General features: G+C 35.6%; 4 protein-coding genes across 7 annotated transcripts; 2 read left to right on the top strand and 2 right to left on the bottom strand.

Moving 5' to 3' along the window:
• The first annotated feature begins 9639 nt into the window (after positions 1–9639).
• On the top strand, positions 9640–15523 carry LOC145165700 (serine hydroxymethyltransferase 3, chloroplastic-like). Of its 2 annotated transcripts, XM_079084504.1 has the most exons (12): positions 9640–9857; positions 10794–11011; positions 11771–11966; positions 12426–12600; positions 12682–12799; positions 12885–12997; positions 13103–13225; positions 13999–14103; positions 14195–14281; positions 14358–14465; positions 14821–14893; positions 15024–15523. In XM_079084504.1, exons 2-12 carry the CDS (start codon positions 10798–10800, stop codon positions 15299–15301), a joined length of 1590 nt encoding a protein of 529 aa, XP_078940630.1. In that variant the 5' UTR covers positions 9640–9857; positions 10794–10797; the 3' UTR covers positions 15302–15523. The 2 variants fall into 2 exon arrangements, with proteins under 2 accessions (XP_078940630.1, XP_078940631.1); XM_079084505.1 differs by lacking the exon at positions 9640–9857 and having other exon boundaries at positions 10876–11011; positions 11771–11982.
• A 5450-nt stretch (positions 15524–20973) lies between these two features.
• On the top strand, positions 20974–23232 carry LOC145165699 (keratin-associated protein (DUF1218)). Of its 3 annotated transcripts, none has more exons than XM_079084501.1 (4): positions 20974–21101; positions 22200–22312; positions 22529–22743; positions 22836–23232. In XM_079084501.1, the coding sequence occupies exons 2-4, from the start codon at positions 22223–22225 to the stop codon at positions 23098–23100; spliced, it is 570 nt and encodes a 189-aa protein (XP_078940627.1). In that variant the 5' UTR covers positions 20974–21101; positions 22200–22222; the 3' UTR covers positions 23101–23232. The 3 variants fall into 3 exon arrangements, with proteins under 3 accessions (XP_078940627.1, XP_078940628.1, XP_078940629.1); XM_079084502.1 differs by having other exon boundaries at positions 21019–21147; XM_079084503.1 differs by lacking the exon at positions 20974–21101 and adding an exon at positions 21134–21260.
• Positions 23233–43909: 20677 nt separating this feature from the next.
• On the bottom strand, positions 43910–47589 carry NAC038 (NAC domain containing protein 38). Its single transcript, XM_079084499.1, has 3 exons — positions 47165–47589; positions 45223–45494; positions 43910–44860 (listed from the first exon to the last, which is right to left on the bottom strand). Exons 1-3 carry the CDS (start codon positions 47337–47339, stop codon positions 44282–44284), a joined length of 1026 nt encoding a protein of 341 aa, XP_078940625.1. The 5' UTR covers positions 47340–47589; the 3' UTR covers positions 43910–44281.
• Positions 47590–56430: 8841 nt separating this feature from the next.
• Positions 56431–60307, bottom strand: LOC145165697 (uncharacterized). The gene is made up of 15 exons (XM_079084498.1): positions 59950–60307; positions 59154–59302; positions 58980–59051; positions 58790–58903; positions 58627–58695; positions 58482–58538; positions 58295–58348; positions 58150–58212; positions 57828–57890; positions 57570–57734; positions 57333–57488; positions 57156–57236; positions 57015–57076; positions 56767–56901; positions 56431–56686 (listed from the first exon to the last, which is right to left on the bottom strand). The coding sequence occupies exons 1-14, from the start codon at positions 60116–60118 to the stop codon at positions 56826–56828; spliced, it is 1350 nt and encodes a 449-aa protein (XP_078940624.1). The 5' UTR covers positions 60119–60307; the 3' UTR covers positions 56431–56686; positions 56767–56825.
• Between the last annotated feature and the right edge of the window lie 11782 nt (positions 60308–72089).

Here is a 72089-nt window from a genome sequence, read left to right as displayed (position 1 = left end):
ACGTACACACATGTACGCATGACGTACTCCTCCTGCCATAATTACGAAATTGCCACTAGGGCTTCAAAGCATAACTTCTTGGACTTAGGGACCAAAATGACATAAAATAGAATTGTAGGGGTGAATTTAAAAGTACTTGAACATCGGGATGTTACATATAAACTAGTAAAATGTAAAAAAAAAAAACATCTGTCAGGACTTCCCTTGGTTTCGAATTTCATACTTTCTGTTACTGACTAGTTTATACATGCTTTTTGAGTGGATTCTTCATGCTTTTGTTGCAACTTGGTATTTTTTTCTTAACCTTAACTTTATTTATATTTCAAACGTAAACCTTTATTGATTTAATTTAGTTATGATATCTTTCTTTTCAGGCGTGACATCCCCAAATTCACGGGCATTTTAAAAATTTTAATTATGCTTATTTGAAAATCAAAGTATTCATTTTAAAGAATAATATTGCGGAATTTGTTCCCAGAAAACATGATAAATATATTATCAAAGCATCTCCGAATAAATGTATTTTGTTTATATTAAAACTTTGGGATGTCATCGTCAATACAGAAACATAAGCATAAACAGATCTTACATTCATTTACACTAGTGATTTATATCTCCTTTAATCTCTCAGTGTAATGTAGCTTCGTATCGAGACCTGTGATACAAGTAAACTGAGTAGGTCAGGTTGGGAAACCTGGTGAGTACATAGGGTTTTCAACCCACAATAATTTCATTATTAAGTTTAATAATCAAATAATCAACCCAATTACCCATCCCCATTATCTTCTTTATTCTTAAGGATCTACCCAAAGAATCAGCTATCCTTCATTCATTCATTCCTAAGGATTACCCTAAGGAATAGGCACGAAGTCCATCGCTGCCAGTGTTTATATAACAGGTACTAAGTCCATAGCTACCGATGTTAGGCACAACTGTCAAAGTTCTTTCATGAGGCACTAAGTCCATAGTTGTCATGGTTTTTAGAATACATCCGATGAACACGTAGTTCAAAAGTTAGGCACAACTGCCAATATTATCCATTAGGCGCAGCTGCCAGGATATTTAGAGTACATCTGGTGAACACGTAGTTCAAAAACACCTACATGTTGCGATCCTGCTAACGTTCCACTGGACCGTCTAGAATAGTCCGTGGTCGTCATCTATACTCCGCTAGATGACTGGATCATCGTAAACATCGAGGCCTCTCATCATTTTATTTCATCACACATCAACTATTTCATCTACCCATGTTCTACTCAACATATTCATACATATACATTTTAAATCATTTAAAACATGTATAAATCGTTCATCCAACATAGATATCAAGAACACATATAATATGCACACATAGCACGTAATTTATATTAAATACTTCATATCTATGTTTTAGTTGAAAGTAACTATACACTCACTTGTTAAAGTGATGATTCCAAACTCTGGCAGCGCTTCGCTTCTAACGATTCTATTTTCCTTTGACAAAACCTAGTATCAATAACGCTAGATTTTAGTCTAATATTTATTGCGACTATTTATGAGCGATATTGTTTCATAAGTGTTAAACAATACTTTTCAACCACTATGTACAGACAGGGGCCAGACATGAAACACCGGAGGGCAGGACCATTTCAGCATTATAACACTTCTGAAATCCAACAACCCTATCCGACCCTTCAAACCAGATTCCCTGTACCGCGAGTAGTTAAAAGATATTATAACAACACTTTATATACTATATTTTATAATATATATATATATATATATATATATATATATATATATATATATATATATGTATATATATAGTTTATAAGTTCATAATAACGATAATAAATTTAAACATAAGCTATACTTAAAGTAGGGTAAGCATAACTCACTTACCCGGAGGTTTGGCTAGGAACCGAGCTTTGCAGGGGCAGAACTTTCGAGCCAAAAGCACTTCTTCTCGGAGCCTTCTAGCGCTCCGGGACTCGCCTCTAGTAATTATAAGTTACTAGGGCTTTGGGAGAGGTTTAGAGAGAAGTTAGAGAGAGAGAGAGAGAAGGGTTGAGGTGTGAGGAAAATGAGTGAGCCTCAAATGGTATTTATAAGCTGAAAAATGGCTCAACTCGGTGAGTTATGAGCCTCCAAATCATCAAGTTGGTGTGCCACATGTCACCATCTGGTGGCAAGGTGTGGGGAGAAAGCAAGGGTTCAGATCGTGTCACGTCACCCCCTTTGCAACAACACCCTTCCGACTTCTAAATTCCGTAACATTTGCATACCAACTCCGTTTTCGACGTTCTTTATATCCATGCGTAGGTATTGGCAAGATCTACAACTACCCTTTTGATTCCATCGGCTAATTCTCGACCAATTTTAAATTGAACAGTATGAGAAGATTACACTGTTTAACGACCGTGTAAAATTCATAACTTCTACATACGAACTCCGTTTTCGACTGTATTTTTTATCGTTGAGCTCCTATTAATGAGATATTCAATTCTCATTTAGGTTGTGTCGGCCAAAAATCGATCGATCTAAAATTCGATTTCCGGGTTGTGTACTGCTATGCTAAATCTTAGAAAAATCATAACTTCCTCATACGAAGTCAGATTTGGACGTTCTTTTTATGCACATTCTCGGTTTAACGTATACTACGACTTTTATTTAGATCACTAAGGCTAAAAATCAATTTATCAAAAATTCACTTTTTACGTTATGCGGTGCTGTGCCGGTTTAGCCGTAAAATTTCGACAGGTCATAACTTCTTCGTTATAACTCGGCTTTCGACGTTAGTTATATGTACGAAACCCTTGTGACATATACTATAACTTAGTTAAGTTTATTCCTTCTAAATAATCTTCTATCAAAAAGTCATTTTTTGACGCCTATTGTCTCTAAATTGACTGGCCCGAATCTGCGGGCGTTACATCAGGTGGTCATACCCATTTCTTGACTTATAAGTGGAGTATGCTCCATTGTGGTATCTATCCTCAAACATCTAATATAACATTGTACTTTCAACTTTTTTTTTGTTATTAGGGTATTATCCTCTGACAAGTCTACCCGATTATAACAGTGAAAATTGCTTTTTATTTGGATGACAATCATGACATTGATATAATTAGGTTGATTTTTTTGAACCAAATGTTGTAATAGAAATAAATGAAAGTAAAATGTTGTAATAAATAAATCAATGAAAGTACATTGCTATTTCTTGCATTTAACCCTTCATAAACGACATATATATCAAATATGGTTGTAAAAACTATCATTAAATGCAAGAAGTAACATGTTTTCATTGATTTGTTTATTATACCATCATCTATTCATTTCTTCCTAATACAACACTGTACTTTGAACATTCTACTCAGTTATAGCAATGTCATGCCAATACAAAACAATTTTTACTGCTATAATTGAGAAGATTTTTAAAACTATAATGTCATAATAAGAAAAAAAAATCCAAAAGTACAATTATGAAATAGAAAGAAATGAAAGTAGGATGCTATTATAACAAAATCAATGAAAGTGTGTTGTTATTTCTTGCATTTAGCCCTTTCATAAATAACCAACATATTATATATGATTGTGCAACCATCATTAAATGCAAGAAGTAGCAACGTACTTCCCTTGATTTTTTTATACATCATTCTACTTACATTTTCTCCAATTAAAAAAATTGTACTTCAAAAATTCTACCTAATTATAACGATGTCATGCAAATATAAAACAACTTTCATTACTATAATTGGGTGCATTTTTCAGACTATAGTGTCCTAATAAATAAAATTCAAAGTATAATGCTATAACTGTATAAATTTTTTAGGTCATTCTAACATAGCCTTGAAAAATATTATGTAAGTATTTGATCATTGCATTATTACATCTTCCATGCTACACCATCTTTTTACTTGTTGTGAAACTTAAATATTACATATTGTGTCTATGGTTTCCTAATTCTTTTTAATATTTGAGATGATTGTTTTATGTTGATGATCACATTGTTTTTGTATATGATTCTAGTATTCGTTTTCTATGAATCATACAAAAGAAATCAATTTTTTTTTAACGTTTAATCCTTATGGAAATGAACTATGAATTATTGTTTTTGGTCCAAATGGCACAACCAGTACAAGCTTGTATGGGTTTCTCTTCATTTAAAATCTATTTGTTTATACATAATGTTATCTATATTTATTTATAGTTTTATTTAAATTAAAGGAAGCATTAAAACAAATATATAGTTGTTTATTAATAATTTGAATTATTCCTCAAAATTACACGAGGGTGTACTTGGCTGGTGAGATGTTTGTGTTTTGAGCTAAACAAATTATATGAGTTTGTTGTCAAAAGATTTCACAGGTTTTTGAATGTAACTAATGATCTCATTTATTAATTTTTCGTTGAAAAAACTTTTCTGAATATTTTTGAAAATATATAAATTAACATTGTAATAATTCATTTTTCACAAAATCGTTTTTACCACTTTCGGTATGGAAAAAGTTGATCATGGTAAACCAAAATAGTTTTTAATAATATATTTTCCCATGTAAAATAGTATTAGAAAAAAAAAAATTAATGTATCAAAATTAATACTTGTCAATTATCTATTAAAGGGATATTTCGAGTTAGAAAAAATGTTTACTAGTTTATGCGCTTCTAGAGCATAGTTCAAACAATGAAGCAAAACTATATAATTAATAAAATGTTTAGGTTATAATGATGATATCATTGTCTTTTTATCTCAACAAACTATAAACAATTTTTAAAAAGCCACATAAAAATAACTTTTCAAAAACTCTATCAGTAGTGGTAAAAAATAGGTATGATAATATAAGCATGAAAAACTGAACCGAATTGAAAACCGACTAGAACCGAACCGACCCAACACCGAATAGAATTTTCAGTTTGGTATTGGGTTTTATAATTTTTTGGAATTCGGTTTCGGTCCAAACAATTCCCGGTCTCTCGATTTGTTTCTGGTTGGTTTAGTTTCTCGTGTCCATATGCCTACTATAGATTTAATATATATACATATATTTATCATTCGGTCCTAGTTTGGCTTTGGCAGCAAGAAATCAAACTGACTGGTACCATATATACATTCGACTCAATTTTCGTTTGGACAATATCCTAATTTTGGTTTCAATCCGATCATATCCGTTTCATTTCTTGGACCGCACTCGCCCCTAGTAAAAACATTTTTAAAAACAAAAAGTTAATATGCTCTTTTAAAACTCATCCCAAACACCCCCTAAAAGTTAATATTTCGCATTTAGGATGTTACATTCTTTGACAAAAAGTATAGTCATAATTTCTCTAAACTATTTGCTTGAGAATAAATTAAAATGTAAATGATACAGACAATGAAGACTTATTTTTATATAACACAACACAACATCATAATTTAATAATTTTGAACGAAAATAAACATAGAACAAGATATAACTCCCTATTATTTTACAAGCAAACATGAAAACTCTTTGACAAAAAGTATAGTCATAATTGCTCTAAACTATTTGCTTGAGAATAGATTAAAATGATACATACAATGAAGTCTTATTTTTATATAACACAACATACATCATAATTTATTAATTTTAAACAAAAATAAATATAGAATAAGATACAACTCCCTACTATTGAACAACCAAACACATAAATTGACCAGAATTGAATTCAATTCCCTTACATCACACGAGTTTCCCATAACTAAACGCTCCTAAGTCCTGAGAAAACACTAGTAGAGATGAACACCGAAATAGGGTAACCGTTTCTGGAACCGAAACCGTCCCCAAACCGTTGATTCTAGTTCCTAAAATCTAGGAACCGCCTTCAGCGGTTCCGGTTCCGCTTCTCATTATTTTGGAACCGTTATCCGTTGGGTAACCGCTGATTTCAGTTCTTATACAGGGTATCCGGAACCGAAACCGACGGGTACCTGGTCTTATATATATATATATATATATATATATATATATATATATATATATATATATATATATATATATATATATAGGGAAAAGTGAATATACCCTTAATGGTATATTAGATTAGGTACCCGATACTTAAACTGTGTCGTTTGGTTATTGACTTCGTTTGAAATTGATACGCGAATACTTTATTCATGAGAACTACTGAATCCTTCCTAAAAACACTAAGGTTCCATCGATTCTTGATTTTTGTTGATTCACCATTGATTTACAGCAGGTTGCGGTTAGTGATTTTCGCTTCAGTTCTTCCGTTATAGTTTTACTGATCAAAACGAATGCTTCCATGATTGCGTGTATGCCCTGATTTTTGAATCCTATTTAGAATCGAGGTATGTGTTTATTTCACCCTTTATTTCTTTTTTTTTTCTGGTTAATCAGGTGAGAAGATGAGGTTTTTTGGATTTCATCTTCTTAAATTTGTTCTTGGTTTGCCTTAGGTAAAATTAAATTAGATTTATACTAATTTCGTTAGATTGAGGTTTGTGAACGATACCAGGTTAATTCTATGGTAATTTATATGTATTATTCTTTTCAGATATAATGTTGCTGGTAATGTACACCAGGTGTTTGTTTAAATGACTTAGGTGTTGTTTGTTTTTTGGAAAAAACCTCTTCAAACCTCTTATTGCTGCGCGACGCAGCACACGCACAACACTTTTCATCTCGCAGTTGTTTGTTTTTCAGAAGTCTTCGGATTAAAAAACCTCTGCGCGTGCTCTTCTTGGCGCAGCACTTGTTTTGCCTCTTCCTACCTCTTCCAACCTCTTCTTCTTCTTTTTTTCTTGATAAAATATTGATTATATATTATTGAAATCTTATTTCACATTTTTTTTTGTTTTTTTTTTGTTTATTCTTGTTGAAATTTTTTTTCTTTTTTTTATATTGAATAATAATAATTTGTTGATGAAATATCATTATTTTATGCTAAAATATCTTTATTTTTTGTTAAAATATCATTATTTTTTGCTGAAATATCATAAATTATTGCCGAAATGTCATACATTATTAAATTTTTGGTATTAAAAAACTATATTCGGATTATAAAATCAGTTTATTTTAATTTTTTAATATCTGCAGCAGTATGCAAATGTTAAAAAAACAAACACGCTTCTTATTACAGTCTGCAGCCGTTTGGTCCACCTCTTCTACTGCAGAGGGCTGCAAAGGTGGTCCGCAGACTTTATGAATTTTACTTCAAAAAAACAAACATCACCTTAGTGTTTTGTTCACAGAAGTGTCAATGTTAGTAGCCAACTTCCAGTGATCTACAAGGGTAAAGATTTACACTTTTACCCTTGTTGGGTTAATCATCCTCTCCCATCGCACAATATTATCAGTTTTGGATCTTCATTCTCGATTTAATGCCAATTACTTCTCCATTTGTTGACGATTTCTCATCACGATTTCTGGTTCCCATCGTCTGGAGGTATGTTTTTTCTTAATTATGTAGTTGACTCGTGAGCTACCGGATCCAACATTTTACTTGACAATACTAAACTCATGTTTTTGTTACATGTTTTCAATTCCTTTTGTTCTGGTTATGCAGTAATGGAGGAATTAATATGATTTAGTGCACCATGCATGTTTTAGATAAAACAAAAAAGCCAAGTATAATGCTTAGAAAGTTTCATAATATCATATAGAATTAACATATAATTTCATTGAATGGGTTTTCATTCCGCAAGTCCTTGACTATTTCTTTTTTTTTTCTTAACCAATAATGGAAAAATCGACCCAGTTATTGTAAATACATGGTGTTGGTGATAAAAAAAATATTAGTCACATATGGTATATTCATGCCTGGTGTACATTATATGAAGCATTATATCTGAAAAGAAAATACAAAAGGAATTTCCATAGAATGAACATGGTATCGTTTACAAACCACTAATTAAATTTAAATAAAAATTAGAATCAATCTAATTTAATTTTACCTGATGCACACCAAGAATAAATTGAAGAAGATGAAATCAAAGAAACGCCTCAACTTCTCACCTGATTAACCAAAAAAAATAAGAAAGAAAGGATGATAAAAACACATAACCTCCATTCTAAGTAGGACTGATGTATACACGCAATCAGTAGAGCTCAACATTGATCCAAGGATTCACAACACTCGAGAAATCATCAAAAATCATGAAACCAGAACATGCTGTATAAGGGTTAATCGATGGCGAATCAGCAAAAATCAAGAAATGATAGAACCTTGGTGTTTTTAGGATGGACACAGTAGTTCTCAAAGTGTTTTTAGGAAGTATTGTAGTAGAAACCACACAATCACTAACCAAAAACGACACAATTTTAATTTTTGGGTACCTAATCTTATATACCCTCTAGGGTATATTCACTTTTCATATATATATATATATATATATATATATATATATATATATATATATATATATATATATATATATATATATAGATGAGGGTTCAATTGAGAAAAAAAAGGTTGAGAATGGGGGAATCATTCTCAGCAACACATTTATTTTGCCGCAAAACACTTAGGCGTACCGTCAGAAATGGATAACGGATAAACATGTGTTTTCCAACCAAACATGTTTCCTTAAACTATGCTAATCATTACCTTAATATACACAAAAACATATTTTTTTTTCGTTTTTTTTATTTTGAGAAAGCCATTATTATCGAAAAATTATTTTAAATATATCAAAATTCATAATTTTTTATTCTCTATAAATAGACATCAATATTGATATAGTTTTAAGATAAAATAATTTTTTTTTAGAGTTTTAGTTCTCGTTATTCATAAGTGAATAAAAATCTATCAGATTTTTATTACAGTACATTCGTTATTCACTTATGAATAAAACGTATGCGTAACTTTTTTTTATAGTTTAAGTATCGTTTATATACGAATATGACACGCAATAAAGTTTTCTTACTTAAAATATATTTTTTACATCATCTTTCATCATATATTATATTTATATATGAATAAAACGTGTATTAGTTGTCGTCATATTTTATATTCATATATGAATAAAACATTTATCAGATTTTTGTTACAGTTAATTTGTTATTCATATATGAATAAGTAGTATAAATGATAGTTAAACTGTAAAAAAAATTAATTATATATTTTTATTTATAAGTGAATAACGAATGTAATGTAGCAAAAATCTGATGCATTTTTATTCACTTATGAATAACGATAATTGAAAATATAAAAAAAATAAATTTTTTATTTTATCTTAAAAGTATATCAATATAGATGTCTATTTGTAGAGAATAAAAAATCATGAATTTTGGTATATTTAAAATCATTTTTCGATATAATAAGCTTCTTAAAAATTAAAAAAACGAAAAAAAACTATGTTTTTGTATATATTAAGGTAATGATTAGCATAGTTTAATGAAACATGTTTTGTTGGAAACACATGTGTATTCCTTATCCATTTCCGCTGGTACAACAGAGGCTTTTGCGGCAAAAATAAATGAGTGACTGAGAATGATTCCTCAATTGTCAACCTTTTTTATTTTCTCAATTGAACTTTTATATATATATATATATATATATATATATATATATATATATATATATATATATATATATATATATTCAAAACATAAAAATTATTTACAAAATTAAAATACACTAGGGTTTTTTTTTTTTTGTTTTATGACTAGGTGTAATCTCTATCTTCGCCGACATCACAAACTCACACTTCACAAACATAATCTGTCTCGCTCTCACACTCCTCCCGCACACAGAAATTTGTCTCGCTCTCGTCTCTCGCACACAGCACACAGCACTCGTCTCTCTATCAATCGCCGATAATCACGTTCCCACCAGCAATCGGCGACACCATCAATCGCCGATAAGCGGTTCGATAACATATAAATATACAAGCGCAGGTATTTTTCTACTCAATCTGTTGTCGTTCGCTCATTTGGTACTCACATGCATATATATATATATATATATATATATATATATATATATATATATATATATATATATGCGTTAAACGAACACTGTTTTCTGAATTGGTTTTTAAGGTAGCTTTGCGCTTTGGTGTCTGTAGTTTCTTAGTTTCTGTAAATATGTTTCCTTTCTTTGTTAGTTTGCGCCGACAGCATGCACCAGTGTTGTTTGTGTTCACAATTATGCCTCTGTTTGTTAGGTTTTGGTTGGAATCGTTTGTATACTTCCTTATCTACAATCGAGATTCTGTGGAGTGTGTGGAAATTATTTGTTAGTATTAGATTTTGAGTTTCTGTTTGTTGTTGTAGCTTTTGCGTATTTTTAAAGCTTGTACTTGGAGACTTTGTTCATGCCTAATCTTAATTGCGGATTCGAAGCTTACTTGACAGTGTTTTTGCTGTTGAAAATTGGATAATGGTTGTGGTGAAAGTGGAGTTAGATTAGGGCTCGTAAGAAATGTTGATACATGGGATGTTGCAATGCATGAAAATGTATGCCATGGTTTTAGAGGCGTTTGTACTATGGATGTTGCTTTTTGATAGTGATTGCTACAGAGTTGAAGAATCAAATTAAATAATCACTTAATAAAGGTTAATATAGGCACATACTGACAAACATATATATCCGTATCTGATTATTTTAACCCAAAATAATTACTTTTGTCCAAACTATAACAATCAAAATTTCAAACACCCCTTACCCTTCTGCGTTTGTTTCATAAGATCAAACAAGTTGTAAACTTGTAATGCTTAGGTGATTAGTATTTTGATTATTTATTTTACATACACTTAAACCATGCATATGAATCTTTGAAAAGAGTAACTCTTTTTAATGCTGTTTTCTATTGTGATTCATTGTATGTTAAGCGGTATGCATACCTGCTCTGGAGCTATCATGGGTTCCCTTCAACAGCCTGTATGGATTAAGGAATCAACATTCCTCCCAAAAAGACCTGGTTTCACTAAGTTTCCACATCAGCTGAATCTTGGATCACTCAAGCCATGTAAATCATCTAAAATTGAAGCTAGCTTGGTTACTGGAAAGCCATCCACTACTTCTGTCCCAATCACAGTTGTTGAAGGAGGTAACTAGTCATAAATTGTTGCACCTTTTTTAGTTGTTGACAGACATGTTATGATGATAAGACAGACACCTAAAGAAGAGATCTATAGTGATATTTATTTAAGAGTCCAAACAAATTAATAACTTAACTATAATAGATTATAAATCAGAATATATAAAAGTAAATATTTGAGGATATCGAAGGAAGCTCTTTAACAAAGTTGGTAGAAGTGCTTGCAAGAATATCTAGATCAGCAGACATTGAGTAAATTACATTTTTGTCCCCCGAGTTTAGCTGATTTTTTGCAATTTTCGTCTTACTTGGAACAGTGACCAAAACATTACAAATAAGAACCAAAATTACAAGAGGTGACCAAATTGCAAAGATAAGCTAAACCCAGGGACCAAAAAGTAATTTATTAGTAAATTAAAATTTTGGTCCCTGAGTTTAGCTGTAGTATTCTAACCATTTTTGTCCTCATTTGAATTATTCTACTGGTGTGAAGAAGCCTAATCTAACAACATAATTGTTTAATAGTTAAATAACAAGTATTTATAAAAAAACCTGAAAATGGTATAACAAGGACCAAAAGTTACAAAAATCTCAAATACAGACCAAAATTGCAAGAGATATTTTATGGGATCAAAGTTACAAAGAGCGGTTAAACTCAGGGACCAAAAATGTAACTGACTCAAATTTCTCCATTTTCAATGATTTTAATGTTGATGGAATATATCTGTTTATAATGGAATGAAGATGAATGAAATTTGACTTGTATAGGTGATGGAAATGGGTTTGTTGACCATGAACTGAGTAATGTTGACCCTGAAGTTAGTGCAATAATATACAATGAAAAGCAACGTCAGTTTAGAAGCTTGGAGCTTATTGCATCAGAAAACTTCACATCCAGAGCTGTTATGGAAGCAGTTGGCTCTTGCCTTACAAACAAATATTCTGAAGGACTTCCTGGAAAAAGGTCAATATAAAAATGGGTAATTCATAACTTTTTTTAAGAACCAAGTGACCACATATTTAACATTTATTGCAAAATGGCCACCTATTCTGCAAAATTGCTTTTTTTGACATCGTGTTTTTGTGATTTTGTTTTTTAATATTTTTTGTGATAAATGGAGGAGTTGAGAAAAAAAGGTTTTATGTAAGTTTTTGTGATTAAAGAAACATTGGGAACTTAATTTTTTTAAAATATTTAATGATGGCAGGTATTCATTGCAAACTTAATGGATATCTTGCTAGATGCTTATGGACACTTTACATTAAAAAAGATGTCTCTTCAACTGTTTTCCCCATTCCAAAAAACCCGGGAAATATGATGTGAGAAAAACCAATTTTGCAAAATAGGTGATAAATGTTGAAAAGGTGGTCAACTCCTTTTTAATCTAATCTTTAATTGTTTATAATATACAATTATTTGCAGATACTATGGTGGAAACGAGCACATTGATGAGCTAGAAAGTCTTTGCCAAAAGAGGGCATTAGCAGCATTTCACTTGGATGAACAAAAATGGGGTGTAAATGTTCAACCATTATCTGGTTCCCCTGCTAATTTTGAGGTCTATACAGCCATTCTGAAGCCTCATGACCGTATAATGGTGCGCTGTGTATTTTTTTTTTTTTTTTATTAATATTATGTTGAGCTGGATATTGGTTTTAATTAATTTTTTAAAACTCAGGGGCTGGACTTGCCTCATGGAGGACACTTGTCTCATGGATTCATGACACCAAAAAGACGGGTTTCAGGAACATCCATATATTTTGAATCTATGCCTTATCGTCTTGATGAATCTACAGGTGTTCTTTCTTTTTTCTTTTCCAACAAAATACATTTACATCTTGTAATATTTTTATATTAATGTAATTATTTTCCATATGATAGGCCTGGTTGATTATGAGATGCTTGAGAAAACTGCTACCTTATTTAGACCAAAACTTATAATTGCTGGTGCTAGTGCTTATCCCCGAGATTTTGACTATCCTCGTATGAGAAAGGTATAACCCTTTTTGAATGTTGTTGACCAAAATATTGAGTATTGACTTTTTTTTTTCTTTCTTTCTTATATAATAATGACATGTATGATTGTTGCACTTGAAAAGATTGCAGATGGTGTTGGTGCTTTTCTGATGATGGATATGGCTCATATTAGTGGACTTGTTGCTGCTTCTGTGGTTGGGAATCCTTTTGATTATTGTGATATTGTCACTACCACAACACACAAGGTAGGTAATAATTATATTTTTGCTTCTGACTCAGTTGATAAAAAAAATTCCTAGTTTTACTTTTTAGTGATAAAATGGTAATTTATTTCTTCTTATTGTTGAACAATAATATAGCAGACTACTATTGTCCTAGGATAGTGTTTAGTAGTGATAGAATCAGGGAAGGAATGGAATGGTTCATCCCATACCTGTTTGTGTTGTTTGGTGGAATGGAATGGACCATTCTTCCATTTTCTTGGTTTTCATTTTTTACTCATGGGGTGTTCTTTTGTCATTCCATCATTGTAGTATAACCCATTTTTATTTATGATTTTTAACGACACATTTAAAAAAAGCAATTAAGTTTCAATTTTATTGTCTATAAGTAACTAGAAATATATTATCTATTGTAATCTTACTTGGGTTTTAATGTAAGGTTTTTTTTTTTTTTTTTTTTTTCTCTAAATAAAAATTCATAAATCACTATTTAATAGTGTATATATAGGCCACACATTATATTTAAATATAGTGCAAAATACCCAAAAAAACAACTTATTTTATCGATTTAACCACTTAACTATTTTCTGTAGTGTTTTTTAATCGTTTAACAAAACCATTTTTCCAGTTACCTCAGGGACAAAATACAGAAAAGTGCAAGTATTATATTTATATGATATGATTATGATGATAATAGTTGAGTGGATAAAATGTTGAAAGTACGTTGTGTTTTGCTGTTACACGTGATACAAAAACATGATATAAAAGTTGCTTATTCCATTCCATCATCTTTCCAGTCTCTGAGAGGGCCAAGAGGCGGCATGATATTCTTCAAGAAAGATCCTGTTTTAGGCATCGAATTAGAATCCGCCATCAATAATGCTGTTTTCCCAGGTTTGCAGGTTAGTTCCACTCTGTTTCCTTTTTTTTTCCAACATTCTCATTAATCTTTAAAAAAAATAATAATAATAATTAAAAAAAAAACTTAAACAGGGTGGTCCACATAACCATACAATAGGAGGACTTGCAGTTTGCCTGAAGCATGCTCAGTCTCCAGAGTTCAAGGCCTACCAGAACCAGGTCTTTTTCTTTACATTTTATCATTTAATCTTTTCAATAACATAACATAACATAACATGACATGTGTTGGTTGCAGGTGGTTTCTAATTGTCGAGCTCTTGCTAAAAGATTGATGGAGTTGGGCTACACATTGGTTTCTGGTGGAAGTGATAACCACTTGGTTCTTGTGGATCTCAGGCCATTAGTAAGTTTTCTCTTTGAAAATAATAAATGAGGCTAAACTTGTAAAAACTTGGTTTCTGACTTCCTTTGATAACTCCTTTCTGTATCAAGTCAAAAAGAAACACCCACACTCATATATAGTTTACTGGATTAATTCTATTCCTCATAAGTACCATTGAAAATGTAAGATATTGCTTATTATAGCATCCTACTTTGAAAATTTTATCCAATTTCTTTAAAAAAAATCGAGATTACAATGTTGAATTTTTAATAAGAAAAAAAAAGAAAAAGTAATAGAAAGAACAGAAAGTAGGATAAAAATAAATAACTATTTCTTGTATTTAACCCTAACCCTAACACAAATTGAATAAATGCAGGGTCTTGATGGTGCTAGGGTAGAGAAAGTTCTAGACATGGCTTCCATCACCTTGAACAAGAACTCCGTACCTGGTATATTTTTTTGTATTTCCTCCTCCAACTTTGATCTTATTTACAAAACAACCCCTGAGGTGTAAAAGAAAAAGAAATGGTCAAGGGCTTGAGTCTTAGTACTAACATTGTTTTGATTTAAATGTTATAGGTGACAAAAGCGCACTGGTGCCAGGTGGCATACGGATCGGGTCGCCCGCTATGACGACACGTGGGTTCACGGAAAAGGAATTTGTTAATATTGCTGAGTTTATTCACGAAGGGGTGCAACTCACACGTGAGATAAAACAGGCTGTGACAAGTGGGTCAAAAGTACAAGATTTTATCAAGTATGTAGCTTCTTCGGATTTTGGTTTCACCAGTCAAGTTTCGGATCTGAGAAAGAGAGTTGAGGCACTCACAACTCAATTCCCGATCCCCGGTTTGTAAAAATTGTCTTGTTTTAGGAAAAATGTCATAAATTGAGTAAGGCTGTCACTAGTTGGATGTGTTGGTTTTTTTTAAGAATGTTGAGATGTTTTTTATCAAAAGATTTTGTAACTGAAAAGGAGGCTCATGTTGTGGGTATTGGTTGGTCCTAAGTAGACCTGGTAAACGTATCATGTCATGACAGGTTGAAAAAATATGACACTAACCTTACATTGTGTCTAACTTGTTTATTTAAACATATTGAAATCTTTTACCAAAACCTGTTTATTTTGGGTTAGAATGTCATTGTTAGTTTTTGTCTAACTCTGAGTTCTAAGTGATCTTGTTACCGGGGGTTTGAAAAGAGTCTAGTTCCGAATTTACCAAAATTGGGCTGATGGTCTGGCCGGTTCGGTCTTTATTTGTCCAGGGTTAAGAGTTTGTAAATTAATAGGATAAGGTATACTTTAGTTATATACTATTATTAATATCTTTTAATAAGCGTTACTTTTGGAATTAACCTAGGGACGGTTGTATTTCATGTAGACTTGTCAATGGGACGTGTTTGGAGCGAATCATCCTTAACCCAAACCCTTTAAAATAATAAAAACACGACCCCTTCTACTCCAATAATCATTGGGGTTTTGAATAGTCGAATCCATACCCGTATCTACAGAATCAACAAATACCAACCCATAAACCTGGTCCTTTTATAATATTAAAATTTTACAATTTTTATATGTTCCATAAAGTAATATTTGTCAAAAAAAAGATAAAATGTCTGCTTAAACAAGATGTATATTATTTAATACTCAAAATCCAATACAATAAGAATCACATTTTATATTAGGGGTGAGCATTTGGACCGGACCGGCTTTTGGACCGGATCAGTCTCAGAGAATATTGTGGACAGTAGACCAGACCGGATAAAACTTACCGGGTTCGGGCCCAAGTCCGGGTTTTCTGGTTCTTGGACACGGTTGGACCGGTCCAACTTTACATGCATAAAATACAAGTCGTTAAAACGTGTTTTTTGGTTTAATATAACTCGTTAAAATGAATATCTTGTTGGGTTTGATACGTTACAACTCGTTAAAATGAATATGTTTTTGGGTTTAATATGATACAATTTGTAAAAAAGAATACGTTTTTGTTTCTTGCAGCCGTTGGACCGGTCAAACATCGATTGTTTATACCATTTGTTTGGACGTTGAATCAAATAAGTTAATGACTATCATATTTCATGCATAACTAATCTAACTTTATCTATAATATTATAACTCACAAAATTAATTTTTCAAATAAAAACACCTAACATATAAATCAAGCTTATCAATAAAAGTTAACAATCTTAACACAAAATACAAAAGTAATTACCGTAACACAAAAAATCATAGTTTAAAATTTAAAATCAATCTAACCAACAAACATCATAATGTAATCTTCCATTGACCTCTTTCTCATATCATTATCATCTAAATTTAACATGTTTAAAACTTGTGCAACCTCTACATAAACACAAAATGAAAATGTTGTTAGTTTTTAATAAAAAGTAACAATTGAAAAGTTGAAATATATCAGCTTTGAAATCCCAATTTTGAAGGATTGTAACTCATTGAATATAACACAGAAAAACAACAAAATTATAGTATAAATTCATCTACAAACTCTAAATTACATGTTGGAGAAAATCACATATCAATCCGACTTAAAAGGAATGAAATATGTTTGTTTAAAAAAGTCACAAAATACAAAATTTAAATTTCTTGCTTAAAAACTGAAATATTTCAAATTTGATATTTCAACTTTGAAGGATTGTAACTCATTGAATATAACTCCAAAAACAACAAAATTATAGTATAAAATCATCTACAAACTCTAAACTATAAGTTGGAAAAAACCGCATGTCAATACAACTTAAAACGAATGAGATATGATTGTTTAAACAATTTCACAGAATACAAATTACAAAAGTTTAAATTTCTTGCTGAAAAACTGAAATATTTCAGCTTTGATATCCTAACTTTGAAAGATTGTAATTTATCGAATATAACACCACAAATAAAAAAATTATAGTCTAAAATCATCTACAAACTCTAAACTACACGTTCGAAAAAACCGAATGTCAATCCGACTTAAAACGAATGAGATATGTTTGTTTAAAGAATTTCACAAAATACAAAAATTTTAATCACGTTCAAAATCGGTTTTTACGCGGAACCGGCCTACATTCGTGGTAACTAATACGAACACAATGATTTAATCACGTGCGGCGAACATCATTGAAACGTTATTTAAGTGTGTTTCGTTATTATTTTTGTTTATTTTGTTTTTTTTTCGTTAAAAGAAAAAAAATCAATTTTTTTAAATAGATATATGCTTGGTTTTAACGTTTTTATCCTTTTTTTTGTTTTTTTTATTTTTTTCGTTTCTTTTTAAAATTATTATTATTAATTTTTTTTTTTTCGTTTTTTCCCGTTTTTATAATATCTTTACTATATACTTGAAGATACTAGTGTTTTTCTTTATTTTTGTTTTGATTTTTATTTTTTAAACTAAATATCGGTTTGAGTTTTTAATATTTAACAATTATAAAATTATTAATAAGAAGAATATTAAGGATCATAATATTTTCGGTTCATACTTTGTTTGAATCATATTATTTTTGGATCACAAAATTTTGAATTAAATTATTTTGAATCGTAGTATTTTGAATCTAATCATTTTTGAATCATATGTTTTTGGATGAATACTATATTCAATTAAATATAGTTTTTGTTTAAAAAAATTATGGATTATTATATACTTTGAATCATTTAATTTTGTATCATAAAAGATATAATTAAGGATTATAAAATATTTGAGTCTAAATATTTTTAGATCATAACAAATTAAGGATCATAAACAAGTTGAATCAAAAGTTTTTTTTTGAATCATAAATATTTTGAATCATCACATTTTGGATTATATCATGTTCATTTTTTTTTAAATTAATATTTCTTAAAATTAAAAATAAATACTTCAAAAACTTATTTTTGAAAAATTCTTTTTACAAAGTCACTACTATATTGAGTAGAAGTATCTCTTAAATTTTTATAATTTTTAAAGAATTTTTTTTCTGAGTTTTTTTATAAAAGAAATAATTTTTTTTTTCAAATTTCCACGATTGTGCTCATATTTTAGAGAAATAATTTTTAAGAACTTTGGTTTTTTCAGATTTTTTTTTCAAATAAAAAAATTTATGGCCAAAAAACGAAGTTGGTGGAAAAAAACCTCACCAAATGAGGGCTTGACATGTGGCAGAAAGAGAAAAGAGGAGTGGGGATGGGAGGGGCGGAATTGACACACACTGCAGGGGAGAATATATATATATATATATATATATATATGATTATAGATCTCTCTCTCTCTCTCTATATATATATATATATACACACAGAGAGAGAGAGAGAGAGAGAGAGAGAGAGAGAGAGAGAGAGAGAGAGAGAGAGAGAGAGAGAGAGAGAGAGAGAGAGAGAGAGAGAGAGAGAGCTATAATCATATGTAATTGAACAATAATGTTGATATTTACTTTGAGGAATAGGGGCTTGACTGTTGTATGTTTCGATTACTCTCCTCCAAAAAAACTACACGGATTGTCGTTAATGTGGATTAGATCCTCTGTTACATCAATCCATGAACGAACGAGCGAGTAACATATCTTCTTCAGGAGACCATACACGAGCCATTTTTAGTGATGATGTTTAGAAGAAGATGAAAAATAAGAAAGTTAAGAGAATTGAATTAAGAAGATTTTAATGGGGTGAAGAATGAATATGGATGATGATATTTATAGTTGAAGATTGAGGCTTTAAAATATGATTTTTTGAAAAAAAAAACGGTTATATTTTTGAAAAGAAGGTATTTTTTTTTGAAAAAAGGAATGTGAGTTAATGGGTAAAAAAAAGAAAATTGTTTCTCTCTCATCGGTGAAATATCACCGAGTTGCCGAGCCGAGCTCGGCATGTCGAAGCCTCGCCTAGTGTTCGCCGGGAATGCCGAATAAGATGCCGAAGACACTCCGAGTGGCCTAATAAATAAAGATCATTTGTTGCCACGTCAAATTCTTAAAAGTTTTGTCACATGTATTTTTGTGGTTTTTTTGAATAAACTTAAATCCACATGTTATTTTGTTGTTGTTTTTTTTAGATTTCATAAATTAAAATGTCATATAATACTAATATTTATATATGTAAAGTATTAAATATGATAATAAATGGAATATATATATATATATATATATATATATATATATATATATATATATATATATAAAGTATTAAATCCTAATTAATAAATGAAGGTTTTTTTTGCCGCATGTCAATCTCTCATAAGTTTTGACACTTGTCATTTTGTGAAAATTTTAAAATAAATATTATACACTTGTCAATTTTTTGTTTGTTTCCATTTTTAAAATTAAAGTCATATATTTATATATGTAAAGTATTAAATATAATATATATGATATCAAGTTGCAATAAATACCTTTCTTCCTTTCTTATTTTAAAGTTGTATATTAAAAAATATTTTCTGTTTACACTTTAATATTTAATCTTTTTTTTAAATCAACCCGTGTAATACACGGGTCTCAAACGTAGTCTATCGTAATAAATAAATATCATTTGTTGCCATTTGTCAAATTTTCATGAGTTTTGCCACATGTAATTTTATTGGTTTTTTAATAAAATTAAATCAACATGTCATCTTGTTTTTTTTGTTTCTTTTTTAAAATTTTCGTAAATTAAACTGTGATATAATACTAATATATATATATATATATATATATATATATATATATATATATATATATATATATATATAAAGTATTAAATATGATAATAAATGGAAAATATTTATATATGTAAAGTATTAAACTTATCTTAAGAAATAATGATCATTTTGTTGTCACTTGTTAAATTCTCAAGAGTTTTGCCACATGTAATTTTGTGTGTGTTTATGTTTTTTAATTTTTTTAATTTTCATAAATTAAAATGTCATATAATACTATTATTTATATATGTAATGTATTAAATATGATAAAAAATGGAAAATATTTACTCTAATAAATAAAAAACTAATTTTTCCGGTTGTCATATTCTCATGTATTTTGATACATATAATTTTATGGTAATTCTTAGACATTAATTTCCACTTGTCATTTTGTGGTAATTTTCGATTTTCTTAATTAACTATTGTAATTCTTAGGTTATAGAAATTAATTAATGTGTCATTAAATTTTTTTCCTTATATTTTTATATTTTAATATGTTTTCTTCAATATATATAATTCAAAATTGGTATATTTCTTTCAAACTTCATTGTCATTTTAGGTCAAAATGGTCTACATGGAAAAAAATAATCAAACTTTGTTGTTTTTCACGACAAAACTAAAAAAAGGTGGTTAAACCACAAATATGATCAAAATATAATTTTTTTTAGTTGTTTAATTAGTATAAATTGAATTATTTATTTATTCATCATTTTATTTGTATTTATTTTGAATTTTAATTTCAAAAATAATTTATATTATACTTTTATATTTAATATTTTCTTTAAAAAAATACTTAATATTTATATCTTTATCTATAACTTTTTTAATCAATCCGTCGCGTATTTTAAAATATGAAAATAGTTATTTTACAATATTACTTATCTTGGTGATTATCCCATTTTTTTCGTGGGCTTCTACTATCGTTGACTATTAAATTATCCCAATAGCTGATTCCTTTGATTTTGCTTTATCTTTTATCCCATCCCGAGATTCGTTCCCTTATATCGGTTAGGTACGTATCTGAGCTATTTGATTTCTATCAAACTCGAAGATTCTTGGTATGTGAATTCGTTCTGGGTTTTGATAATTTTTCTCTTGTTATTTATCTGGGTCCTATAAAAAATCAATTCTAGTTTAATTCTCAGAGAATAGTTCGTTCAACTTGACTCTGGTAAGCTTTCTGATATGTGGATCTTGCTTGTGGTTTGTTTGTTGAGATGAATTTTTGCAGATATAAATAGGGATTTCGTGTCATCAATTTAGATATTACTCTTCAGAATGGGAATGCATCTTTGAGTGTCAATTTTGGAGTTTTAATTAGTCAAATTGGTGTGTATTTGTGAACATATTAATGCATCTTTGACTTCTGGATTCTGTATATTTTTATGAGAATTTTTGGTTCTTGCTATATGCATATGTGTGTAATAGTCTGCGTGGTTTGATCATTAGTTCGTGTTGTGAACATTTTTCTGAAAAAAGAAGTAGGTTTAGATATTTTTTTTATATGTCAAACGGGCTACTCTTTACTTCTCCCGAATTGTTTTGATCACTCAAAATTTGCTTTAAACATATGTTTATGTGGCTTTTAGTGCAAATCGTTAGTCAAGTTTTAATTAATTATGATGTTTCTTGGATCATTCAAACGATCATGAAATCAGAATCTTTGCTCAATTGTATGTGTTATGTGGTTTGAGGATTATTGTTTCTTCTTATCCATTTGGATCTTCATTCCCTTCCCAGAAGCAAGCTACCCTTGAACTTCTTGGATTGTTAAATCTTGAACTTTTAAATTGACGGAGGTTTCTGCCCAACTTTATGAAAAACCACTCTCTAATTTAATTTGCATAATCAATTTTACTTGAAGTTAAAGTAGGTTCATCCATGTGCTTTGAGGTGTAGGAATTGCAGCACGTTTAGAGACTAAATTTGGGTGGTTTTTTAATAAACACGGGTGTCTTTTTTCTGGTTCTTTTTCCAAAATAGAGATCTGAAATACAAGTAATTGATCAACAATAACACCATCCTTAAGTTTCAGCCTTTTTTGAAATAAGCTTTTGATTTCTTGAATTTTCCCTTTGTTTAAACTCTTCATTTTCAATTTTAATTGCAGGGAATCAAAGTAATTAAGGTGCAATGGCAGTTACTACAAAACAAATGTCATTGATTGTGGGAGCCCTTGGCGCTTTGTCCTTCATATTTGGTGTTATTGCTGAAAACAAGAAGGTATTATTCTTCGTTTGCATAGTTTACTATGTTTATAAAATCTCAATAAGCCATTAGCATAAAACAAGGAAAAACTATATATATATATATATATATATATATATATATATATATATATATATATATATATATATATATATATATTCCTTTTAGGGTTTAATGCAAGAAACAACAATGTACTTCCATGACATTTATGATGAAAATTTCTTTATGCAGCCTGCATCTGGAACTCCAATAACAGGGAAAGACGTAGTTATCTGCAAGTATCCAGCGGACCCCACAGTTGCCTTGGGGTATTTGTCCTTTGGGTTTCTTGTTGCCTCAACTTTGGCTGGAGGGTTATCTCTATTTTACCCTTACAAAGGGAAGTCAATCCCATGGCCTGCATTGTTCCAAAGCACAAGTTTCTTTGTGTTTTTCCTTATAGCTTTGTAAGTAGACATCACCCTAATCTTACACCTTACTTTCACATTAAAAATTAAAACCATTAATCAAATAGCAACGTTTTGTGACATGTGCACAGGGGTTCAACTGGATTGGCAGCTACAATGCTGTTGTGGCCCACGATAACAGAACACAAACACCTTGTGAGTAATGTCCATTATAACCTTGAAACAACCTGTCCTACAGCCAAAACCGGGTTGCTTGGTGGTGGTGCTTTTTTAGCTCTTGATTCGGCTCTTTTCTGGTTGGTTTCACTTATGTTGGCTGATAATGCAAGGGAAGACTACTTTGATGATGTTAAAGGAGGTGATGATGCTGATGCAGTCATTAAGGGCAGTGCTTAAAACTTAAAAATAGTTGCTTTATTCTGTTTAAATGTGTTTCCATCAAGTGGAGTTTAAATGCAAGTAAAAGGTGGTCTAAATTGAACACTGTAAATGATTATCTATTGGTGAAAAATATGTCTGGGTTTTAAAGTTTGTGGTTTTTTATGTTAGTTTGTTCTAATAGGCATTGGTCAGCCGCTAAAGATACCGACTAGCCACACTTGAATCCGTATGGAGTTTTGAGGCCCATCTTAAACGGACGTAAATCTTTCAATGGGCCTCCCCATTGTCCATGTAAGGTTGTCCCTAAAAATTTCGCTGTTTAGGCCTCCCAATTTCAGCTTCCTCCCAATTTGGTCAATTTCCAAAATAAAAAGATTCGTTTTAAATGAAAATTTGGTCATAAATTCTAAATTTAGCTTCCCCTATATGAAGAGTTTTTTATGAGCTTTTTAGAGACTCCTTTGAATTGGATAAAATTCTCCCTTTCGTATGCAAAACTATCGCTAGTGGTATGCAAAACTATCAGGTGCTTTATAGTCTGATTGTTATCATCACTCTCCTAATGACTTTCCACTTTTTCTTAAGAAATTCAACAATTCCATGGTCATTGTTGCTATCTATGTTGATGATATATTGGTCACTAGAGATAATATGGAAGAAATTTCAAGTTCAAAGTGCTTTCTCAATGATCAATTTCCTATTAAAGATTTAGGATACATCAACTATTTCTTAGGCTGGAGTCCAATTATGTTAACAATGGAATGATCATTCACCAAAACAAGTTTATAAAGGAGTTACTTGCAATGTCTTATATGGATGCTTGTGTGTCTGTTACCACAACCACACCTCTCCCATCCGAATTATGATTACTCCCTATCATGAATAATCCTTTGAGTGTTCCAACTTTGTATAGGCAACTCGTTGGCAGGTTAAACCTTTCTTGTTCATACTAGCAGGCCTGATTTTTCTTATTCCATACGATACTTAAGTTTGCCAATAATGACCCCTCTCAAGCCCATTATGATTAAACTATTCATGTTCTTCAATATCTTAAAGGAACTATGACTCAAGGACTGTATTTTGACAAAGATGCCATTTACAATATTAACGCATATTGTGAATTCTAATTTGGCTGGATGCACCATAACAAGATGATCAGTTAATGGGTTCCTTATTTTTTTTGGGAATAGCCCTAATATTTCATGGAAGTCAAAAACTCAAATCATTGTTTCATATCTTTAACCGAAGCTGAAAAATACAGATCTGTAAGACGTTTATGTGCTTAATTAGCTTGGCTAGGTAGGCTTCTTGCTGAACTTCAATTACCAGATGTTACACCCATTCCCCTTAAATGCGATAACTTAACAACCATTTACATTGCTTCCGACCCTTATTTTTCATGAGCGGACAAAACACATCGAGTCTGATTGTCACTTTTTGTTTAGGAAAAACTTCAAAGTGGTCTCATTTGTTTGTCACATGTATCTGTTGATCAGCAGTTGGCAGATGTTATTACTAAATTTTTCAATGGTCCTCTACATACATGGAGAAGTAGAAGAGGGGGGGGGGGGGGGTGTTAGTCTTAACTAATATACTTTTGTCACATGCTTAATTTAGTTTTTTGTTAGAGAAGTTAGAAAATTATTCAAGTTAATTATAATGTCATCTTCTTGTTAGCAAGCATGTGTATATATTATTTTGTCTTTTGTAATCATTTTTTGCAAATTAATGAAGAAATGAAATTCCTCTCAATCATCACATCTTTCTTTCAAGTCTTGAATAACAACATATTGCTAGCACTGGTTATGGGCATTTGCATCCTTAAGAGGAATGGATCATATTCAAAAATAAAATACATTAATAGAAGTTGATCATATTCAAATATAAAATATTAAAATACTTCATAAGACTGATAGATTCCGCTGATTGGTTACGTAGATAAAAAGAAAGATCCATGATGACCATATAACACACGTTGAGGGAGGTTTATTATAGCAATGGGCTCATTCCCAAAGTTCTTAGCATCAACAACTAGTACCTGTGACCACAAACCAAAAACACATGTAAAGAGACAACTCGTTACATTTGGGTGTTTATGTAATAGAGGGTGTTTAATGGTACATACATAAGAAGTGTCACTGTCTTCGTCATGAGCAAATGTAACAACCCAACCATCATCTTCCTCTACAACGTTTGGCTTGGCCACAAATGTAGATCCTGTGCAAAAGTTGTTTTTGGTAACCAATGATACTCCATCTTTACATTTCCTTCACTATCCGTTTCTTCAAAGTATAATTTTGGTAGTCCTCCATATTTAGATTTCCCTGAAACATATTTTGAATACTTTTTTAGGAACCCGAAACATACTTTGAATACTTGTTAATTGCAAGAGAATCGTGAATTAGTTACCTCCAAGATCCTACTCAAAACAGTAACCGGAGAGTTGTGGAAGAGGTTCATCATCGAAAACTTTGGAATCATCCAAGTATCGGTGTTGTGAATAAGATGGATGTCGTGAACGACACTCAATCAACTGATTTTACCTTGGTTGTCGACTTAGGCACCTTGCCTATGCAGATGACTTTAGGTGAAGTTGGTGAATCAAGTGTGGTTGGTAGGAGGAATGTTTCTCCTACTATAAACGATGACAATTTCATTAACGATGACGATGACGATGGCGATGACAGTGGTGATACGTACTCTTCAGATGAAGAAATAAATAATGAAAACTATGACAATGATGATGATGTTGTACATATATATTGTTCTAGTGATGATTCTGATTGACGGTATGTTACAGTTATTATATATCCTGATTGCTTACAATATTTGTTAAATTTTCAAATGTTGCTTATTTATAAGTAGTTTTATTAAATATTTTGAATGTTTATTATATTTGTTAAACAGATGGCAGAAGTCGCGAGGGGACATGGAGGAGACGGTGAGGATATACCTCCACACGGGGTCGCACGTGGTGTACCATTCGGTTGTCAGTCTTGTAAGTTACATGAAATTCTTAAGTATTAGATATATTTTTTAAGTTTTAAATTTCTAAATTTCCAATTCTATATGTAAATCTAGCAAAAGCGAAGAATGTGAATGTACGTGGCAAAGGGAGAAACTTAAATTTGTACGATGAGTACGAAGATAACAGTTGTAAACCTTTGGTCGTGAGACTTGATACCTCCGAGCGGACATATCGCTTCATGGGGGACAACGGACAATTGTTTGTCAACTTAATCTCAAATCTGGTGGGATCAGAGCTACCGTTGCATTATCATACTTGGCGCCGTGTTCCTACCAGGTACAAAGATAATTTATATCCCGAGCTAGAAGTAAGTATACAATATATTTTATATGTATTGAATTTTACACTTATTAAATATTTTTTTACTAATCAAATATGTTTTTCTTTTTGCAGACTTATTTTGATCTTGATAGGTATCCGGGGCACATACTTGTGGACCCGTTCGAGCGGGTATCCAAGCAGATATGCAAAGAGCTTATCGAGAGCGCAAGTATCAGATGAAAAAAATATTTTGACAGAGTTGGTGGATATCAGGATGTGAAAAGGGCAAGAAGACATCCACCGACTGATTGGACCGCCGAACCTTGGAATAATATCATTGATTTGTTGTTTTTAACCGATGAATATAAATGTACGTCAGCCAAAAATAAAGTTACTAGGTCGACACTTCCGCACACAAGTGCTCACAGATGTAGGTCCTTTGCTCAACGGCGTTATTTAGAGGTAACAAAATATATTAGTATTATTTAAAATTGTTATTAACACTTGTATAAATAGATTTATTGTTTTTGACTTATTATAGGAACAAATGGGAATGAAGCCACATCATATTGAGGGTTGGAGACAAATGCGCTACAAATAAGGTTCGGGTTGGTGTACAAGTCGAGCACAACAAGATTGGGTAAGTGATAAACGAAATGAACGCGTTGTTTAAATATGTTATTATTATTAATTATAGTTTTTTGTTTGAGGTATATTATTATTATTATTATTATTTTAATGTTTAAATTTAGTTATTTGTTTTAATTATCGTATGTTTATTGTTTTCTTTATTTTAGGAGAAAATTCAAGACGAATATAAGAAAATGCAAAGCGAGGTCGGGGAAGGCAGAGAAGTAGATGAGGAAGAATGTCTAGTATGTGTCCTTGGGACGAGACGCGGGCATGCCCACGGAGTGGGTGGGAGACCAACCGCCAACTTCGGTTTAAATCCAATTGAACGACCTTCCACTTCCAAATCTTCCCAATCTCAATCGAAATCTCAATCCCAATTTGATGCACAACAAATGCAAGAATACTTGCAACAATATGATGCATCATTGACGGCATGTATGTTAGAAAATAGGGGATGAATAGATTGCTTGGATTCTCTGAAAGTCGTGATTCACTATCAAATTGAAGTATTTCGATGGTACAGATCGAACACTCAATTGGATGAAATTCAGAGAATGAAATCTGAGAATGTATGTGTAAATGTTCTTCAAGATGTACCAGAAAAATGACCAAAAAACGGATATATCATTCCTGTCTGAAAACTGTCAATAGACAGTTACAAACTGTCATAAAACTACCAAACCTGTCATTAAACGGATCTCAGGGAAAAAAGGGTCAACTTTCTAAAATTAGATTTTCACGCTGACCTGGCAGCTCGATCCCAGCCAGGGGCTGCCGCCCCTGGGACCCCACTCATAGGGGCGCTGCCCCCGGACCTCCGTTCGTTTAGGGGCTTCGCACCTAAATAACAATGTACTTTGAATCTTGAAAAACTTGAACAAGTGTGCACTCCTACACCATCCTAACTTGTTCAATATTCAACAATATCACTTTTGGTCAACAAATTTAATCCTATTACACTTAAATAATATTGATGATATCAAATCACCAACAAACCTCCCCCATTTAAGTGTAATCCTGATTAAACTTAAAACAAAACATAAACAACAACAAACTGATGCATAAATGAAATGTCGTGACAATTGAATTTCATATTAGTATATTACTCAATCCAAATATTCGAATATCAGGGTGTCACTAAGGATTGAACCCTTTCTATTCAAAGTGAATACATGAAGATAATACACACACCAGTTTACATTCTCATAATTTCTAACTTGACACTATATTTTACTAGCTTGTGTCCCATCCTTCAATAAGCATATCAAAGCCAAGTCCCAACTTCTTGAAGCAGCTAAACTTCATGCTTATATAGGTAGTTCTTTTATTCTTGCACTTGCAAATTCAATTTTTCAAAGAACTTTTAAGAAATAAATTTTCAACCTCCTTAACTTGCAGTATTGAACACATACCTTGGGATGATCATAAAAATGTGTTCCAATCTTCAAATATCAAGCTTTCCACATTGAATTCAACATCTAATATTGCATTAGATGGGAATTGGGTATCTTAATATAAAAGATTTTAAGTGGACTTTAAACCCATCCCTATAGCCGCCTTGTGCACAAGATCTCTTGCTAACCCTTTGGTTAGATGATCGGCCAAATTCAACTGAGTTCTTACAAACTCCACATATATCACACCAGTCATGATGAGCTCACGAATCATGCTATGTCTAACACCTAAATGTCTAGACTTTCCATTGCACACTTGACTATAAGCCTTAGCCAAGGTTGCGGCACTATCACATCTGATAGAAATGGTAGATATCGGTTTGGGCCATAATGGAATTTCATAAATCAAATTCCTTAGCCATTCAGCTTCTTTACCAGCAGCAGACAATGCAACAAACTCAAACTCCATGGTTGAGTTAGTAATACAAGTTTGTTTCTTAGATGCCCAAGAAATGGCACCTCCTCCAAGAAGAAACACCCAACCACTTGTAGAGGAGTGATCCTCTAAGTTGTTAATCCAGCTGGCATCTGAATAACCTTCCAAAATAGAAGGATATCCACTATAAGTTAAACCATAATTCATGGTCCCTTTCAAGTACTTGAATACTCTACTCATAGCTTGCCAATGATGTGAACTAGGATTACTAGTATATCTACTAAGCCTTATGACAACATATGCTATATCAGGCCTAATACTAATCATGGCATACATTAGACAACCAATAGCCCTAGAATATTCAAGTTGAGACACTGGAGATCCTTTATTTGGTAAAAGCTTGAGACTAGGATCTATAGGAGTGCTAACAGGAGAACAATTCTCAAAGTTAAACTTTTTCAATATCTTCTCAATGTAATGAGATTGAGAAATTGAAATCCCATTGTTTCCTTGTTTAATTCTTATACCAAGAATTACCTCAGCCTCCCCCAGGTCTTTCATTTCAAAACTGGATGATAAGAATTTCTTGGTTTTATTAACTTCTTCTAATTCATTACCAAAAATTAACATATCATCCACATATAAACAAATCATGGCTCCTTTACCAGAAGTCTCAAATTTGCTATATACACACTTGTCAGCTTGGTTTAATGCAAAACCATTAGACAAGACAACATCATCAAACTTTTGATGCCATTGTTTTGGTGCTTGTTTCAAACCATATAATGATTTCTTTAATTTTGCACACTTTGTGTTCATTTCCAGGCATCACAAACCCTTCAGGTTGTTTCATGTATATTTCCTCATCCAAGTCACCATTCAAGAATGCAGTTTTCACATCCATTTGGTGAATCACAAGATTATGTATAGCTGCAAGAGCTAATAATAATCTAATAGTAGAAATTCTGGCAACAGGAGCATAAGTATCAAAGAAATCAATTCCTTCCTTTTGTCTAAAGCCTTGGATAACCAATCTGGATTTATACTTATCAATTGTGCCATCCACCTTCATTTTTCTTTTGAGGATCCATTTACATCCTAATGCCTTGCAACCATGAGGTAAATCAGACAATACCCAAGTATTGTTATGCATGATAGAATCAATCTCATCCTGAATTGCCTCTTTCCAGAAATGAACATCCCTAGAAGCCATAGCTTCATTGAAAGTCTTTGGATCCTCCTCAATATTAAAACAATATTGGTGTTGAGACACAGTCTCATTTCTTGTTCCTTCAACTAAATATAGTTGAAAATCAGATCCAAAAGACTTAGCTTTTCTAGCTCTTGTGCTTTTCCTAGGTTCAGGTACAGAACTTGCACAACCAGAAACATCTTCAGGTTGATTGGTACTCTTACTAGAATATTGATGAATCATGTCCCTTGGTCTAGGTATAGAAGTAAATCTTTCTTCATCAAAAATAGCATCTCTTGACTCTATCACAGTGTTTACAGACACAGAGTCATTAGATTCTATAACATAGAATCTATATGCTTTGGAATGCTCAGCATATCCAATAAAGATACAATCTACACCTCTCTCAACCAATGTTTTCCTTTTGGGTTCAGTGAGCCTTACAACTGCTCTACGGCCCCAAACTTTGAGATAACTCAAATTTGGTACCTTTTTACACCAAAGTTCATAAAGAGTATTCTTACTCCTTTTATTTGGAGTTCTATTCAAAATGTAACATGCAGTTAACATTGCCTCACCCCAAAACCCTTCACTTAATCCAGAATAGGACAACATGGAATTAACCATTTCTTTTAAAGTCCTATTCTTCCTTTCAGCTACACCATTTTGTTGTGGTGTATAAGGAGCTTTGGTTTGATGTATTATTCCAGTTGATTCAAAATAAACTGGATCATAGTATTCACCACCTCTATCAGTACGCAAGACTTTTATTAATTCATTTTTATGAAGCTCAACTTGTTGTTTATAAATTTTAAATTTATCAAGTGCTTCGTCCTTAGAGTGTAGCAAATAGACATAACAATATCTAGATGCATCATCAATAAAAGTAACAACATACTTTTTGTTTCCAAGGGAAGGTGTTGTATGGAAATCACACAAATCACTATGTATAAGTTCCAACACCTTGCTTTCCCTAACAACATCTTTGAAAGGTTGTCTTGTGATTTTGGTTAACATGCATGTTTTACATTTTCCATTGTTTATATCAAAAGCAGGAATTAAACTCATTTTTGACATGTCTTTTAATCTCTTGTAATGAATGTGTCCTAGTCTAGCATGCCATAAATCAGATTTATTAAAGTTATTACTAGTACTAGAAGAAGCCATGCAAACAGAATTATCATAACTAGGATAATTGATATTAAGCTTAATCATTCCATTACATACATATCCGAAACCCATAAAAGAACCATGTCTTGACAAGATATACTTGTCACTTTCTAATACTTGTTTGTAACCACAGTTATTTAAAACAATTTCAGACACAAGATTCTTTCGAATCCCCGGTACATATAAAACATTGTTCAGACACAAACACTTTCCAGAAGTAAAGTAATGTAAAACAGATCCTAAACCCTTGATTGGTTCAGTTGCAACATTTCCCATTTTCACCACAGATCCATCTTCAATTGGTTGACATTCCTTGAACCAACAAAGATCTTTACATATATGGCTTGTTGCTACCGAATCAATCCACCATGCAACATCATCATCCTGTACATAAAATGCTTCAGAAATAACAGAAATATAATTCTAAATTTATTTAGAATTCTGCATGGAAACATAAATCTGACCTTGTTGCTTTTCTGGATCCTTGGATCCACTTGGTCCAGCACCATCCTAGTTCTCTTTGCGAAAACGACAATCTTTCTTGAAGTGATCCGGTTTGTTACAATTCCAACAAACCAACTTAGCCTTCTTGTTGGAAGACTTGTCATCCTTTCCTTTAAACTTCCTTTTTCCATTAGACTTCTTGGGATTCTTTGAACTTTCTCCTTCCACCATGTTCACAGAAGAGGAACCAACTTGGTTCTTGCCTTTAGGATTGTTATCAAGTTCTTGAGTCCTTAAGGACTCTTCAATCCGTAAATGACTTCCAAGTTGAGTCAAAGTTAATTCCTCTTTGTTATGTTTCAGATTATGTTTAAAATCTTTCCACGAAGGGGGCAGTTTGTCAATTATCACAGCCACAGAAATGGCTTCATCCATTTTCAGATTGTGTTGAGCAAACTGTCCTAGGATCCTTAACATTTCATGGAATTGTTCCATAACATGGACTCAATCATCTTGTAACCCATAAAGTTACTGACAAGAAACTTCTTGCTAGAAGCATCTTCAGCCATGTATTTGGATTCAAGAGAATCCCAAAGTTCTTTTGCAGATTCGAAATTTTGATAGATATCAAAAAGAGAGTCAGACATACCATTGAGAATATGACCACGACATATGTAATCATCATTTTCCCACTTTGATCTCCTTCTTGTTGCCTCCAAAGGTTCATCTTCAACAGATTCTGGTAAGACTGGCATGGGTGTACTCAGAACATACACCACTTTCAGAGTAGTAAGGAGAAAGTGCATCTTCTTCTGCCATCTACGAAAATCTTGCCCTTCAAACTTGTTCAATTTGTCAAACTTGCTTGTCATATCCTTCACAGAATCACCACTTGCCATGATTACAGAATACTTCAATTTTTGTTAGAAAATAGGGGATGAATAGATTGCTTGGATTCTCTGAAAGTCGTGATTCACTATCAAATTGAAGTATTTCGATGGTACAGATCGAACACTCAATTGGATGAAATTCAGAGAATGAAATCTGAGAATGTGTAACGTCCCGATTTTCAGGTATTGTTTAAATAAGGTTTTTTGGGTTAAGCTCTACTCGACGAGTTGGTTGACCTACTCGTCGAGTAGCAGCGGGGCAGGATCGCGTGTTAAGTGACCTACTCAACGAGTCCATATTGGGACTCGGCGAGTAGGAGCTGGCAGATGAAACCCTAAATCCCGGGGTTTGCACCCCTATTTAAAGGAACCTCAACCTCCTTTGGCCTCTTTATAGTCTTTGAGAGCCCCTTAAAACCCTAATACGTGTGTGTGTGTGTGCCCATTGTGTGATTGAAGCTTGAAAAGAGAATCTTTGGAGGGAGAAGGCTTAGAGGAGAAGGAGATTGGAGCAAGTAGAGTGTGGAAATCAACTCTTATCTCAGTTATCATCTTCTGGAGGTAACCAAATCACCTTTTCCTTGTGAATCTCTTCTATTGGTTGAGTTTTAGGGTTTTTGGTGAGACATTAAGTTGGAAAGATGAGTTATGGGCTAGATCTGAGATTGTGGCTTCAGATCTGGACCCTCCTTGGATTCTATAAGCATAAAGTTACAGTCTTGGTCATGATTGAGGCCCTTTTGAGCATAAAGTTCCATTAAGAACTTAAAATAGGCATTTAGAGCCTTTATAGCCATGCATGCACGTAAAGTTTGCAACTTTACGTGATAAGCATGCCCTAGAAGCCTGGATCTGTGATTTGGAGCCGCTGCATGGTTCAAAACAAGTCTGTATGGAAAAGGGACTGAATGGACTCGGCGAGTCAGAAGGTTGACTCGACGAGTCACATGAAGATGGCCGTGGACTCGACGAGTTGGATGAACAACTCGGCGAGTCCGATGAAGATTACCATAAGACTCGACGAGTTGAAGAACAACTCGTCGAGTCGGATGAGTTTTCCCTAGGATACGTATGTGTGTGTATCCGTCGAGTTGCAAGGAGGGAACTCGACGGGTGGCCTTAAAGTTTGAACGAGAATCGAAGCAACTCGACGAGTCACCCCGATAACTCGGCGAGTTGGATTGTGCTTCAAGGAACTCGGCGAGTAGCCGAGGGTACTCGGCGAGTTGGGGTCAACATGGACTGTTGACCTTGACTGAGGACTTTGACTTTGACCAGGGGTTAACTGGTGGGTTATGGAGTACCTTATAGAGTTAAGGACTTATGAGTATATTGTACTATGGTCATAGGTGGTGGAGCCTGTGTCAAGTGATCCGAGAGTTGGAGTTTACCTTTCGAGTCGACATCTGCGAGGTGAGTTATCCTCACTATATCGATAGGGTCTACGGCACCAAGGCCGGCCCTTTAGTTGTTATTGTTATGGTATGCTACATATGGATTCGATCTGCTAGATCGGAATCAGGGTAGACAGTATGTTATGCTTTTATGATCCGTAAGGATTGGTATGTTAGTGACCTGCTAGGTCGGTACTCTCGTTACGAGAGGATTCTATGATTGATGATCAGTGTGACAGATATGTTTGATGCTTGTATATGTCAGTATGTGATAGTTATGCGAACAGGGTTATTTACTTGTTGGTTGGGTTGAGGCGGTCCTGCTTTGTGCTGAAGGCCAACATACCCTATGAGCGGTCCGGGGAGACTTTAGGCCCACGAGGCGGACCAGTCATGCCGAAGGCTCGGGATGGATTCAGATAGACTGTAGTCCCAGTAGGGCAGTCCAGTCAGGCCGATGGCCCAGTATTCTTGTTGATTGATTGATTGATTGATTGACTGATTGTTGCTGACATGGTATTGTCAGTGTGGTATTGGTATTTTGGGGGTAGCTCCCTAAGCCCTCGGGCTTACAGTTTTTATTTTATTGTTTCAGGTACTTCAGGAGATCGTGGCAAGGCGAAGGCGTGACCGTACCGCTCCTCATCCTTATGTTATGATCTGTTATTGGGACGCTCTGATGGATTTGGATTTGAAAACATTTTTGTAAACAATACTATTTGACTTTTATTTATGGTTGAAAAGTTTAAATTTGGCATAAAATTTTTGGATGTTACAAGTTGGTATCAGAGCCTTGGTCTGAGTGAATTGGAGGAACACTCGTGTTAATCCAATCTCAAATCAAGGGGATTTTCGGAAGGAAAGTTTTAAAAATGGTTTTCAAAATAAAGGATGGAGGATGCAGAGGGTACGATCAGCCGGAGCCTGTAAGTAAACCCCAAAATACCATACAGTTATTTGATATTCTGATATGTTAGAACAACATGCTAGTGCTAGGCTAGGGATCTTCAGGAATCGCATGATAGAGTTGCCTGATTATATGATACCTATTAGCCTAGGGTTTCTTGCATATGGAATTGACATCATAACTGTAGATGTTTAGTATATGCATCACAACTGTGTATAGTCAAGATCTTATAGCCTGAGAATGTCTGATTCGACCTTAGGGTAGGATAGGATATTCAAAAGTCTATCGGGTCCAGCGTTATGTGCGGCTAGAATACACTAGCGCTGCAAGGGCTGATGGAAGTTCCATGGAGGTGTGAGTTGTGCAGAGCTGTGGGATCAGTTGTGAGATAGGCGGTGTCCCCTAGTATTGAGGGTTGAGCGCACATTATGTTGAGTATAGTATTCGGGCGTTGTGGTGATACTTGAGACAACTATGGGTAGGTGTGGAAGGTAGTATGGGCCCGTACTACTGAAAGCACAGGACCCATACGCGTAGCAAGGAAGTCACAACCCCTAGGATTTGTGGGTTTTGGTCTCCAGATACTATGTTGTTTATCTGATGTCTTGAATGTACCTTTCAGTATGGTGGTGATGAGACGTTTTGCTGCTGGGTCTAGATCGGGATCCGGATCAGGGTCAGGGTCGGGGGACAGAGGGGCAGAGGTGCCGGTAGCACATGAGCCCGTGGTGCAGATGGGGACTGAGGAGCTGGATGCCGGGATCCGGGAGATTCTGCACGATGAGGTCGCTGCGGATTTCCGAGCGCAGCTACCAGAGATGTTTGGGTCGATCAAGACCGCGATGGTCGAGTATTTTGATGAGCGATATGCAGCTCTGGCGGAGACAGCAGCCGCTGCAGCCACTTCGGCTGTAACTGCGGCAGGGGTTGGAGGAGGAGCCGACAGGGCCTTCCAGTACCGGGACTTCGATAATACGAAGCCCCCAACATTTGATGGTACTCAGGATGCGATCAGGGCTATGCGGTGGTTGTCTGACGTGGAGGGCTGTTTCTTCACGTGCTCATGTCCTGCTGACCAGAAGGTCAGGTGTGCTCTGAACCTGCTTAGGCTCGGGGCAAAGGACTGGTGAAGATTGATGACATGTTCATATTCTGATGATCAGCGGGCTGCTGTTACTTGGGAGCAGTTCCGGGATATGTTTTGCACCCGCTACGTTCCGCGCGTGGAACGGGAGCGGCTTGCTCAGGAGGTTTTGACATTGAGACAGGATGGGGAGTCTGTGATGGAGATTACCCGGATGTTCACTGAGAGGGCTATGTTTTGCCCGGAGTTTGCATCGGAGCAGTCTCAGATGACTCGTTATCTGAGTATGCTCAAGACGAATATACGACAGTTTGTGGCTACACAGCGTTGTGAGACCCTCCTGGATCTACAGGAAGCCGCGAGGCGGCGTGAGTTGGAGATAGAGCTGCAGCTGAAGGAGCAACATCAGGCACCAGCACAGTCTCAGCCGGCGCCTAAGCGGTCTAAGACCGCTGATGCACGGTCTGGGGGTCAGCAGAGCCGCACTTGTGGAAAGTGTGGCAGGGTTCACTCGGGAGTTTGTAGAGCAGGAGGTGGGTGCCACAAATGTGGCAAGGAGCGGCACTATGCCAGGGACTGCCGTCAGTCCGCCTCTCCAGCAGATATGCGGATTTGTTACCATTGTCATCAGGTTGGTCATGTGAAGACCAACTGTCCGCTGCTCGCCGCCAAGTCGGCACAGGGTCCCGCGCCAGCCACTGTGAGGATTGGAGATGGGAGGCTAGTCAGAGTGGAGCCTCTGAAGGCTTAGGGTCGCGCCTTCCAGCTCACGGCCGAGGAGGCCAAGGCAGTACCGAATGTGGTTGCTGGTACGTTTTTAGTGAATTCTTCCCGCTTTGGTATTATTTGACTCGGGGGCGAGTCGGTCGTTTGTATCTCGGACCTTCTCTGGAGGGTTCAGTGTGCCGATAGATGATCTTGAGTGTCCGTTGCGAGTTTCAATCGCCAACGAGCACAGGGTTTCTGCTTCCTCGGTCTACCGGGGATGCGAGTTGGAGATTTTCAGGGTGTCCTTCCCGATAGATTTGATTCCCATCCCCATGGGGGATGTATGCGTGATTGTAGGAATGGATTGGCTTAGCCGTTTCGGCGCCATGATCGACTGTGAGGGACAGCGGCTGGTGGTTCGAACCCCAAGTGGGGGAGAACTGGTAGTATATGGTGAGGGCACCAGGTTGGGATCAGGGTTTTGTTCGGCAGCCAGGGCTCGACAGTACATACAGCACGGGTGTGCCGGTTACTTGGCGTATGTGGTAGATATGCGGACTAGGGATCAGCCCTCGGTTTCGGAGGTCCCAGTAGTTAGGGAGTTTGCTGACGTGTTTCCGGAGGAGTTGCCCGGAGTGCCTCCGGAGAGGCAGGTCGAGTTTAGGATTGATCTAGTGCCGGGTGCGGCCCCTATCGCTAAGGCGTCGTACCGACTGGCACCGCCAGAGATGCAGGAGTTGTCATCTCAGTTGCAGGAGCTGCTGGGTAAGCAGTTTATTCGTCCGAGTAGTTCACCCTGGGGAGCACCGATCCTCTTCGTCAGGAAGAAGGACGGTTCGCACAGGATGTGCATTGACTATAGGGAGTTGAACAAGTTGACGGTGAAGAACCGTTATCCGCTTCCAAGGATAGACGATCTTTTCGATCAGCTGCAGGGTGCATCTTGGTTTTCCAAGATTGATTTTAGATCAGGATACCACCAGGTCAGGGTGAGGGAGGAAGACGTGGAGAAGACCACGTTTCGGACTCGTTATGGTCATTACGAGTTCGTGGTGATGCCGTTTGGGCTCACCAACGCGCCAGCAGTGTTCATGGATCTGATGAACCGAGTCTGCAGACCGATGCTCGATCACTCGGTCATTGTGTTCATAGATGATATCTTGGTATATTCCAAGACCCGAGAGCAGCACGAGGAGCACCTCAGGGAGCTGCTGGAGGTACTGCGACGAGAACGGCTGTATGCCATGTTCTCGAAGTGCGAGTTTTGGTTGCGAGAGGTTCAGTTCCTCGGACATCTCGTTAACCAGGAGGGGATTTTGGTCGATCCGGCCAAGGTGGAGGCGGTTATGCAGTGGGAGACTCCGAGATCTCCCTCAGACATCAGGAGTTTCTTGGATGTAGCAGGGTATTATCGGAGATTCATTCGTGATTTCTCCAAGATTGTCGTACCCCTCACTCGTCTAACGAGGAAGGGGGTGGATTTATGGTGGGGCCCGGAGCAGCAGAGGGCGTTTGAGACCCTCTGGCAGCGTTTATGCGAGGCGCCGGTGTTGACACTCCCCGAGGGAGTGGAGGATTTTGTGGTATTTTGTGATGCGTCCATCACAGGCTTAGGGGAAGTCCTCATGCAGAGGGGACGAGTGATAGCTTATGCATCGCGGCAGCTAAAGCCGCATGAGACGAGATACCCCACGCACGATCTTGAGTTGGGAACGGTGGTGCTTCAAGGAACTCGGCGAGTAGCCGAGGGTACTCGGCGATTTGGGGTCAACATGGACTGTTGACCTTGACTGAGGACTTTGACTTTGACCAGGGGTTGACTGGTGGGTTATGGAGTACCTTATAGAGTTAAAGACTTATGAGTATATTGTACTATGGTCATAGGTGGTGGAGCTCGTGTCAAGTGATCCGAGAGTTGGAGTTTACCTTTCGAGTCGACATCTGCGAGGTGAGTTATCCTCACTATATCGATAGGGTCTACAGCACCAAGGCCGACCCTTTAGTTGTTATTGTTATGGTATGCTACATATGGATTCGATCTGCTAGATCGGAATCAGGGTAGACAGTATGTTATGCTTTTATGATCCGTAAGGATTGGTATGTTAGTGACCTGCTAGGTCGGTACTCTCGTTACGAGAGGATTCTATGATTGATTATCAGTGTGACAGATATGTTTGATGCTTGTATATGTCAGTATGTGATAGTTATGCGAACAGGGTTATTTACTTGTTGGTTGGGTTGAGGCGGTCCTGCTTTGTGCTAAAGGCCAACATACCCTATGAGCGGTCCCGGGAGACTGCAGGCCCACGAGGCGGACCAGTCATGCCGAAGGCTCGGGATGGATTCAGATAGACTGTAGGCCCAGTAGGGCGGTCCAGTCAGGCCGATGGCCCAGTATGCATGTTGATTGATTGATTGATTGACTGATTGTTGCTGACATGGTATTGTCAGTGTGGTATTGGTATTTTGGGGGTAGCTCACTAAGCCCTCGGGCTTACAGTTTTCAGTTTATTGTTTCAGGTACTTCAGGAGATCGTGGCAAGGCGAAGGCGTGACCGTACCGCTCCTCATCCTTATGTTATGATCTGTTATTGGGACACTCTGATGGATTTTGATTTGAAAACATTTTTGTAAACAATACTATTTGACTTTTATTTATGGTTGAAAAGTTTAAATTTGGCGTAAAATTTTTGGATGTTACAGAATGTATGTGTAAATGTTCTTCAAGATGTACCAGAAAAATGACCAAAAAACGGATATATCATTCCTGTCTGAAAACTGTCAATAGACAGTTACAAACTGTCATAAAACTACCAAACCTGTCATTAAACGAATCTCAGGGAAAAAAGGGTCAACTTTCTAAAACTGGACCCCTGTTCGTTTAGGGGCTTCACACCTAAATAACAATGTACTTTGAATCTTGAAAAACTTGAACAAGTGTGCACTCCTACACCATCCTAACTTGTTCAATATTCAACAAGATCACTTTTGGTCTACAAATTTAATCCTATTACACTTAAATAATATTGATGATATCAAATCACCAACAATGTATTCCTAACTTCCAACCAACAACCACCATTTCCTAACGTTCTATTCAACTCTAACACACAAAGAAGTACCTCTCAACAATTTGTCGAGCCCGAGAGGATGAAAGAAAAAGAAGAAGAAGAAGAAGATAATGATGGTTGATGTTTTGTATTATTTTGAACAATGTTAAGTACTTATTGTAATATTAAACTTGAATTTGATGTTTTGAATTTGAACAATGGTAGCTAGTTATTGTATTTCAATTGATATATGCTGCAAAGTATTTGGATTTGTTAAAAATGCAGGAATGGAAATGAACAGAATCTGTAAAAACTAAAAAAAACATTCAGTGGCTATCCCGACGACAAGTCGTCGCTATAGATATTTAATCAACGATTGTGAAAAACTTGTGGCGACGACAAGTCATCGTTATAGCTGGTACCTATCTCGACGACAAGTCGTCGCTACAGGTAATTAATACAACTTTAGTTATTTTTTTCAAAAATGTATTCGACGAATCGACGACAAGTCGTCGGAACAGGGGGAACCTATGTCGACGACACCTATGCCGACGCCCTTTTTGACCTATGCCGACAGGACTATGCCGACGACTCAGTACCGACGACATGTCGTCCGTATACCCTATGGCGACGATATGTTGTCGTTACAGGGCCAGAAATTGTCGTCACCATTGGGGGTTAATGTCGTAGTGTAAGGCTTGTACTTGCCGACAAACTTTAACAAAATGCCACCTTAAGTCATATATATATATATATATATATGTAGCACCTGGTTCTTGGTATGTATTTTTATTTAAGTATTTTTGCATTTTTGGCCTTGGACTCGGCGAGTTGAAGGACCAACTCGCCGAGTAAAAGCGGGATGAGGCGCGGGATTTAAGTGATGGACTCGTCGAGTCGGGTCCCGGACTCGACGAGTAGACTCTGACTGGACAAAAACCCTAATCCGAGGGTTTGCACCCTATTTAAACAATGTTATGTCGGCCACAACGTCCCTTATGCTCCCAGAACACCTCTCATTGAAACCCTAGCCGTTATTGAAGCAATCTAAGCCTTGTTAGTGGATTTTAGTGCTTGTGGTCTTAAGAAGGAAGGAGAAAGGCTTGAGGAAGCAAGTAAAGACCAAGGGAACCCGAGTTTGTGCACCTTCTACAGTTCATTGAAGGTAAAAAGCTGTAACCTTGCTCTTTCATTTGTTAGATCCCTTTTTGGGGAGATTTAGGGCTTTTATAAGCCACTTTTGATGGCCAACCATGATTGCAAACATGGTTGGGGGTTAGAGCTTCGGAATCACGTCATTAAAGGAGTCACAAGGCAGTTGGGGACTGCTTTTGCACCCATGAAAGGCCCCATGCATCTTAAGAGCTTGTTTTATGTCTTTTTGAGCTCAAAGTCCCATGCAAGCACGTAAAGTTTGTAACTTTACGTGCTAGATCGATTATAGAAGCTTGGATCTATCTTTTGATCAAAGGTTGTACATCAGAATTCAAGGATTTAGAGTGTGGACATGACTGACTCGGCGAGTCCGTTCTTGGACTCGACGAGTCCGAGGCTTTGAGCCTCATATCTGTTGAGAGTCAAAGGAACCCAGTTGAGTGTTAGAAGGGTTGTAATCGGACAGGAAGAGTTACCCAATGTGTTGGACGTGATTTTAGACCTGGAGTTCATGGGACTCGACGAGTGCTAGAACAGACTCGGCGAGTCCAAGGCAATCTTCTTAAGGATGAAGATGAACTCGACGAGTTGTTCATCAACTCGGCGAGTCGAGGACAGAACTTGTCCATCAGATGAAGGTGAACTCGCCGAGTTGTTCATCAACTCGACGAGTTGGATGAGTTTCATGCGATGTTCATGTGAGGGAGGAACTCGTCGAGTTGACGGCCCAACTCGACGAGTCGGGTCGTGGATAAGGACGAGTAAAGGGTGAGGGACTCGGCGAGTTGACGGCCCAACTCGGCGAGTCGGGTCAACTTGAAGTTGACTTTGACTGACCCTGTTTAGGGTTGTACTGGCTGTGTGTTGACTTGAAGGTCGTCGTGTAGGGATCGAGGAGTCGAGGGGAGTCGACTTGTGCGCTGAGGATAATTCAAACACTGCACGACATCGAGGTGAGTTACCTTCCAGTAGGGGTGGGTCTAAGGCCACAATGCCGGCCCACCAAAGAGGAATATTTGTAAGATGATTGTCTTTGTGATAATTATCTTGTTTTGGTTATGTGCTTTGGTCACGAGTATTATCTGCATGATATGTTACGTGTATAGTAGGGATTAGGACCCCTGACAGCGGCCCTTAGGGCCGTGGGGTAGGTCAGTACCCGGATATGCCTGACTGTATGATTGTACCTTGCTGTTGTATGCTAGTGGTAGGGGGTGGAATAGTCCCCAGTTACCGGTTGAAAGATACCGATGACAGTTACTGGTTGAAAGATACCGATGACAGTTACCGGTTGAAAGATACCGATGATGGTTACCGGTTGAAAGATACCGATGACGATTACCGGTTGAAAGATACCGATGTTGGTTACCGGTTGAAAGATACCGATGATGATTACCGATTGAGAGATACCGATGATATTGTATGGTATGTGGTATGATTGGGGAACTCACTAAGCTTTGTGCTTACGATTTCGGTTTTGGTTTCAGGTACCTCTTATTCTAAGGGGAATGAGTCGGCGGCGTAGCATCGCATCACACACACACATATGGTTTCCGCATGGAGTTTTCTGGGATTGTACTCTGATATGTTATTATTCTATGGCTTGGGTTTTCAGACATGATACATTGTTTTATGAGATGATGTGTTTTCGTAGTATTTTCTTATGAATGTTTTTATGTGTTGGTTAATTAAAAAGAAACTTTTTTGGACCTGAAAATTGGGATGTTACAATATATATATATATATATATATATATATATAAAATAGTAGAAAATACATATAGAATTGTTAATTATATATAAAATTGTCGCCTTAAATCACGCCTTACAAACGACGTGGTTCACCATGACTCGAGAAAGTTTGAGGCTTGACATTGCCGCCAAATATACCTAATGTTATTTAGAACCTTATATTTAACTTACATTAAACATTATTTCAAAATAAGTTCAGTAATATATTATTTCAAATTTTTTTTTCCATTGTTGATATTTCGTTTCGTTGGTTTTCGTCTCGTAACTCTAAGACTAGGATTAACTGAAATTTGTGGCTTCAAAATCCTACTCAGTTTTAATGGTCTGTATTTCTAGTGTCTTCCTAGTTTTGTTTTAATATATTTGTTTGCTGCCGTTAAAAAAAAAATCGAAATATTTGTTACAATATATTATTTCTTTATGTTCTTTGTACACATATGAAAGAACTACAATTCTCTAGCTTGGAGAGTTGGAAAGTAAATAAAGAGAAAAAAATAGAACATGGGAAAAAAAAGAACCGGTCACTAAATTCCTTCATTTTAATTAATTGGTTTTAGATTCTACATTTTTAATGAAAGAAAGACACCATATGAATACTGATTATTGAATTTAATTTGTTTTAATTCATCGATGTTCGTTTTTATTTTTTATTTTTGACTTTTCCAATTCTCATCAGCAGCATGTAATTATAAACCTATTTACATTCATTCAATAAAAATCAATCTTAAAATTAACTAAAAGGTAAGGCATGTCTGGTTAGGTAAGATTTATGTTTTTTGGGGGCGATACAATAAAAGAATGAAGAAGACGAATTTGATTGTTTTGGCACAATGCAACAGAAGACCAGCTTGAATATATTCTGAGAAGTGGATATATGATTATTGGTTTTGGGAGGAAAATGAAAGGTGGAGTGATATTAGGGATGTCATTAGGTTTATGATAAATAAAAGCGAGAGAGAGAGAGAGAAAAAAATCAAATTATTTAGAAAACATGATTATATAAAGCAATTGTGGAAAAAGACAAGTCTGAATTCATAGATCTCTCCCTCTCCACTTTTATTAAGTTTTCATCTAGCAGTTAAGTAAAAAAAAAACATCTAAATATATCTGAATATGTTAAGTGTTGTTAATATTAAGTTCATTAAAAAAAGATTAAGTTAAAAAGAAACACACTTTACGCTAGCTAACGCAAATTTGGAATTGAATGTTTTTTTTTTTTAAATGTGTTTGACTTATCAAAGGTCAAACCGTTTTTGTTGAGCTTCACGATTGGAGGTTGTTATTTGTTAATTAAGATAAAACCGGCAGCATAATAGATGAACGAAGATATATAACACAAAATTATATTTCACAATTGCTGTAGATGAACAAGGGTTTGGGAGGTAGTTATCCATGCATATATTTATATGTGGATCTCCCCACAAACGTATTTATGTGATGGTCTAATGATAATATTTTATAGAGCTCTAACAGATTGTATAAGAAACTCAGAAACACCATTAACTAACCGAAACTAACATAAGATAGCTTACCCTATCTCATTGAATAGGGAGGCCAGTAAAAGTTGAGGAATTGAACCCATGTGTTAAACAGGATCTTCATATCCCCTTTTAACTGGCCTTTGAAGAATGATACTCTCGTCTCTAAAAGATCAGAAATTCTGAGAGTAGGATCCTCCGTCTCTAGGCACTAGCAATACTCAATAGGGAGCCCAATAATTGTCAAGATCAGCACACTGATCCATCGTCATGAACCTATTGTTGCTAAGTCCATTTGAGTTGCTACTCATTTCCCCAACATAACCCATGGCTTGTTCATTGCCAAGTCCACCACTATTTATAAGCATTGAGGAGGTAACATCCTCTTGCAGCTGTGATGGTAGGGATGATGTTGCTGCAGATGGTTGTTGTTGTGCCATGGCCCTCATCTGTGTTGAAGTTGATCCTCTTAGGTTTAGATTCAGCCCGGAAATAGTAAAGCATTCAGCTCCACCTCCGTCGGGATAGTTCATCTGGGTTTGGTGGAGAGGCATATTGTTGCTACCTCTATAAACCCTAGAAAACTCCGCGAGATCAGCATTACTCATGTAATTTCTTCCTAATCCAACTGGGAACTGATAGCTTGGATCTGTCGACATGATCTGGGGAGGCAGATGAATCCCTGAAGCTGGGCCAATCTCATGGTTGTATGGATTAATCATGCCTCTTGAATGACTAGACGAGGGATATTTCTTGCCACCAGCAGTCTTTTGGAAAACCCGGCATACAACCCACTCATCCTGCATATGCAATTAATTAAGCCGCAAAAACCAGAAATTTTTTTGAATAGCATATCGTACGTATATATATGTTACTTCAAACACAAACATTTTCTTTGAGTAGCAAATTCTACAATCACTTAAATATATCTTATTGCCTTTGTTTGCATATAGGTTTAATTAAGTTCATCTATTGGTAACAAAAAAATTTCAAAATACAATTTTCTGTCAATTTTAGTTTCAGATACTTGAAAACTTATTTCATGAATAAATAAATATATTCGACATATACATCATGTATAAACGATTTTTAAAGGAGCTTGATATCGGTCTCATCAAAAATAAATGCAACTAACCCTTATAGATCATATGTATATATATACCTTGGAAGTTCGAAACGCAGATTTGGCATGAACACGATATTCATGCATGACCCAATTGGTTTTCTCACCACGAGGGGCTCTCCCTCTATAAAATACCAAAGTCTTCTTCATACCAACAAGATCGGATGTATTGCTATTGAAGATCTCCTTGTCCTTGCCAGTCGTCTTCCAATACCCAGTGTTGGTGGCTCTATTTGTCCTCACTCCTGTTGGGTATTTCCTATCTCGTAGGCTGAAGAAATACCACTCTTTCTCTCCCATTTTCGCCTTCCCTGTTTCAAAATTAATCTCACAATGTTAATTGCTTCTCGCTGTATTTGTGTGTCTGGAAAAACCATCAGTTCTTTAATTTGGAGGGTGCACTAGTAACTTTTGTTAATTTAGAAACACTTGGAAATTGGAATGGTGAGATATTGTAAGATGAAGTTCTTTTCTTTGAATTATTAGCAAAATTAATGTATATGCTGTTTGTGTGTGCCAGTAGACTATCATGCATAATTAAGTACACAGTTCTTTTAGTTTGTTGAGAAAAATGATGGTGTGATTAACCATTACTACAAGGAATGACTTTCATACAAAACATTACCTTTGATTGTAATCTTCTATGAGAATCATATTTTCCTGCCAATTCTTATTAGTTTAATATGCAACTTATGGTCATTTTACTCTCTTTAAAATATGATTCGGATGATTCTCATCATGGTTATTCGTAATCCCACTGAATGTAACACAATAAAATAAATAATATTTTACGATAAATCCCAATAATATTATCAATATAATAATATCAACAATAATCGGTTTGATTAATCTTGTACACCATCCGTGTTCCCTTTTTCTATATCATTTGATTTTCGTTCTAATATGATGATGATTGGCTCAAATCTAACAGATGTTAGGGGGTGTTTGGATAAATAGTTTTTAGGGGGTGTTTGGATAAATAGTTTTTAGCTTATTAGCTTATTGCTTATTTGCTTATTGTGGTGGGAATAAACATTTTTTTAAAATGTGTTTGGATTAGCTTATTGTGGTGGGAATAAGCAATAAGCAATAAGCATTTAAGTGTTTGGCAAAATAAAACAGCTTATATGAGTAAAATGACCAATAAACAATAAGCAATAAGCAATAAGTATTCCCCCCATTGCTTATTAAAATCAGCTTATTTTGTTTATTCCTACACAATAAGCTGATTTTTTAAGCATCCTATCCAAACACTTAAATTAACTTATTGTGGTGAGAATAAGCAATAAACTAATAAACAGCCATTTTTTCCCTATCCAAACACCCCCTTAGACATTTAGCATATCCCTAGGTAAAAATAGCTCACTTTTCGCCACTTTTGCTCTAAGATGGTACTTGTTGATGATAATGGTGATAGAAAACAAAAGCAGAATAAGAATAAGAACAAAAACAAAATTAAACGAAAACCAATCTAGTGACAACTGACAAATCAAAGATATGAATAATATATCACTTGAATAAATCATAATAACGCCAGTAACTAATTGCTATTTAATTAGTCATGCAAAAAATAAAACCCTAAGATTTAGGATTTTTTTTTAACAACAAGAAGTATATTAAAACGTAATTACAAGATTTTTTTGACATTTCGTACCAGACAAATACACCAATCATTATTCCAATTAAGTAAAGCACCTTTTCTAGATCTAATTTTGAGCCATGTAAAAGCCATAATCTTCACTTCACTAGCTAAATCTGCACTATATCCGATTCAAGTTCCAAATTACCTATTTTAGTTATATATTCACATGCATAGACAAAAGATTATTAGGGCTAGCTAGCCCAGTTGAGAGTTACTAACAAGGAGATCTTGGGTTGTATTCTAAGCATATACTAATCCGCTGTTCTAATTAAGGAAAAAAAAAAGACAACAGATCATTAGAGAGAGAGAGAGAGAGAGAGAGAGAGAGAGAGAGCATACCAGGAAGATCCCAAGGCTCACATTTGTTAAGATCAACATCAGTAATTGCCCTTCCAGTAAAACTTGAATCGGATATCTTGTTTACAAGATAAGAAGTGATGAGTTCTTCATCAGTAGGATGAAACCTAAATCCTGGAGGAAGTTTGTCAGCCTCCTTGTTTACTTCTCCTTCCATATTTACTACCTTTCCAAAAATATTATCTAAATTAAACTAATTATCTACCCTTAGTCTCATGCAGTGGGTTCTAACTATACCATGATTTTGATCAAAAGGGCTGAAAAGAAAAGGGAGTGTACAGTGTTAATTAACTCAGAGATAAGGTTTGGTGTGGAGTTTGGAAGTTTTCTTGCCTACAATTTTAGAATGTAAAACTTGTAACTTACAACTATAAGAAGAAAGAAGGTAGAGAAGGAGGGCGGTTCTAGGAAGCTCTCACCTACTCTTGTTCTTAAGATATACTCTTCTCCGAAAAGTCGTATAAAACCCTAGTCGTCGACAACCCTAATTTTTAAACAGTTTGAAGTTATTTCAGCATAAATAAATAAACATTAAGTATCTGGTTTCTCTTTTCAATTCATAAATCTGAGTTTTAAATCGCAATAAATTTTTAAGTGGTGGTTGATAACTTGTTGCAGTAAATATATAAAATGATATTTTGCACTCTCCATGCATGTGTAGGAAAACTTGTAAGAAAATAATCATTTATATATAATTCAAACATTGCATGAGTACTAAGGATTCCTTTGGGTTAATTTCTTATTTCGTTGTTTTGTAACATAAGATCCCCTCCTAAATAATCAAGAAAAGATTAGTATAGTGGCCTGATCGCTTGTTTAGATATAATTTCCCTCCTAGAAGGTCAAGAGCTTCTTTACTACGTTTTCTTCTTATGAGATAAGAGAAAGGTTATTAAAATGCATGACATGTTTAAAATTCCGAGTATATATATGCTATAAATTTAGTATATCCAGTGAATTATTATAGATGTGTCAGCAACAAATAACAGAAATTGTTTTCAAGACTTTTTGTTGATAATTGCAAAACATTAATTTATAGCTAATTAATTAGTTATCTCCTCTCTTTTTGTTATAGTATTACAGCTTTGAAGGCACATATAGCTTTGTTACACATATTATTTAGTTAAATAAAATAGGGTCTTAAACAATGCATTTTTCACAATTTGTTAGTCTATTATATGATTAAATTGCAGGAAATCTTAGAGTAATTTTCACATTTTTTATTTTTTTACTTCTGATTGAGGTAATTTACATTTTTAACAATTTGTCATTAATAAATGTACTAAATTTGAGGCTTCCAGGTACATTATAAATCCCGAGTGATCTTGACTGTTGTGATCTGTTTTTGTAATGGTGAAAATGATCGAATATAGCTAGCTAAATAGAAAATTAATTACAGCAATAATAAAGCTTGTTTAAATCCTGTTACAGTATCTACAGGCATGTATAAATGTATAATTGAATACTGTTCCAAAACATTGTAAGCAGCACAATGAAATTATTTGTATAATTCAATGTTGATGATCAAATTATTTGTATACAAGCACAATGAAATGTTGATGATTTGATATCATCAATATTATTTAAGTGTAATAAGATTAAATTTGTTGACATCTTGATAAATATTGAACAAGTTAGGATGGTGCGGAATACACACTTGTTTAAGTTTTCAAGATTCAAAGTACACTGTTATTTAGGGGCAAAGCCCCTGAACGAACGGGGGTCCGGGGGCAGAGCCCCTAGCTGGGGTCGAGCAACTGTCTTGTAACAGCTTTCAGACAGGAATCATATAGCCGTTTTTTGTCATTTTTCTGGTACACTTCTTCAACAACATTTCACATACATTCTTTGATTTCGTAATCTCTAAATTCTATCCAATTAAATGTTTGATCTGTACCATCGAAATACTTGAATTTGATAAGGAATCACGACTTTCAAAAAATCCAAGCAATCTGTATATCCCCTATTTCTAACATGAAGTTATTAACATTTCTACAAACTTGATATGTTTGATATAAATCTATAAAATATGTTTTTTTCTTTTTATATATTTTTAAGTTGTTTAATATATATAACAGAATAATATAAGTACTATAGTTTATATATATATATATATATATATATATATATATATATATATATATATATGTATAATAATAATAAATTATATAAAAAATTGCAGTTTCAAGTCACGTCTTTGAAAAACGTTATGACCTTTCTATGTTTCGTAAAACTTGAAGTTTTTTGTCTTCAAGGTACGCCTGCCACCATTTTAAACTTTGTGCGTACGTTGCTATAAACAACAAAATCTTCCTCTCCTCGGGGTAACGCTAATATAGGTACTTCACATAATAAAGTTTAGATCTACACAATGTTTTATCTAGACTTTCTGTTCCTCTTAAATTTTTTGGAATTTTGTATCAATTTTGTTAACAAAGCGGCTTTGTTGATTAATATTGTATAAAATGACAGGTAATACCCAATAAATCCAAGGAAACCTCGCACTTCGGTTAAAATTTTGAGGTTCTTACCAATCTTACGGCCAAGTCATGTCCTTTGTTTCTTGTTGATCAATGCAACCTTCCATGCATGTGGCCTAGCACTTCTTGTTTGGATCCGGTGGACCTTTTTTTCCTTTATTATGTTTTTTCATGTTACAATATATATGTACCTATATAATTATCTACAAAATGACCAACACATTTCCCAGCTAACAACATAATGAAATTTAAATCTTTTATATAAAAGGTACCCACTTAGGATAAAATTATACTCACATATATCATAATGTGGTATTTGAAATTTCATAGTGGCGTACTTTGATGTAATTTGTTCACTTCGCCAACTTTGAAAAAGTACACAAAATTTGTAAACCGGTGCTAGTATAACAAAACACAAATTTAGTGTACTTGTTGATGGAAATTAAGGTATAACAGTTATCTTTGCTTTTATCATCACTCTTTTTCCATTCTTCTCTTTAATTTGCTTATTCATTTCATAATGTAATTTTTCTCTTTTATTCTCTTTTGAACAAATTACTAAAATCATCCTGTGGTTTAGTTAAAATTATGTGTTTGGACCCTAATTTTTATTTTGCACTCGGGTCATCCCTATAGTTTCTTTTTGTTACGATTTTCGTCCCTACTAAACATAAAAAGACTATTATACCCTTACATAAAAAGACTATTATACCCTTACCAGATTTTATTTATATTTAAAAAATATTTTAGATTATTTCATAAAAGTATTTTAGTAATTATTAAAAAGGTTGAGTCCCACACATCCCTACCACTCTCACTCCAAATCCCCAGGCTACCCCTTCTCCTCTACAACTTGAAGCTATCAATCAATCTTAGTTTAAGGCTTCAAGCCATACCTCTCTCCTTATGAACTCCACCTTAAAGCAACGATCTTCACCTCAACTCCCCACCGGAGTCATCTCCTCCCGAAGTCATGTCCACCATCAGCCAACATGTGAACACCACCTCCAGAAGACTGCAATCCTAACGCCTTTGGAAATCTGCAACTGTAAACACGCTGGAAACATGTAACCCTAATGCCTCATAAACCTACAACTGTAAAGCCGTCGGGAACCTACAACTTCGTTGTTTTTCTCCGCCATCGCACGTTCCCATCTAACCCCATTTATTCTTGTTCCGCTTACCTCATCGATTTTATCTGGAAAAAACGTCTTTCCTTGATTGCATCATCTGGAAAAATGATCTTTGATTTATGGGATATTAGGTGAGGTGTTGCATTTTGGGATTGATCCTATTGTGTTTAATTCGATGACATCATGGATTTCAAATACATTTATCTCCATTTGTTTTTTGATTTGATTTATGGGATTTCATCATCGATTTCAGGTTAGGTTTAAGTTCTAGGTTATGATTTCAAGATTTGGTTTTTATTTCAATTTATGTTATGATTCAGGATTTCAGGATTTGACTTTGGTTAGGTTTTGATTTCGGGATTTGATCTTGGTTTGGTTTTGATTTATGGGTTTTAATCTTGGTTTTGGTTTGATTTTGATTTAATCCAGGTGGTGATTGATTGTGGTTACAATAAGTGAATGATGGTTATTGTCAGAGGTGAACATGGTGGTTGTCGGAGGTAAATGGAGTGTTACCTGATGGGTGGCGGTGTTGTCAGAATAGGTGGGTGGTGGTGTTGTCGAAATAGGTGGGTGGTGGCGGTGGTGACTGGTGGTTGCCTGGTTGTAGTGATGAGAGTGGGTTCATATGTCTATAAACGTCGTCAGGAAAGGGGATTGGTGGTTATCGGAGGTGATGGGTGAGGGTTTTGCAGGTGGTGTTTGGCGGTCACCGGTGGTGGTTTCTAGTGGCTGGTGGGTTTTGATGGTAGTAGGTGATAGCTAGGTGGTGGTGATGGTGGGACCTATTATAGTAATACATCTTTTAATTAATAAATAATAACAAAAAAAGAAGAAAAGGAAAAATATATAATGGTATTATAGTCTTTTTATGTTTATGAGGGACCAACGATGCAACAAAATCAAACAGTAAAGAAGGTCGGAGTGCAAAAAAAAAAAAAAAAAACAAAGGGACCCAATGCGTAATTACCCAAACCATAGGGACGATTTCAGTAATTTGTTCTTCTCTTTTAATGATTCCTGAAGTCTTGATATGTATTTCATTCTGCGATCTTGCTAGCATTTTAATAGCACTACTAGAAAACTAAATACCTATGGAAATTAGTGATAGAATTCCGACGTAATAGTGTTAAAGATAAAAACTATAATTTTAGTGACGGATATTGAAACGATAGCGATGAAAATTACTTTCGTCAGCAATCTATCAGTGATTACCGACGAATTACAAACGAAAATTAAACTTGTGTTTTCTTTGTTATCTGTCGGTAATCACCGATGGTTTTTCGACATAAATATTTTTTTAGAAAATAAATCAATCTTTTTATTAGTATTACTATAAAAATAATTCAATTATTATTATTAGTATTAGTAATTAAATGATTATTTACTTTTACTAATAAAACAATATAATTATTCATCAAATAGTTCAATTCTTCTAAATATTAGAGTATTAGTATTTTTATTATTAGTTATAGTTAATAAGAAATTAATAAATTACCAAAGGAAATGTTTTTTAGAAAATAAATCAACTTTTTTCTTAGTATAATTATAAAAATAATTCAGTTATCATTATTAGTATTAATAATTAAATAACTATTTATTTTTTTAATTAAAATAATATATTTATTTACCAAATAATTTAATTCTTTTAATTATTATAGTATTAGTATGTTTATTGTAATTATAATTAATAAGAAAATAATAAATTACCATTGGAAATTCTTTTTTAAAAAATAAATCAAATTTTTGTCAATCTTCTCTTCTACTCTAATAAATGAAAGTTTTTTTTGCCACTTGTCATACTCTCATTCAATTTGACAAATGTGATTATTTTGAATTAATTTTTTTTCCACATGTCATTTTATGAGTTTTTATATTTTATTAAATTTCACATAATATTTTATTTTAATGTAATAATTGCAATAAATTTATTAATAAATGGATATCAATTTCATTAATCAACTTATCTTTTAATTTCAAAATTCTCAAAATTAAAGCTCATTAGTTTCTTTTGTTTATTTATTTAAATTATTTGTTTAAATTTAAAAGATAAAAAAGCATTTCTATTATAATAATTCATTATTTTTCTTATTTTCTTATAATTCAAAGTTCTCAAATATTTTGACATTTATATTTAACTTTTTTTTTTAAATTAACCCATATAATACATGGGTCTCACAACTAGTATTAAATAGTATAAAAACAATTCAATTATTATTAGTTTGTGTTATTACATATACTTACTTACCAAATAACCTATGTGCCTAGTTCAAAAAATATATTGTAACCTTAATTATATAGTTATGGAACTTACAATATAAAACATCATATATATATATATATATATATATATATATATATATATATATATATATATATATATAGGGCTGACTGCTGAGTTATTGTGAGAATTAAAAAAAACGTGTGAACTTGGGAACTTATCATTTTTCAAAACTAAAAACATCAATCTTCTCCAAATGATGCGTCTATCTAGGCTCAAAGAAAAGATTTGACCATTTTTTTTTTTCGAAATTTGCATGTATTTACAATCAGCAGTCGTATGGACCGGTGATTGTGCTCATCAACAGTCATACAAAAAAACCAAGAAAAAAATTTTAAAAAATCGTTAAATCTTTTTTTAGCCTATATATGGTTTAGATTAGGGGTGTTCAAAAATATCCGCATCCGATAATCCGATCCGAAAAATCCGAAAATCAGATCCGAAATTATCCAAAATTTCGGATATCCGGATTTTCGGATATCCGATTTTTTGGATTCGGATACGGATATTGATTTTATAAACTTTCGGATATTTCGGATATCCGATATATCCGAAAAAAATAATTTTTCTTTATTTGTAATATTTTAAACTAAGAAATAAGAAACGTTGACATTGTTATTGGACTTATTTTACCCCACCATTTTCAACCCTTTCATCACCATTCTTTCCAAACTTTTAAATCGATGTTGCAAACCTTGGCATTTACAATCGCTATATATTTGTTTGTTGTACTCGAGGTTGGTTGGCTTATAATTCAAAATCACTAACTAAATATTACTTTTTTTTTGTTGCTATGGATATTCATCTATACAGTAAGATTTAACATAGTTCTTGCCTATGTTTATTACTAATTTTATGATTGTTGCGGTGACTTTTTAAGGGTATATTTAATTTCAATGTACACAACCAGTTTTACAAGTTGATTAATTTAATAAAGTGAATTGTAATCTTATTTTATTTGTTTAATATGTGTTTAAACAACCAATCTATCTTTGTTTATACGTAAAAACTAGTATCTATATTATGTAACTTGTTTGTCATTGTTCTAGTTATGTTAATTTGTTATCATTTTATATTGTTTATGTAAATTACAACTATGTTTTATTGGTTAAAATTTTTTAACTTATGAATATTTAATAACGAAAGACATGATTTTCGGATATCCAATTTGGTATCCGAATCCGTATCCGAAAATTCGGATACCGAATTTCGGATATCCGGAAATTCGGATACGGATTCGGATACCATCATCAACTATCCGAAATTTTCGGATATTCGGTTTTGAACACCCCTAGTTTAGATGCACCATTTGGAGAAGATTGGTATGTTGAAAAATGATGAGCTAATTATGAGTTCGTAAGTTTTCACAAATCTTTTGGTTTTTATGAGAAGATTGGTATTTTGGTTCTTTTGGTTCTTTTATATATATATATATATATATATATATATATATATATATATATATATATATATATATATATATATATATATATATATATATATATCAAGTCTACCTACTGATATGCTTATTGCATTGTCAAAATTTTGCTTTGTAATTTTCAAACCCAAAAAGAGAAAGGAGGTGCTTTATAGCATAAGTTTCTATTATATATATTAGTCTAAGAGTTCTACACAAACTGAAGCAGAAATTGTTACACTTATTTCGAGGATTATAAATTATGAAGGAAACTATTTTATTTCTAAAAATACATAAGATGAATTAGCAATTGTATATTACTCAAAGGATTTTATTATCTAATTATTTACTCACAGAATTAACAATTTATGGACTGTTTTGTATGAGTAAAATAATTCCTTCTGGAAGTGGATCAGTTATGATTATGGAAAGATTTATGGGCATAAAAATACTTTGTATTATTGAGTATTAATGGAGACACATATATATCTGCATCAGTGGGTCGCAATCTTTTCTTTACTTGTCCTATACTTCGAAATTTTGTTGATCTTGAAACAAGTCTTCATCACTATTCAATCCTACCTGCCTGATCATAACTTAGTTATACTATTTTTGTATGTATAACAGGTACGTGTCATATGCAAATAAATTTCGAAAAACTATTGCAGTATCGGCATCTCTTCTTTAAACTCAAGGGTGACCGGGTTTTGGAATAGTGTGATGGGATATATGAATTTCCATTAATTATTTTAATTTATTCATAGGAATCTTAAATAAAAATGGTAAACTGCACCATCATAGGCATCTTAATTAAGATGCGGTTCGGTATTACCTGTAGAAATTGAACGAATTTCAGAACCTTTTTTTAATTGTCTTGAAAGAAAATTCAGAAGAGCAGTCTCATTGTTCACATTAAAAGGGGCAGACTGTTGACAGAAGATCAATGGATATGACAAGGATTTTTATGAGAAAATGATCAGTTGAATACCTTTCGTCACGAGTATACAATATTATCTCAAGCAGCACACAGTCTTAATTAAGAGTCATTTGGTCATGTCGTATATGTATGTTTTAGTCATAGAAGAAACCAGGTTGAAAGCAATGTTCAGATCATCATCTAGTTTTCTATAAATATAAATAGGTTTCTTGCTTGTTTGGGCAAAATGTGTACATGTGAACAACGCGCTTTCACCGTTATATCGTTCACCAACGACTTTATCGACATATAACAAGGGTCAATCATGGCACAAGTCATTGAAAGGCACTTGTCACCAAGACCCTCTCTTTCTCTATTAATTATAAGTAACACCCAAGAACCATGGGCTAGTAAAAAGACAAATTCCTCCAAGATAGGCTACTTGTCAAACACTTCACTTATAAAATATACATTACTGTTTATCTAATGCTAGTTGTCTTATTATGGATCAATGATTAAGAAAGTGAAACATAATACAAGTAGAATTTTGTATATAGGCTGATGCATGCATATCTACGTACTAAAGTGAGTTTTAAGTAATTGTAAAGGAGAACAGGATATTGACTTGATATTAGGCAGTAAATGGTTAAGATGGTAGCATTTTATTTCCAGAAAGGGGGCAAATTTTCAAAGAGTAGTTACATGTCAACATAAGAACAAAGTTTTGGATTTGAGCTATGTTTCATAAGCTATCAATACTCATAAAGTTTAGCTTTAAGTTGTTGCTTACTTGCCAACGGGTCTTTGTTTCCATATCATTTGATGCCTCATTTTCTCTGTTTTTTTTTTTTTTTTTGTTTTTCATCCTCTGTTTTTTTTTTTTTTTTTTGGCAAGATAATCACATCATTCCCAAAACAAAAAAAGAGTGATACACACTTGAACCTGATATCCCTCTTCATTACCCATAGGACACTAATTAAAAAGGTAGTTAATCAAACCGTGATCAGGATACATATGAGATTGAAATAAAAGAGTTGTTAACCAAGATCTCATGTTTTACACCAGGTTAATATAAGAGGCCTTAGGGAAATAATTCCAGTAAAGACAATCAATCAACTAAACCAGATTCGAAGCAACATAATGTTTACAAAAACACATACACAATGAATATAATATTACACACAGCTCTAAGATACAACTCTTCCTCCTTCCTTTTCCTTCTTTTCTATGAATTACAAACAACACACAACCGACATGCAGAAAGTATCAGTTCTATCTGCAAAATCACAAACCCAATGCTATTAAACTCATTAATAATATCTTAAAAACAAAATATGCAATTTGGAAATGGTATACCTTGTATTCATGTTTAAAGAAAAGCATTTATCTTCAACGTGGTGTGTATTATATTACTACTACTGGTCTGGATGCGCACGTTTAGCCTTGCGACGTGGTTGGTTAGGATGGCGAATTGGTCTTTTTGCCTTTTTACTGTATTTTATTTACATTCTTTTAAGTTGATAACATATTAAGTACAAAATAATTACAAGAATATCTACTCCAACATCTTTTAGAAGAAAATCAAAAAAACAAAATAAACTTACAAGAAGATTGCTGAGAAAATTTTGAACAGAATGATTATAGGCAATGCCAAGAACGCGGAAGCCTGCAACAACATAAATAATGATTACATGTGAAAAAGAACATATAAATACACACAGAGTGAGAGAGACAGAAAGACATACAGCAAACCACACTAACTCCTTAGTTGCAAGAGCTCTGCTAATGTTACGTTTTTTCAGTGATTCTTCAACAATGCCTTGAACCTTTGGTGTTTATAAGTAAAAAAATATGCATCACTTTAAATTAAAGAGGTAAAATACCAATCCATAATAAGCAGTATATGTTATACTATACTATACCTGATGATGGTATTTAGTGGCAGATTCAAGAAACCTCCCATAAGCTTGAACTGCCTCATTAGTGTAAGGTGTCATTGTTTCACGTGCTTTATCAAGGTGAGGCCTTGTTGCAGTGGCAATTTGGTCAATGTACGGATTGCAAACCTTCCTGAAACTCTGTCCACAAGTAGTTTTCCTTTTCCATTTAGGACACAAATTTATTTAAAGAAAAAGGGAGGAAGGCTGAGTAAAAGATACCTGAAAGTGAGGGTCTACAGCTTCCTTGATTTTGATCATATGTGGAGTTATGGTGTCCTTGGATTGAATATAAACCTCTTTCGTCTTTTCCTTCAGTGATTGGAGATGTGGTTCTGCATTGGTTATGAACAACACCCATTTTTCCCTTGCAGCTGGGACCCATTTCTGTGTATATTTAGAGATGCAACACTTTTGATAAAGCTAGAAAAGTTATTAAAAAAAAAACAAGGAGAAAGAATGTAAATTTCATGTTATTACAGTTTTGATTGTCTCTACATGAGGTTCAGCCCATTTTTTAGCTTGTGCCTTTTTCTCTAATGCCTGCAACAACAAAATGAAAACTCTCAAAAAGACAACAAAAGCAAAACAGTTGTACCAATGTGTATAATAATAAAACCTATTAGGTGTTGTTTGTTTTGGAAGTGGTTAAATGTCTTTTTGTCTTTTTCCATGTTTGCGGAAGAAGACGTGCACTTGCGAAACATCTACTCGCCAGAAGGGAAAAGTGCTCAAAAAGTACTTTTGTAGAAAAACAAACGAGGCCTTAATGTCTACCAGAAATAAGATATACAAAAGATACCTTCTGCAAAAATGAATCAAAAGCAGGTTTTCCATGCTGATTCCAATGGCTCTCTGCATAAGACTGCAAGATAATAACATAGTCAAAGTCAAACCTGGTTCTTTTAGGCATAAATGGCATATACTTATATTCTATAAAGAATCACCTGATAACCAACCAAACGAGTTGCAAGCCAAGGTGGTAGCCATGCACCATGAACCTGAATACAGTTTACAAAACACAGAATAAGTTTGTGTATTATGTATATGCAACAAGAGCACCATAGATATGTAAAACAAAACAGGTTAAATCATTTATGTGTTTAGAAACACATAATAAGTTTCAGTTTTTACCTCTGTAAGTTCTTTCACCTTAGCTGTTGCTTCAAATTTTGCCTTCTTAAGTTCCTCCTGCATACGATTATACATGTAATGAGTAATGACATAGAATATTCTTATATTTGAAGCAGTATACCAAACACCATTATTGTGAACATACCTCAGCAATTTTAAGGGCGCGCTCAGTTTTTTGAAGTTTTGTCTTCTGTTCATCAACAACGTGTTGAAGCTGAAATAAAAAAAAACAAAAATATGTGAGGCTCAATCTTCTCAATTTAATGAATGCCCACCATTATAATTAAAGATATAACAAAACAACTTACATCTTGAAGCTTTGGGTTTAGATCAAGCACTTTTTTCTCCAATTCTTTTGTACGGGTTTCCAAGACCTCCCTCAAGCTGTTCTTATATTCCATCTCCATTTGAAGCTTCTCCACCTGCAAGAATTTTTAATGGTTATGTAACTTCAATGATCTTGATTTGGGAAGAATGTGATCTAATTCTAATGCAAACCTGCTTCTCCAATTCATGAGCCCTTGTCTGAGCTTTTTTGACCTGTTCATTAGCATCTAAGGACACTTTAACCTGTTAAAAAGAACAATGGGGGCTTAACATATATACCAAGAGGGTTCATTTACTTTTGTAGTAAAATCACTGTGGGATTCACAAAATCATTTAATAACTTACCTCAAGCTTAGCTACCTCACGTTTCAATGATGTAATGCTATCTGACTTCTCTTTAATGGTTTTTTCAACTTCTGCGATTGCCTTTTCTTTTTTAGCAATGATCTCATCCTTGTTTTTTAGCTCTTGATTACTCTTGTCAATATATGATTCTGAAAAAACAGCATATTGTTGATGTAAATATGCCTATATAACAACTATATGCTTCAAATTAATTAAACCTCTCTCCCAACAATGCTCTCCTGCCTTTTTGTTGTGTTTGTATTGGGGTTACACACTAACTTCTGGATAAAGATACTTGAAGTTCAAAGAAAATCCATATTTACATACCAAATTGTTTATGCTTTTTCTACAGGTTAAGGTCATTTAACCACCAATCAGCCTTATTCAAACCTTACATTATTGAAATTTCATTTTCAACATAGATATGATAAAGTAACCCTCAGGTGTTCAGTTGGTTATTCAGGTTTATAAATTGGTCTCCTCCAAAATTCACCTGAGGTCGAATAAATCAATCAACTTCCAAACCAAGGGGCGCCCTGGAGATGATTTGGGGTTCATACTATATGTGGTCCCGCTAGGTTCAAAATCACCTCCTTTAGGCCAATTAAAACACCAACTTGTTTAAAGAAGTTTCAACCAAAAATAAAGCAACAAGTTTCGAAGTTGACAGATTAAATACAGGAAAAAGAAAGAAACAGTGTGCTAACTAGAGAAGATTCAAATCAATATACGATTGGAGCCTCTAATTACTAACTAAACTTTGATAATTTAGAGGGTTAAAGTAAAGAGGGCAAACCAAGTGACTGGATCTTGGAGGTGAGTTTATCGACTTCGATTCGAAACGCCTCGGAATTGTCGGATTCAACAACAACTTCTTCAACGGCACTATCGGCTTCCGTTATAGTGAAAATTAGGGCAAAAAAGAGCGAAACAAAGAAAAAGATATGGAACTTCGAGGCCGCCATAGATGTAAAGCTAGCCACCGAAACCAAAACCCCTGTGAATTCAGTGGAGTTTCTTCAGCTGATTTGACTTTTGGGTGAGAATAGTTGGAAATGTTTTGGGGAGCAAAGTGGAAGTAGTTGGGACTCAAAAGATCTTCGTTGAGTGAATCTAATCTGTCTCAATGTTCGAAATCGTGGCCCTCGTCGGCAATATCAAAATCATGCAACACTTGGCGTTTATTTGGGACTTTTACCCAATTTACTTTTAAGTTTAATTTTTTTTTTAAATCAAAATAATATTCGAGAAATCAATAACTGGTTACTGTAAGAAAATCAGTGTTATTAATTGTTAATATAACCATTTTTTCAGAGTAACAAATTCTAAAAATGTTGTGTGTGTGGGTATGGTAGTGACTAGTGACCATGATTTGTCATGTATGCGCCGGGTCTATAGTTCTTCTTGTAGTAGTGTCGAGCCCGGCTAAGAATTGTTGAGTCTCTCTCCTCTCTTCTCTTTCTCTCAATCTTCTCAAGCCATCTCTCGTATCTCTCTTTTCTTTCTTTCTTCTCCACGACCCCTTGCCCATAGTTTCAAAATGGATGTCACACCACAATCTAATGTGGAGTTGAGGCGGAGAGTTTTGCTACAGTAGAACCATGACATGATGACATGACAGTAGAACCATGACATGATGACATGACTGATCCAACCTAAAACATGAATGTTAAAAATTATTTGTTTTTTGTCTGAAGGTTTTTTTGGCTTTTTATTCTCTTAGGCACACATCACACACATACATTAACTTTTACAACATTAACCTTAAAGATGATATTCCTGTAACAACAAAGTTTATTACAATGTTTTATATAATATAACTACATATAAATTTAACTGATTTTGAATATTTGTATTTAAATATTCAACTTAAATGAACATAAAAATGATCAAATTTGTGAATAAATTTTATTTCCCAAAGCCAGCCATATTAGCGTTTTACTATCGGTGTATTTTAAAAACTTGATGTTCATTTATTTATTTATTTACTATTATTATTGTTAGTATTAAATAACTTTTGCAAAAACTTAAAGAAACTCGGTGTTTTATTCATTTTCTTCGTTGTTGGATGATACAAATATCAACCTCTACTTGATTTTCAGTAACGCCCCCATTTTTCCGATCAAAATCTTTCTTATCCTTTAAAACATTTAAAACCCACAGTTATTACAGACTTGTTTTCAAAATAGTCTATATATCAGAGTTTTTCCCAGAAACATAAATAAAACATGAGGAGCTGTACGATTATGCCTTCGCCTTGCCGCGATCCCCCGATATACCTGAAACAATAAACTAAATCTGTAAGCCCAAAAGCTTAGTGAGTTCCCCCAAAATACCGATACACTGCACATAACACATATACAAATAACAGCATATAATGGGTCCACAACTTTACAGACTGGGTTACCCCCTGGGCCCACAGTGTGAGTCTGAATTGCCTTACGGGCCCACAGCTCACATCTGGATTGCTACCGAGCCCACAGTACGAGTCTCCCTCAGCTCGTATCTGGAATGCTCCCGGGTTTGCTGGTTACCGCACGGAGCAGTATCTCCTCAACCCATCTCACATAATATGTCGACATATAACATAACTAATGCACATACAGATAATCATACAGAATCACAAGTAGTCCTACAGATCTACCAGACTAGCATACCACTGGCATACATTACTAGCTCAAACTCAACATATCAATAACTACTAGGATATCAAATCCAATGGGTCGGCCTTGGTACCTTAGACCCCTTAGTATAGTGAGGGTAACTCACCTCGCAAGTAGCTCGGAAGATAGTGTCAAACTCCTCCAAATGTAACTCCAACTCCAACACCTATATTCACCAATGTCCTTTGCTATAATATCCAATTTACCAAAAATACCCTCAGAAGTCAACTGGTCAGCCCTTGGTCAAAGTCAAAGTCAAAGTCAACTGCCAAGGTCAACAGTCCATGTTGACCTCAACTCGTCGAGTACCCTCAGCTACTCGCCGAGTTCCTTGCATAACTTGCCAACTCGCCGAGTCACTCGTCTGACACGCCGAGCCCAAGGCAATCTTCATCGGACTCGCCGAGTCACTCTACTGACTCGTCGGGTCTACGACAATCTTCATCGAACTCGCCGAGTCGACCATGCCACTCGCTGAGTCACTTCGGTCCTTCATATGTCACACCCCAAAACCGAAATGGCGGAACGTTCGGGGGTGGAGGACGTCATGTATAGTATCACAACAATGCATAATAGTAAACAAGCAACAACATCATCCATTGCATTAATAGTAATAATTTTAATACAAGTGTGTTCTGTAGTTTATATGACACCAAAATGTATAAACAAAATGAAATATGAGTCTTGAATGTGCTCCATCTTCTCAAAAACCTGATCACCGGTACTTGTCTACTGACGACCTGAGAATACAAGTTATTTTGAAAGCGTAGATCAGCATTTAAGCTGGTGAGTTCATAAGTATTTTAGTGTCGTTGTTTGTATAAGTTGAAGAAGGTATTTGTAAATGTTTGGTGTAAGAGTTTGTTGAAAATGTTTGTAACTTCCTAGAAAATCCTATATTTTCTACTAAAGTGGTCTTCTACCAAGACCCAACTATTTTCTATGTTTGTTCTTTTGTAAAAGTGTGAGCTTTCCCAAAGTATGACTATCATTACCAAAATATAGTTTTTCATTACCGTTTATGTGAGAAGATCACAATATGAATGAAATGGGAAAATAAATATGTACTAGTAGTTTTATCTAAGTAACCACTAATTGTACTAACTACCCTTAAACTGGTTAGTTTAATTAAGGTAAAATGTGATATGATTGTATCCATGCTTGATTTAACTTAGTATAACACGACATTCGAGACATGCTTGATATTCGTCACTCGTAGACCTGCAGGTCCCACTGTAGCTAGCAGCAAGGTGTGGGATGGTCAATCCCGTATAGATCTATACACAAACTCACGCTCTCCCTCCAGGAGACTCTGGGTACAAAACGTGACACAGCAGTGTATGCCGAGCCATGAAGTAGTATCTCACATTAATGTTATAGTATTCCAGTATTATAGTATGTTCTAGTATAGTATCCTCTCTGTCTAGTATGTAGTATGTTCTCTAGTATGTAGTATGTTCTCTAGTATGTGTTGATTCTCGTTATAGTATTCTCTATCTGTTTCTCGTTATAGTAAGTATTGTTTCTCGTTATAGTATTCTGACTCTTAGTATGTACTGACTCTTAGTATGTTTCATTGTTCTAGTAATAGTATTAGTGACTTCCTAAACTATACCTATTATAGTTTACTAGCAATATTGTTGTTATGAATGAACATGATTGAACACCTTTGCTACCCAAAGGATCTGAACTGAATAAAGACTTTTATATCAATATACATATACATAATATATAACTAATATTCAAACGACCTTCGGACAAATAACCGATGCCCTAAGTCCACAACCAAACAAGGAACAGGAAGTAAGGCGAGTTGTCAGTCCTAAGTCCTTTCAATCCTACTTATATAACTATATCTATTTAGATATGTTTTTGAACAAGTATGAGTTTAAAAGAGTTTGATAAAGTGTTTTTGCATATAAATAAGTTTGTTAAAGAGTTTGCATATAAAAGAGTTTGTAAAACGATTTGAAGTAGTTTGTTTGAAAACACAGTTTGAAGTATGAGAAATCCATTATTTGATAGCTATTAATCACAGGCGAATGATATAATAACTATAATGTTTCTACTTGTATTCCCCCCCCATAAAAACATTTAAAATCATTTAAAAGGTAAGTTACAGGGGTATGAACTCACCTGCAGTGAGTGGTACGAATGAAAGTTCGGTTTGTAGGATGCTAAGTGCCAAGTGAAGACTTGAGCACAACGGATCCTAATAAGCATATATTGGTACATATATGTATATAATTAGTCTTTATACAACTAATAATGAAAGGAAAACACCATAGGGCCTAGAAAACACTTAGATTTAAGTGTTAGAAGCATCAAAAGTCGTCTGAAATGGGTGTACGGCCATACAGGGGCGTGTGCGGCCACCTGGTGTGCTGCCCATTGGGTGTGCGGCCAGGTGTGTGCGCCCATGGAGTGTGCGGCCGCACACTCCTAGTAAAAATGGTCAAAAACTAACTTCCAAGGTCATATCTTGTATCCCCTAAGTGTCTTTGCTCATGTGCTAGCATACAAGTTGAGTTTGAGGCCTTAAAGCACTAAGATAAGGGGTGTACGGCCACATGAGTGTGTGCGGCCGCACACTCCTTGAAGATCGAGTTCTGGGTGTTTTCTAAGGCTCAAATATAGCTAATAACATGCAGGAGTAGGGTACTTACGATGTAGAAGCGTGTAGGGGTGTTTGGAGCCCAAGAACTTAGTAGGTGTTCTTGGTGAAACTAAAGAACACTTGAAGATCTACTAAAATGGAGTGATTTCATGGATGAAATCAATGATTTACACTAGATGAAGTAAGGAATCAACAAATCAAAGGATAGAAACACTTACCACTTGAAGATCTAGATGAAAAATCGGGAGCTACTTGAGAGAAAACAAGTTCTTGACTAGGAGGGTGAAAAGGATTGAATGAAGGCCAAGACTCTTTCTTATAGTCGTGAGTGTGCTGCCAGACGAGTGTGTGCTGCCAGAGGAGGGGTGTGCGGCCGCACACTCCAAGTGTACGGCCGTACACTCCTTAAGTTGGAGTGTTTGGCCAATTTTTGGGTCGCGTGAACTTGCGGGACTCAAATCAAATGACTCACAATAAAGCTAGAAAGTGATAGAAACGTGTCTGACTTTGACTGATTTGGATAATAATACAAGATAGAAATTTCGGGTTGTCGCATCTTCATCCATACAGATGCTTTTTAAGCCATGCTAAGGCTCCATACTGCAGATCCAACTTCCCAAGGCATGCTTACCACGTAAAGTTGCAAACTTTACGTGCATGCAAGGCTCTAATGACTCAAAATGCCAAATCCAAACTTGAAATGGGGTCTAACTCAAATGGAAGGTTTCATACATGACAAGGCTAGAAACTTTATGAACCTAGATCCCAATGAGGGTTCAGATTTGAAGTTGCAACTTCAGATCCAGCTCATACTCAACAATAGCTTCATAATCAAGCCAAAAAGCCCTAAACTTCATCCAAAGAGATCTAGAAAGAAATGAGGCCAAGATCATGAAAGGATACCTCAAATGAAGCTAACTGAGATAGATTTTGTAGATCCACACGAGTCCCTTGCTGCTAGCTACTTGACCTTCAAGCTCCCTTCACAAGTTCCACCTTCCAAAGTTCAAAAACACACTAAAATGAAGCTCTCACACGAAATAGGGTTTGCTGGACTCTCTAGAGGCTGTAAGGGACTAAGGGAGGCTAATGATTCCTTAAATAGGGTGCAAAACCCTGGAAATTAGGGTTTCACCCTCCAGCTCCAACTCGTTGAGTCACTCTTCCGATTCGACGAGTTGGTCACTAAAACACGTGGCCCCAAACCCGCTGCTACTCGACGAGTCAGGGCATCCAACTCGTCGAGTAGACCTTGAAACTTGAAAATTAAAGCCATAATATTAATACCTGAGAATCGGGGCGTTACAATTCTCCCCCACTTGAACTAGACTTCGTCCTCGAAGTCCGCTGCGATGAACAACTCCGGATAGTGCTCCCGCATCTCAGCCTCCGGCTCCCAAGTCCACTCGGAACCCCTCCGATGTTCCCAATGTACCTTTACCAAAAGTATCTCCTTGTTCCGCGGAACTTTCATTTTCCTCTCCAGTATGGCCACAGGCCTCTCCACGTAATTCAGGCGTTCATCGACCTGAATATCGTCAAACGACACCACTGCCTCCTGATCCATAATGCACTTTTGCAATTGCGAAACGTGGAAAGTGATGTGGATCCGGCTAAGCTCCTCCGGTAGCTCTAGCCTGTATGCCACCTTGCCAACTTTGGAAATGATCCCGAACGACCCAATGAAACGAGACCTAATTTCCCCCTCTTCCTGCAGCGAATCACACCCTTCCAGGGTGAGACCTTCAGGAGTACCATATCACCCACCTGAAACTCTAACTCAGATCGGCGTATGTCGGCGTAACTCTTCTGCCGACTCTGAGCGGTCTGCAGTCGCTGCCTAATCTGCTGAATCTTCTCGGTAGTCTGCAAGACTACCTCCGTCCGTCCCATCACCCTGTGTCCGACCTCACCCTAGCAAACCGGGGTGCAACATCTCCCCCCATACAACAGCTCGAAAGGCGGGGCGCCAATGCTGGAATGATAGTTGTTGTTGTAGGCGAACTCTGCAAGGGGTAGGTGGGAATCCCAGCTCCCACCGAAGTCAATGACACACGCCCTCAACATATCTTCGAGGGTCTGAATGATCCGCTCACTCTGACCGTCGGTCTGCGGATGGAATGTTGTGCTAAAGTGCAACCGCGTGCCCAGCTCCTCGTGGAACTTCTGCCAGAAATGAGAGGCAAATCTAACATCCCGGTCGGAGACAATGGAGACCGGAACCCCATGGCGAGCCACGATCTCGCGGATGTACACGTCGGCCAACTTCTCGGCCGATGAACTCTCCCGTATGGCCAAGAAATGGGCACTCTTGGTCAACCGATCCACGATGACCCATATAGCGTCAAACCCCTTCGCCGTCCTCGGCAACTTGGTAATAAAGTCCATCGTGATATGTTCCCATTTTCACATGGGAATCTCTAGGGGCTGCAGCTCGGCCTTGACCATCCTACAGGTCAAGCACCTCTTGACGTACCAAGCGATTTCTCGCTTCATGCACGGCCACCAGTAGCTCAAACTCAAATCCTAGTACATCTTGGTGGCCCCCGGGTGAATAGAGAAGTGAGACTTATGAGCCTCCTCCATCACTGTCTGTCTGACCCCACCAGACATCGGAACCCATACCCGACCGCATCGGGTCAATAATCATCGGCTATCCTGCACGAACCGGGTGTTCTCACCCCTAATCCTTTCCAGTTTCTGGTTCTCTGGTCGCATGCCCTCCACCTGAGCATCCCTGATCAAACTCACAAGCGGAGAATCCACCGTTATCCTCATACATATCGCTGGGGTGGAAGACCCAGCAGACTTGTGGCTCAGATCATCTACCACCACATTCGCTTTACCGGGGTGGTAAAGGATCTCGCAGTCGTAGTCCTTGACTACATCTAGCCACCTGCGATGCCTCATATTTAGGTTCGGCTGATCCATAATGTGTCTCAAACTCTTGTGATCCGTGTATAAGGTACAACGGACCCCATATAATGTAACGACCAAAAATTTTAACCAAATTAAAACATTTTAATTCATTCAAAAACCATTAAGTTTATACATCTCGTTTTCAAAATAGTTTAAACATCAGAGTATCCCCCAGAACCATATCACATAAATCATAAAACATGAGGAGCGGTACGATCACGCCTTCGCCTTGCCACGATCTCCTGAAGTACCTGAAACAATACACTGAAACTGTAAGCCCGAAAGCTTAGTGAGTTACCCCCAAAATACCAACCGCACATAAACATACTCATAACATATCACAAATAGAATAGCCATGCACATCGGGTCTACTGTGTGACTGGTCCGCCCGCACCGGGCCTTCAGTCCACCTGGTCCACCCTCCGAGTCTAGCCATGTACATCGAGTCTACAGTGTGATTGGTCTGCCCGCACCGGGTCTTCAATCCACCTGGTCCACTCTCTGAGTCTACAGTATGACTGGTCCGCCCACACCGGGCCTTCAGTCGGCCTGGTCCACTCTCCGAGCCTCGGCACGTCTGGTCCGCCCTCTTGGGGCCTTCAGCCTATCCGGACCGCTTGCTGGGCCTTCGAAATATCTGGTCCGCCCTGGGTATGTTGGCCTACAGCACAAAGCAGGACCCGCCTCAACCCAACCCCCATCAAACAACCATGTGCACATAAAACAATTAATCACATAACAGATCCTTAACCAGACAAACAGTCTAATAGATCACATAGCATATCAACATCATAACCAGGATTCCGACCTAACCAGTCACTAGCATAACATTACCCTATATTCCGGGTACCGACCTTAACTAGGTCACTAACATAACATTACCCTATATACCGGGTACCGACCTTAACCAGGTCACTAACATAACACCATCCTAAATACCAGGATGCAGATCTAGCAAGGCAATAACATAACAAACAATATTCGGATTTCCATCCGATAAAAGGCCGGCCTAGGTGCCGTAGACCCTGTTGATATAGTGAGGATAACTCACCTGAAATGAAGAACCGAACCACGGAAGCACACACCCGAAGCACTGCTCCAAACTCCAACACCTATTGCCATCAATGGACCATTGACATAAATAACCAATTACCATAACACCCTTGAAGGTCAAAGTCAAAGTCAAAGCCAAAGTCAAACTTCCTGACTGACCCTACTCGCCGAGTCAACCCGTTGACTCGTCGAGTCCTTATACTTTGAAAACTCTTAGAACACGACTCAACTCGCCGAGTCACCCCAAGACTCGTAGAGTCCAACGATCTCCGAGTCCCATCCTGTCCAACTCACTGAGTCACCCCTCGACTCACTGATCTGCGTCTTAACCAGAAGAGGTTAGGGGTTCTGCGACCTGACTCGTCGAGTCCAAGAACAGACTCGCCGAGTCCAAGGCAATCTTCAACAGACTCGTCGAGTTGTTCTTCCAACTCGCCGAGTCCATGCACATGTTCATACAACTCGTCGAGTACACCCATGTGACTCGCCGAGTCTCTCCAGTTCTCAATCCATACAGAGGCTTTTCGAGCCATGCATGGGCTCCAATCCATAGATCCACTCTTCTACAGTCTAACCCTCACATAAAGTTGCAAACTTTACGTGAAACCAAGGAGATATAGGCCCAAAACACTCTAGGGCTAGGGTTCATGACAAAGGGGCTTTACCAACAACTCTTAGACAGAAGCTTTATGACATTTTGGACCATCACAAGCCTAGATCTGAAGTAGCAACCTCAGATCTAAGCCTCTAACTCGAAATAGCTCTCAATCATACCAAAAATGCCCCAAATCTCAAATGATAATTGATGATATATGGTCCATTGGCATGGCCTAGACTGCTCTAGCGCGCCAGCCTGGCCTGGCGCGCTCCTGCCAGCCCTTCCTGGCGTTCTCCTGCCAGCCCTGCCTGGCGTTCCCTTGCCAGCCTTGCTGGGGACTCCCTTGCCAGCCCTGCTGGGGACTCTCCTGCCGGCTCGGCCAGACGCTCTCTCGCCTGGCACTCCCTTGCCATCCTCTCCTGGTGCGCGCCCGCCAGCCCTGCCTGGGGCGCGCCCGCCAGCCCCGCCCGGCGCCTCCGGGCGGCCTCGCCCAGCTCCTTGCTAGCTGGGCCTGAATTGGGCTAGCCCAAGGCCTGACCTAATTGTCCCGTATATAATGAACAGTACCTCCTCCATGAAGGAGGACTCTCTCCCAGGTGGTTCAGCCACCACTAGACTTCCCCCATGGCTCAGCCGCCACACTACACTCCGGCCGGGTGGCTCAGCCGCCACCCGCCGCCGTCAGCCACCATACACCACCACTAGCACCAAGATGGTTCTCTCAAGCTATGGAGGGTCATCTCAGATCTTCTAGCTGATCTAACTTGACCGTCGGAGTCCGCTCCCGGGGCACAGTCCCTGGGGCGGCTCTAACGAGTTTGCACTGTGATGTCCAGATCTCCGCCGCAGCAGAAGACCAGAAGATCCGCCGGAGGTCGATGTCGCATCATTTGGCGCCATCCCGGACTTGAACAAGCAGCCATCACCTTGTTCTTCCTAGATCTGTTCAGATCTGTTGAGTTCCACATCAAGTTTTCTCAGATCTGTCCATTCTCACCCCTCATTTGATCAGATCTGTTCGGTTCTTGGCAAGATCTTTTCAGATCTGGCTAACCATCGTTTAGATCTCAAGATTTACTTCATTTTCAGTTCAGCTCTAGATCTATTTTCGTTCTCAAGCTCAGATCTGTAGATCTGTTTTCGTCTTGAAACTTAGATCCCAAGATCTGTTGAGTTTTTAACTCATCTGAAAAGTTATGAAGCTTGCAAAAACCTTCTTAGATCCGTTTTTGTTTTCATTTTGGGGGTTTGTTGAGAAATTTCAGAAGAAAATAAAATTTTATGAGTTTCTACCTCATTTTAGTGCATATATTTTCTAAAAATCGTTTTCTAGTTAAGATTTTATGTGATAACTTCAATACATGCATCAACTGTTTGTAAGCACAGCTGAGATGTTTGTACATTTCAAAAAAAAAAATCTGAGTTTTTTCCTTTTGTTCATATTTTTGGTGTTTATCTCCAGAAATTTAGAGAAGGAAAACGAAAATCTTTTCAGATATGTTCCTTTGCTTATGTTTTGATAGTTTGTTGAGCAAACTGAAAAGAAAAGAAAGTTTTATGAGGAGTGAGCCTCATCAGATTTCGTTTTTGTTTATATCTTGAGGTTTCTCAGCAAGTCTGAGAAGAAAAGAATTTTTTTATGAGTTTTTTACACATCTCTAGCCCATATTACAAGTAGATCGTTTTTATCTAGAGATTTTCTGTTTATACCTTCCATTCTTGAAACAGCTGTTTGTAAGCACAGCTGTGTTGGTTGTACATCTCCACAAAAAAATTTAAAGGTCTTTGTTCATATCTTAATATGTTCCTCAGTAACCTTTTAAAAAAAAAGAAGAGAAAGAGGCTTTTAAGAGTTGTGCCCATATTTTGATGGTTTTGCTCAATCTTGAAAAAAAATTCTTATGATTGTTTACCATCCATGTCAGCTCATATATTATGAAAAGTTTGTTTCAGTAATGATTTACAGATACGAGTTTGTTTAAATTTTGCTGTAATGCTTATACATTTCAAAATATTGGCAAAAGTCACTTTTATCCATGGATTTACCATTTTAGTTAATGGCTTTAAAAAAAAGATGGAGAGGAGTTCTACTAAAAGAGCAGCTCTGTAAAAAGAGATTCATACAAAAGTAAGAGGTCGTACAAAAAAAAGAGGAGATATTTTTACAGTTCACATTTACAGCAGACTGTACAAAATATTACAGCAACGAGCTGTCAATTCTAATCCTACAATCGACAAAAGAAGAAACATCAATTTTACCAAAGCACCAAAACCCTCCACAGACCATATTTTTACCCCATCATTTTAGTTTTTACCTTACTGTTTATTACTTAGCAAATAAACTTTTCCTTCGTAAAAAACAAAAAAAGGGATACGAAATGCTTCTTCTAAAAAAAAAAGAACTACAAGTTTACAGCTAAATGTAAATATAAAAAAAAAGAGCCACATGAATCGATTTGTCTCTCTTCAACCGACAAAAAAGAAAAAAAAGGGGGGCAGTAGGAGATGTATATTGAACACGCAATAGCAATGTCAGGAGGGGATCCACGTGGTTTGAAATCATCCACATAGCAGAAAATACCCAAAGAGGCGGGTCCCACCTTGGTCCATTTTGGAAGCTGGCCTCCATGTGATTCATCGCTGCTCCGACCTCCACCTACAAGTTATGAGTCCCGATGAAGGGCCAAACCCACCGGGCAACCTCAAATCGCTCCGCCAACGACCATAGCCCCTCCGATCTACTCACCATGCCTCTCTCCAGCGACGAACCACAGCACCACTGGACTACCTGTTGACTCCAGCCGATAGTAACCCCAACATTGGTCACAGACAGCGCCCCCGTCCGTTGCTACCTCGATCACCGCTAATCATTGCCGACTCCGACAACACATCTCCAGCAGAGCCCGCCGGAGACCTAAAGCCAAACAATTGTTGGGTCTGTGATTCCTCGACCTGATCCAGAGCGCCACCCAAAGCCACCACGATCAGCCTCTCCATAAGTCACCACCGGGGACCACAAGCATGGAAGACGAGTTCGCTGTTGCGACCTCCAGCGAGGAACCACCAAAATAACTACTGTTATACGC

The sequence above is a fragment of the Lactuca virosa genome, chromosome 3, assembly GCF_052849685.1.
Source record: "Lactuca virosa cultivar CGN04683 chromosome 3, Lactuca_virosa_CGN04683_v6, whole genome shotgun sequence".
In the NCBI taxonomy this organism is placed as follows: Eukaryota; Viridiplantae; Streptophyta; class Magnoliopsida; order Asterales; family Asteraceae; genus Lactuca; species Lactuca virosa.
The sequence above is the reverse complement of the archived record's forward strand: the minus strand, read 5'-3'. Positions and strand labels throughout refer to the sequence as shown.

Bases quoted from the DNA above. Each gene is read 5' to 3' on its own strand.
- LOC145165697 (XM_079084498.1), bottom strand. From the start codon at position 60,118: ATGGCGGCCTCGAAGTTCCATATCTTTTTCTTTGTTTCGCTCTTTTTT. The intron at 59,052-59,153 runs GTAAGTTATTAA...TCTTTTTAACAG, and splicing joins GTGAGGTAGCTAAGCTTGAG to GTTAAAGTGTCCTTAGATGC. The intron at 58,539-58,626 runs GTATGTTCACAA...AATCGTATGCAG, and splicing joins GCGCCCTTAAAATTGCTGAG to GAGGAACTTAAGAAGGCAAA.
- LOC145165699 (XM_079084501.1), top strand. From the start codon at position 22,223: ATGGCAGTTACTACAAAACAAATGTCATTGATTGTGGGAGCCCTTGGC. The intron at 22,313-22,528 runs GTATTATTCTTC...TTCTTTATGCAG, and splicing joins TTATTGCTGAAAACAAGAAG to CCTGCATCTGGAACTCCAAT. The intron at 22,744-22,835 runs GTAAGTAGACAT...ACATGTGCACAG, and splicing joins GTGTTTTTCCTTATAGCTTT to GGGTTCAACTGGATTGGCAG.
- NAC038 (XM_079084499.1), bottom strand. From the start codon at position 47,339: ATGGAAGGAGAAGTAAACAAGGAGGCTGACAAACTTCCTCCAGGATTT. The intron at 45,495-47,164 runs GTATGCTCTCTC...ATTTTGAAACAG, and splicing joins TGAGCCTTGGGATCTTCCTG to GGAAGGCGAAAATGGGAGAG. The intron at 44,861-45,222 runs GTATATATATAC...TTGCATATGCAG, and splicing joins CTGCGTTTCGAACTTCCAAG to GATGAGTGGGTTGTATGCCG.
- LOC145165700 (XM_079084504.1), top strand. From the start codon at position 10,798: ATGCATACCTGCTCTGGAGCTATCATGGGTTCCCTTCAACAGCCTGTA. The intron at 12,800-12,884 runs GTGTTCTTTCTT...TCCATATGATAG, and splicing joins TCGTCTTGATGAATCTACAG to GCCTGGTTGATTATGAGATG. The intron at 14,466-14,820 runs GTAAGTTTTCTC...GAATAAATGCAG, and splicing joins TTGTGGATCTCAGGCCATTA to GGTCTTGATGGTGCTAGGGT.